The sequence below is a fragment of the Rattus norvegicus genome, chromosome 4 (assembly GCF_036323735.1).
Source record: "Rattus norvegicus strain BN/NHsdMcwi chromosome 4, GRCr8, whole genome shotgun sequence".
NCBI classification, from domain to species: Eukaryota; Metazoa; Chordata; class Mammalia; order Rodentia; family Muridae; genus Rattus; species Rattus norvegicus.
In genome coordinates, this window is record NC_086022.1 from 135,759,186 (window position 1) to 135,831,274 (window position 72,089).

Sequence of the window (72,089 nt, forward strand, 5' to 3'; positions counted from 1 at the left end):
TGGTTTCTGCAATGGAATTTCCACCTGCACTTCTTGGGAAAATGTATTTTCTGAACCTCAGTCTGAAAAGAATGAGCTTTAGAATGTGAAAGTGTGAGAAAGGACTTCACTTCCCCCAGTGAGAGTAAGACGTGGACATTTGCCATAGAGATGGGTTCCTCGGGGAAATCTAAGGGCTTTGAGGAGAAGCCATCAGGAAGATCAGACAGGAAGAATCCAAGACTAAAGTCTCTCTCCCCAGGTACTAGACAGGAATGCAGAACAGAGGTGTGCCACTCACAGTCTCACCCGTTTTGATTGCAGCCATGACCCTGTCAAAAATACATCTTCCAGGCTCAGTTCATAAAGACATTGTTATGCACAAGGACCTGAGTTAAGGTGCCCAGCACTCGAGTAAGATAACTAGTCACATATTTGTAGCAGCAGTGCTCGGGAGAGTGGTGTGCAGACGAGTGAATCTCTGGAGCACATTGGTCTGCCAGGCTAGCTTAATGGATGAGCTAATGTATTTCAGTGAAATACATGGCTCCAAAAAGTAAGATGGAAAGTGAATTGGGGATATAGTCACCTCCACATGCAGGTGTCCATATATATACATACACATAGACATATACATACATGCATACATACATGCATACATGCATACATACATACATACATACGTACATACATACATGATCATACACACACACACACACACACACACACACACACACACACACACACGCCCAACATGTGTGTTCTTGGACCAATGTGCTGCCATCAGTGACTTCTTACAAGTAAACCAAGTGTTATGGCTTCTCACACAGCATCCCCTTTTCAAGTCTATGATTTGTGTTCCAAGAAGTAAACTTTCAAAGGCAAAGCCTGTTCTTCAATTGGAAACGTCTACACAGACTTCTCTGTGGAGCCACTTAGTCCTCCCAGTAGATTAGAATTTATTGAAAAACCATCTAATAATGTCTGCACATATATCCCATGGTTTATAAATTCAGTCAACGCTACCCTACAGCTCTTTGTAAATATTACTAGCCTGCTATAGCTTGTTAAATAATTTTACTATCTTTCTACGAAGAAATCAAGTGGAAGATTGTGGGAAATATTTTAGTAACAATTTATGATTTGAGGTTTTACCATGAATTCTGGTCTTTTATTCCAAATCCCCAACATCAATGATTGTCTGGAGTTTGAAAGCTAGTTTTGCCAGGGAAGTGTTATTGTTTGAAAGACAAGAAAAATAAAGCAGTGGTGAGAGCCAGGCAAATGTTCCAGAGAGAGAGAGAGAGAGAGAGAGAGAGAGAGAGAGAGAGAGAGAGAGATATGCAGAATACCCCCCTCCCAGCAGAGGTGAATCTCGCCATGGCACACCCTGGGGATAAGCTGCCTGGACTATCCTCCAGGGAGGAGTGAGGGGGAGACAGAGGCTAAGTGTGTGTAGAGGGGAGAGAGCAGACAGGACAGAAGGAAGAAGTGAGCCCGCTCTAGAAGGCTGAGGAAATTTAGAAATTTTTCTTTTTTGAGTATTGAAAAGTCAACATTTGTCCCACTAGTGCCATTTAGGGAGGTCAGTCTTAGATCTGTTTGCTAGAGAAGTAGTTTTCACAAGGAGAGCATATAATTGGTTCATGATGTCTCATAGGGTAATGGACTCCTTTGTTGGGGAGAAACTCCCTATTTGATTCAAGGTCATTAGAGTCTATGCTACTAATGCATTCTTAGTGGATGCTATACAGAGAAAATACTGTGAAACCAACTCCCAAATTCCTCTAGACAGTCAAGGGGACCTTCTTTCTATGACAGGGGCCAAGGCAAATGGTGGTTATAAGGAGATACATTTTGTCAATAATTTAGAATAGCAAATATATAAGAACAGTGGATCAGTGGGGTGGCATGAGTCTGACAGATTTGGAGAGTAAGAAGTTCTGTAAGTACAACACAGTTGTAATTTGAGATGACCCATCCAACTTACCCATCCTCTTACAGATGGATGGATTGTCTTGGTACTGTCAAAGCATCAACTATGCTAGAAGGAGTGAAGAAACTTTAGAGAAGAAACACTGTGGAAACATTTTGACAGACAGAACTGTGCACAAACACAACATGATTGGTGATGTGTTAATGGCCGTAATTCTTGTGATGAATAACATAATGCTTTCATTTGGGAGCCCAGAATATTGGGGTGGAAGCGAGGACTGCGGCCTCTGCTGCCACCACCACTGCTGAGGTGAATTTGAGTAGGATTAATTCAGTACTACTACAGATGGTGTCTGGACAACATGTTAGCAAGAACTCACTCTTAAAAACTAATTGGAAATTCCTGAGTGGAAGACACGCACCATACCTTAAGATTAGGAGGTAGGGAGAATTGGTTTCTTAGCAGAGCTAAGAAATTTTTGCTTGAGCCATTTGAGACTAGCTGGTTTGTGGGTTTGAGACTAGAACAAATGACTTTGCTAGATTAGCATGCATAATTCTGGATTTCAGGGTGTAAACTAGGACACCACTGCATCCCAGACAATGCTTGGTGGTGGGCTAAGAATCCAGCCTGAGCTCTTCTCAAAGGCATCTCAACTGCCTCAGAGAGATTGAGCTCAGAATCAATGTCCCCTGCTGTACAAGGGGAGAAGCTATTCAGAAGGCAGAGAGAGGCAGACTGGAGAGGTTATTTGCCTCCTACAATCAAGTGAAAGGACTAGAAATAATGGGATTTTAGGAAGTCAATGCCTCATAAGCAACTGGGTTCTTTGAACGTGGGCTCCACTGGAATTCTGGTCTTGCTTAGCCTGCTTATGACACATTGGTGGCCTGGGAATAGGTTTGTACAGCAAATAGAAGGGATTTAATTGAAATTAAATCGGAAAGGATTTTAATTCAACTTATAGAAAGAGAAAGATGATATATCATATATACCTACAGAGATACTAATCCACAGAAGAATGAATAAAAACTGAGTTAGTTTTTAAAGATAGAAAGGAGAAATAATGGTAATTGCTTTAAAAAAATTTAAGAAATCAATGCTATCCTAAGCAGTTGGATTCTTTGAACGTGGGTTCCATGGGAATTCTGGGATTGTTTAGCCTGGCACTGTAGCCTAAGCATAAGCTCACACAGTAAATAGAGGAAAATTTAATTGAAGATAAATAGGAAAGGATATTAATTCAACTCATATAAAGAGAAAGGTGATATTATATATATGAATTATATATATACATTATATTATCATACATACATTATGTATATATTATATAAAAAATGCATATATATCCAGAGAAATATTAATCCACAGAAGGAAGAATGTATGATAATTGCTTAATTGTTTTTAAGTATGCATGGATGAATAAATATAGTTAGGCCTTTGATTTTATGTAGGAATGAAGGCAGGAGATGGCAAATGAACACTGTCTTGATAGACAATAATAATTGTTGAGATTGCTTTAATTGGTTTGAATTGTCTTAATTATCGGAATGCAGATGGTTATAAGTTTGGTGGTTATGGTATTACAAATCCTCTATGAGAGAGGTCAAATAGAGTGGACCTAAAGACAAAGTAGGCTACTAAATTTAATCAATCTATACTTTTGATGATTTGGGGTTCCTAGACCAAGGATATGCTATTTTGGCAGAAAGCCTCTGTATTTGTGTTGACAGGAAAGAAGAGAAGGCTTTGGATCCCTTCCAATGTGATATGGATCAGATATGATAAGGGAAAATCCCCCTGAAGGTTTTGGCTACAGGTAGAAAAGAAAAATTTGAGAAGATCAAACAGGACAGGTACTATGTTTTGCTGATTCCTCCACATCAGGAACAGCCCTGAAACTGGGTTAGACATAAAAATGTCTCTAGCCAAAACGTCAGCTAAAATTAGACAATAAGACTTGTTGGTTACAGAATCCTTAAAATTCATCCTGCCATCCCTCACATGGCATGAACAAAGATTTATTATAATTGGTTATTGATTGTCTTAGTCAGGGTTTCTATTCCTGCACAAACAGCATGACAAGAAGCAAGTTGGGGAGGAAAGGGTTTATTCAGCTCACACTTCCACATTGCTGTTCATCACCAAAAGAAGTCAGGACTGGAACTCAAGCAGGTCAGGAAGCAGGAGCTGATGCAGAGGTCATGGAGGGATGTTACTCACTGGCTTGCCTCCCCTGGCTTGCTCAGCTGGCTCTCTTATAGAACCCAGGACTGCCAGCCTAGAGATGGCACCACCCACAATGGGCCCTCTCACCCTTGATCACTAATTAAGAAAATGCCTTACAGCTGGATCTCATGGAGGCATTTCCTTTCTCTGTGATAACTCCAGCTTGTGTCAAGTTGACACACAAAACTAGCCAGTATATTGATCAAATTAGCTTATTAAAAAAAGACAATTGTCTTTTACCTGCTCAAACAAGGAATAAATAAATCATTCTTAACTGATCTGTGAACCTTGCACAATCCATACAAATATCTGTATAGTGCTAAGAATTTGGTTGTAAATTCATATATTGTAGGATGTGCAGCTCTGACAAGATTAATCTTTGCGATGCTAAACTGACCTGCTGTTCAAGTTCCTTGCCTTCTGAAGCTGTTTCCAGAGACTTGTCCCCAGAACAGCTTCAGGATAGCTGGTGATTCTTAATGGACTCTGTTCATCCAACCTTTCAGACAGACCCAGTCAGAACTTCAATCAAGCCCTGAAACTTCTAAGCATACAGACTGGATAACAGATGGTTTTTAAAAGTTTAACTCACCCGAGTGAGGTAACAATCCTGAGTGAGGTAACCCAATCACAGAAAGACATTCATGGTATGCACTCATTGATAAGTGGCTATTAGCCCAAATGCATGAATTACCCTAGATGCCTAGAACAAATGAAACTCAAGACGGATGATCAAAATGTGAATGCTTCACTCCTTCTTTAAAAGGGGAACAAGAATACCCTTGGCAGGGAATAGAGAGGCAAAGATTAAAACAGACACAGAAGGAACACCCATTCAGAGCCTGCCCCACATGTGGCCCATACATATACAGCCACCCAATTAGACAAGATGGATGAAGCAAAGAAGTGCAGGCCGGCAGGAGCCGGATGTAGATCTCTCCTGAGAGACACAGCCAGAATAGAGCAAATACAGAGGCGAATGCCAGCAGCAAACCACTGAACTGAGAATAGGACCCCCATTGAAGGAATCAGAGAAAGAACTCGAAGAGCTTGAAGGAGCTCAAGACCCCTTATGAACAACAATGCCAAGCAACCAGAGCTTCCAGGGACTAAGCCACTACCCAAAGACTATACATGGACTGACCCTGGACTCTGACCTCATAGGTAGCAATGAATAGCCTAGTAAGAGCACCAGTGGAAGGGGAAGCCCTGGGTCCTGCTAAGACTGAACCCCCAGTGAACGTGATTGTTGGGGGGAGGGTGGCAATGGGGGGAGGATGGGGAGGGGAACACCCATAAAGAAGGGGAGGGGGAGGGATTAGGGGGATGTTTGACCGGAAACCAGGAAAGGGAATAACACTCGGAATGTAAATAAGAAACACTCAAGTTAATAAAAAATAAAAATAAAAAAAAAGTTTAACTGATTGTCCAATTGTCCTAACCTCTCTACCCCTTGAAATTTATTCTTCACCCCTCTTCAGCAGGAAGAAGCCATGGAAGGACATCAGCACTATCTCAAGGGTTTGAGTGTCTGGTTATGGTTGTTTGAAAAAATATAGATAGATTGTCATTTTAAGGGAGAATTTGGAAATGGTCATAATTTTGAACAGGTAGGAAACTAAATAGAGAGCTTAGACTTGGGCATTTCTGTCTTTCCTTTCTTCTTCTCTATCCTTTCTTCCTTAAGTAAAGGGAAAGGGTTTTAGATACATGGAATTGATTACTAAATTTATTCTTAGAGCACTGGATATCCATAATCTTACATTGATAGAGATTGTTATATTTGATGCAAAATTTAAGTTATAATTTCCCATATTGGTACAGAATTTATATACTGATACACATTTAAGGTTTTCGTTAGTATAAATCTTTGTATATTGATACAAAACTTAAAATTTATTTAGTTACTCTTAGATAGGCATCGTGCCTATGCAACTCATTTAAGAATACAAGGCTTAGACCCAGGCCTTCTAATAGCTGCTGTAGCAAACTGTTTGGGATGATTAAGTAAGGCAAGTTAAGGACCAGATAGTAAACTCATGGTTATATTTGATTCTGATTTAATTATAATAAAGTGTTTTCAATTTATTCAAATAGAAATAGATAATATAGTCAAGGTTTTACAGTTCAGATATACTTTCTCTAGATAGATCATCTTCAAAAGCTTCAGAAATCCACAGAATATGGCATTTAAAATAATTTCATTATTAATAGATCTTTTGACCTTGAGACATGTCTGCTCATGACAGTACCTCCTTCACAGTTCAACGAAAATATTGTGCATCATAACCTCCCTGTAGAGTTGCTCCAATTGTGGCAAGGTTGCCACTGGGTAAGAATTACCCTATTTCATTTGCAGACAAAAAATACTGCCTGGGAAAGGACACACGATCCAGGATAGTAGGCAGCTTTGCTCTGCAAATACAACGTAAGCTAGTCCTTCATAGTTCCTGCCTCACTTAAGGCTTGTCAGAAGATTCTGGGCCAGAAGACTGACGACAAATGAGCCAAAGTTATGAGGAATACAGGAGATTGTTCAGGCTGTCAGTTGTCTCTATAAATTGTTTAAGTTTTGGAAACTATATTTCTGTGCTTCCTATATATTCAGGTAATATTTAATTTGTTCTCAGATCTCTGATGTGGTCGAAGGCTATAGTCTCATAATCAAACTTAAGTTGTATGACATTAAGGAAGATGATCTAGATTTGAAAGGATGCTTTTCAGATGGTAATGGAAGTTAAAAATCAAAACACAATTCAGGTACAGAATTGTAAACACTTTGATTTAGGATAGGTGATAGAATAATTTATCTAAATTTCCAAATACATATCATATCATATCTTACAGTTTTCATAGTTGTTACAATTATGTTCAGCATATATCTGAAAGAAAAGAGCCTTTTTAAATGGACAAAAACGAGGAAATGTTGTTGATTTGGTCTAATGCGAGTTGTATTATGTTAATCTGGTCCCCTAAATTACATGACAATCTATACATCTGCACATAAGAAACTGAGGGAACCCTGCTCAGTTAGTTTTGATTGTTAATCAATGGCTGGGCAAGGGACCGAGGAGGGAGAAAGGGACAGCTGCCTTGCTGGTAAAGGAGAGAAGACATCATGCCTGAGAGGTGCAGAGGACAGAGTGACAGCTGATATGTAAGATCCAGAGAAGAGCATCCCCAAGGGGTCTGACTGCCTGACTGGGTCTAGGGCAACAGAGATGGGGTATAGACAGGAATATTGGTGGGCAGAGTGTGTTAGCCATATGGAAGTTTTGAAGTGGCCCAGACATTGAGCTTTTTAAGGCATATCAAAATATAAAGGGTGTGTTTACGTGTGTGTGTGTGTGTGTGTGTGTGTGTGTGTGTGTGTGTGTGTGTGCGCGTTTCATTCAGGAACCCAGAACATTGGGGCAGTAGTGAGGAATGCTGCTGCTCAGGGTCGATTTGAGTAGGATTAATTAGGTAGTACTGCAATGCTTCACATGGAGTCAGTCAGTAACATACCAGGGGCTAAATAAACACCAGCCACTGCTTCTTCTGTGGTTGATGTTTTCTGCTGTTATGAGGGTGACAAGGCGGAGGAGAACTTTTTTTGTCACATGTTTTCCCATTACTCTACATTCATGTTGGTAGAATTGATCAAAACGGAATAAAGAACTGAGGTCAGATAAGGAATCTGCTCAGTGGTTAGCTTCAAAGCTTTCCTACCTAATAAGTTCACATTGGAAATATTATATGGATGACATAACTGAATCCTGATAGTAACCCCAGGTCCTAGACATTAGTTTCCTTATTTTCTACACAAGAGAGTGTGTCCTAAAAGTGATTTGACCAATGCCACAGGGATAGACGGGAATAGAATTGAAGCAAAAAATAAAATCATTTGTGTGTGTGTGTGTGTGTGTGTGTGCACGCACGCGTGCGTGTGTGTTATACTTAAGCATACACTCATGCATACAAACACACATATACACACACACACACACAGACACAGACACTTACACAGGTCACCTTTATTCACTGAACTGTCTCCTTCACCAACAGAAATGGGCTTAAAGCTGCATCTATCAGATTTTCTCTTTATATAATCTCCCTGCAGCTCCAGGTCACCCTGCAGCAAGCACAGGTCTTTGCATGTGCACCAGGGCAGCTTTAGGATAGAGATGTGAAGGGCTAAGGAGGGGATGGCTCAGTTCCGGGTGTTCTGGACTGAGGAAGAAAGGGAACTCGCCAGCCATTTAGATGTGCATATATTATTAAATGGTCCAAAGTGTCCGTGCTCCACACGGTGGCTCTTCTCAGTGCTGTCATCTCATAGAGTTTCAGAGGCAGTGAGCAGGTTGTGGACCTTTCAGCTCACTCAGCCTTTGGATGCAATGCCCCTCATTCTAGGTGGCCTTCAAAGAAAACAGATAAGAGATAAGCTAGACAGTGTCTCTTTCCCTTCCTCTCCAGAGCTATTGTCTTCAATTTAGTTGGGGGAAAAGTTTACAGGAAAGGGAATTGTTCTTGCTTTGGAGATAAAAACAGCATCTGCTGCCTGGCTCTCGGAGAGCACACGACAGCTGGGAGAAATTATTCCTATCTTATCCCTGACCCTTTTCTGTGAGCCGGTCACCTTTCTATCTAATTACGTATGCTATTTGATTCAAAGTTATCACCATTATACACTCATTATTCCAGTAGCACCTGTGTGTGTAGATTTATGATTTGGCTCAGCTTTCAAGTTTAGCCAAGTTCTGCACAGAGAGATGCACAGCCCCGCTCTGCTCTCCCCGTGCCCTCTCATAGCTACCACCTCAGAAGAAAGTGTTCCCACACAGCAGACAGCTTTGCTTCTATTGCACAAGTTCAATAATGAACGTCTCTTGTTCTGAAGGAAACTACTAGTTCCCCAAGCCCTGTAGGGAAACAATCAACTCCCTGGATTCTTCTTTGTTTTCTCTCGAAATATTTCATTTTAACATAAATTATATTTGGGGGATACGGAAGAACATGTATTTAAAATATGACATGTGTTGTTTTGGTTTTTTATTTTTTTTTTCATTTACAGAAGAATTCCTCTGGTACCCAGAAGACTCGGGTAGGCAGAAACCTTATTATTAACTCAGATTTGGGAACATTGTAGTTTGGTGTGTTTTGAGTGGCTCTTTGTAGTGGTTTGAATTCTAGGATGCAAGGCAAACCTTGGAGAACTACTGAACTCCCTGATTTGTCCCTCTGCCACCAAGGAACTGCTTTCTGCAGCACCAGGAGGGATGAAACTTACTTAAAAAAAAAACAACTTTAGAGACAGAACTCTGTATTTCTTCTTTTGAAGTCTGTGATTCTGAGGAAGTGGGAGTCACTGGTACGCAGCGCCTACCCCCTTAACCATGATCGGACAGTTCTGAATCTCTGACACCAGGGGCGCAGAGATGAAGAGGGCTGACAAGAGAAAGGGAAGTGAGGAAGGATCTATCTCCTGCTCTCAGCGTGCTCAGATCACATGACTATTTCCCATGCGGCAAGCTTTTGACATATTAACTGCAGGGTGAGGGCTCTGTTGTTGATGGTATCTTCTCATGGGCTTGTATTCAAAATCCATGGTTCTTGCACTACAGTAAGAAAAAGCCTTTAGGGCTGGAGAGATGGCTCAGTGGTTAAGAGCACTGACTGCTCTTCCAGAGGTCATGAGTTCAATTCCCAGCAACCACATGGTGGCTCACAACCATCTGTAATGGGATCTGATGCCCTCTTCTGGCTTGCAGTCACATATGCAGGCAGAATGCTGTACATAAAATAAATAAATAAATCAAAAAAAAAAAAAAGAAAGAAAGAAAAAGAAAAAAAAGAAAGAAAAAAAAAGAAAAAGCCTTTAAGAGAACCTTCTCTAAATATTTTTGTCACCATATTTGTTTGGGGAGAAACAAAGAGCTCTCCCCTCACACAATGACAGTTTTCAGTTAAGAGTCAGGAAGAAACCTGAGGTAAGTCTACACAGGACAGGAGAGGGGCTGGGGCAGGGTTCTGAAGCCATAGCTTACTTGATAGCAGCAGATCAAGAGAAGATCAAGAGCTGCACATATTTGTGGGTTGGTTTCGTTCCATGACCAGGACAGAATGGAAATCTGATCTCACATCAGAAGGGCTGGGACGATTCACACAGTGCATCTCAGGGCTTCAGTGTGTCCTGTGAGTGGGCTGTATTTAAAAGACAGGAAGAGATGCTGGTCTGCAGTTCATTCCTCCCTCTTAAGAAAGCCATGTCTGAATGTAACGAGATGATAGTGTAGGGTAGAATCTACATTCAAAACAGCATCTGTCATTCTCCATTTTTTACTGTACTGTTTAACTTAGGAGTTAGAAAACAGGGGGAAAATAAGGTCCCCTAAACACACCATTGATTCAAAACTTCTAGTTCACAATGTAAAGAAAAAATCAAATTATAAAATTTTGATTTCTATTTCACAATTTTGATTCAGAATTCAATAACATGGTTCTATATTGCATCTTGTTTTCTTTCTTTTTTTTTTATTAACTTGAGTATTTCTTATATACATTTCGAGTGTTATTCCCTTTCCCGGTTTCCGGGCAAACATCCCCCTCCCCCCTCCCCTTCCTTATGGGTGTTCCCCTCCCAACCCTCCCCCCATTGCCGCCCTCCCCCCATAGACTAGTTCACTGGGGGTTCAGTCTTAGCAGGACCCAGGGCTTCCCCTTCCACTGGTGCTCTTACTAGGATATTCATTGCTACCTATGGGGTCAGAGTCCAGGGTCAGTCCATGTATAGTCTTTAGGTAGTGGCTTAGTCCCTGGAAGCTCTGGTTGCTTGGCATTGTTGTACTTTTGGGGTCTCGAGCCCCTTCAAGCTCTTCCAGTTCTTTCTCTGATTCCTTCAATAGGGGACCTATTCTCAGTTCAGTGGTTTGCTGCTGGCATTCGCCTCTATATTTGCTGTATTCTGGCTGTGTCTCTCAGGAGCGATCTACATCCGGCTCCAGTCGGTCTGCACTTCTTTGCTTCATCCATCTTGTCTAATTGGGTGGCTGTATATGTATGGGCCACATGTGGGGCAGGCTCTGAATGGGTGTTCCTTCAGTCTCTGTTTTAATCTTTGCCTCTCCCTTCCCTGCCAAGGGTATTCTTTTTCCTCATTTAAAGAAGGAGTGAAGCATTCACATTTTGATCATCCGTCTTGAGTTTCGTTTGTTCTAGGGATCTAGGGTAATTCAAGCATTTGGGCTAATAGCCACTTATCAATGAGTGCATACCATGTATGTCTTTCTGTGATTGGGTTAGCTCACTCAGGATGATATTTTCCAGTTCCAACCATTTGCCTACGAATTTCATAAACTCGTTGTTTTTGATAGCTGAGTAATATTCAATTGTGTAGATGTTCCACATTTTCTGTATCCATTCCTCTGTTGAAGGGCATCTGGGTTCTTTCCATTTTCTGGCTATTATAAATAAGGCTGCGATGAACATAGTGGAGCACGTGTCTCTTTTATATGTTGAGGCATCTTTTGGGTATATGCCCAAGAGAGGTATAGCTGGATCCTCAGGCAGTTCAATGTCCAATTTTCTGAGGAACCTCCAGACTGATTTCCAGAATGGTTTTACCAGTCTGCAATCCCACCAACAATGGAGGAGTGTTCCTCTTTCTCCACATCCTCGCCAGCATCTGCTGTCACCTGAGTTTTTGATCTTAGCCAATCGCACTGGTGTGAGGTGAACTCTCAGGGTTGTTTTGATTTGCATTTCCCTTATGACTAAAGATGTTGAACATTTCTTTAGGTGTTTCTCAGCCATTTGGCATTCCTCAGCTGTGAATTCTTTGTTTAGCTCTGAACCCCATTTTTAATAGGGTTATTTGTTTCCCTGCGGTCTAACTTCTTGAGTTCTTTGTATATTTTGGATATAAGGCCTCTATCTGTTGTAGGATTGGTAAAGATCTTTTCCCAATCTGTTGGTTGCCGTTTTGTCCTAACCACAGTGTCCTTTGCCTTACAGAAGCTTTGCAGTTTTATGAGATCCCATTTGTCGATTCTTGATCTTAGAGCATAAGCCATTGGTGTTTTGTTCAGGAAATTTTTTCCAGTGCCCATGTGTTCCAGATGCTTCCCTAGTTTTTCTTCTATTAGGTTGAGTGTGTCTGGTTTGATGTGGAGGTCCTTGATCCACTTGGACTTAAGCTTTGTACAGGGTGATAAGCATGGATCGATCTGCATTCTTCTACATGTTGCCCTCCAGTTGAACCAGCACCATTTGCTGAAAATGCTATCTTTTTTCCATTGGATGGTTTTGGCTCCTTTGTCAAAAATCAAGTTACCATAGGTGTGTGGGTTCATTTCTGGGTCTTCAATTCTATTCCATTGGTCTATCTGTCTGTCTCTGTACCAATACCATGCAGTTTTTATCACTATTGCTCTGTAATACTGCTTGAGTTCAGGGATAGTGATTCCCCCTGAAGTCCTTTTATTGTTGAGGATAGCTTTAGCTATCCTGGGTTTTTTGTTATTCCAGATGAATTTGCAAATTGTTCTGTCTAACTCTTTGAAGAATTGGATTGGTATTTTGATGGGGATTGCATTGAATCTGTAGATTGCTTTTGGTAAAATGGCCATTTATACTATATTAATCCTGCCAATCCATGAGCATGGGAGATCTTTCCATCTTCTGAGGTCTTCTTCAATTTCTTTCCTCAGTGTCTTGAAGTTCTTATTGTACAGATCTTTTACTTGCTTGGCTAAAGTCACACCGAGGTACTTTACATTATTTGGGTCTATTATGAAGGGTGTAGTTTCCCTAATTTCTTTCTCGGCTTGTTTCTCTTTTGTATAGAGGAAGGCAACTGATTTATTTGAGTTAATTTTATACCCAGCCACTTTGCTGAAGTTGTTTATCAGCTTTAGTAGTTCTCTGGTGGAACTTTTGGGATCACTTAAATATACTATCATGTCATCTGCAAATAGTGATATTTTGACCTCTTCTTTTCCGATCTGTATCCATTTGATCTCCTTTTGTTGTCTGATTGCTCTGGCTAGAACTTCAAGAACTATATTGAATAAGTAGGGAGAGAGTGGGCAGCCTTGTGTAGTCCCTGATTTTAGTGGGATTGCTTCAAGTTTCTCTCCATTTAGTTTAATGTTAGCAACTGGTTTGCTGTATATGGCTTTTACTATGTTTAGGTATGGGCCTTGAATTCCTATTCTTTCCAGGACTTTTATCATGAAGGGGTGTTGAATTTTGTCAAATGCTTTCTCAGCATCTAATGAAATGATCATGTGGTTCTGTTCTTTCAGTTTGTTTATATAATGGATCACGTTGATGGTTTTCCGTATATTAAACCATCCCTGCATGCCTGGGATGAAGCCTACTTGATCATGGTGGATGATTGTTTTGATGTGCTCTTGAATTCGGTTTGCCAGAATTTTATTGAGTATTTTTGCGTCGATATTCATAAGGGAAATTGGTTGAAGTTCTCTTTCTTTGTTGTGTCTTTGTGTGGTTTAGGTATAAGAGTAATTGTGGCTTCGTAGAAGGAATTTGGTAGTGCTCCATCTGTTTCAATTTTGTGGAATAGTTTGGATAATATTGGTATGAGGTCTTCTATGAAGGTTTGATAGAATTCTGCACTAAACCCGTCTGGACCTGGGCTCTTTTTGGTTGGGAGACCTTTAATGACTGCTTCTATTTCCTTAGGAGTTATGGGGTTGTTTAACTGGTTTATCTGTTCCTGATTTAACTTCGATACCTGGTATCTGTCTAGGAAATTGTCCATTTCCTGAAGATTTTCAAATTTTGTTGAATATAGGTTTTTATAGTAAGATCTGATGATTTTTTGAATTTCCTCTGAATCTGTAGTTATGTCTCCCTTTTCATTTCTGATTTTGTTAATTTGGACGCACTCTCTGTGTCCTCTCGTTAGTCTGGCTAAGGGTTTATCTATCTTGTTGATTTTCTCAAAGAACCAACTTTTGGTTCTGTTGATTCTTTCTATGGTCCTTTTTGTTTCTACTTGGTTGATTTAAGCTCTGATTTTGATTATTTCCTGCCTTCTACTCCTCCTGGGTGTATTTGCTTCTTTTTGTTCTAGAGCTTTTAGGTGTGCTGTCAAGCTGCTGACATATGCTCTTTCCTGTTTCTTTCTGCAGGCACTCAGCGCTATGAGTTTTCCTCTTAGCACAGCTTTCATTGTGTCCCATAAGTTTGAGTATGTTGTATCTTCATTTTCATTAAATTCTAAAAAGTTTTTAATTTCTTTCTTTATTTCTTCCTTGACCAGGTTATCATTGAGTAGAGCATTGTTCAATTTCCACGTATATGTGGGCATTCTTCCCTTATTGTTATTGAAGACCAGTTTTAGGCCGTGGTGGTCCGATAGCACGCATGGGATTATTTCTATCTTTCTGTACCTGTTGAGGCCCGTTTTTTGACCAATTATATGGTCAATTTTGGAGAAAGTACCATGAGGAGCTGAGAAGAAGGTATATCCTTTTGCTTTAGGATAGAATGTTCTATAAATATCCGTTAAGTCCATTTGGCTCATGACTTCTCTTAGTCTGTCGACATCACTGTTTAATTTCTGTTTCCATGATCTGTCCATTGATGAGAGTGGGGTGTTGAAATCTCCCACTATTATTGTGTGAGGTGCAATGTGTGTTTTGAGCTTTAGTAAGGTTTCTTTTACGTATGTAGGTGCCCTTGTATTTGGGGCATAGATATTTAGGATTGAGAGTTCATCTTGGTGGACTCTTCCTTTGATGAACATGAAGTGTCCTTCCCTATCTTTTTTGATGACTTTTAGTTGGAAATTGATTTTATTTGATATTAGAATGGCTACTCCAGCTTGCTTCCTCTGACCATCCGCTTGGAAAGTTGTTTTCCAGGCTTTCACTCTGAGGTAGTGTCTGTCTTTGTCTCTGAGGTGTGTTTCCTGTAGGCAGCAGAATGCAGGGTCCTCGTTGCGTATCCAGTTTGTTAATCTATGTCTTTTTATTGGGGAGTTGAGGCCATTGATATTGAGAGATATTAAGGAATAGTGATTATTGCTTCCCATTATATTCATATTTGGATGTGAGGTTATGTTTGTGTGCTTTCATTCTCTTTGTTTTGTTGCCAAGACGATTAGTTTCTTGCTTCTTCTAGGGTATAGCTTGCCTCCTTATGTTGGGCTTTACCATTTATTATCGTTTGTAGTGCTGGATTTGTAGAAAGATATTGTGTAAATTTGGTTTTGTCATGGAATATCTTGGTTTCTCCATCAATGTTAATTGAGAGTTTTGCTGGATACAGTAACCTGGGCTGGCATTTGTGTTCTCTTAGGGTCTGTATGACATCAGTCCAGGATCTTCTGGCCTTCATAGTTTCTGGCGAGAAGTCTGGTGTGATTCTGATAGGTCTGCCTTTATATGTTACTTGACCTTTTTCCCTTACTGCTTTTAATATTCTTTCTTTATTTTGTGCGTTTGGTGTTTTGACAATTATGTGACAGGAGGTGTTTCTTTTCTGGTCCAATCTATTTGGAGTTCTGTAGGCTTCTTGTATGTCTATGGGTATCTCTTTTTTTAGGTTAGGGAAGTTTTCTTCTATGATTTTGTTGAAGATATTTACTGGTCCTTTGAGCTGGGAGTCTTCACTCTCTTCTATACCTATTATCCTTAGGTTTGATCTTCTCATTGAGTCCTGGATTTCCTGTATGTTTTGGACCAGTAGCTTTTTCTGCTTTACATTATCTTTGACAGTTGAGTCAATGATTTCTATGGAATCTTCTGCTCCTGAGATTCTCTCTTCCATCTCTTGTATTCTGTTGGTGAAGCTTGTATCTACAGCTCCTTGTCTCTTCTTTTGGTTTTCTATATCCAGGGTTGTTTCCATGTGTTCTTTCTTGATTGCTTCTATTTCCATTTTTAATTCCTTCAACTGTTTGATTGTGTTTTCCTGGAATTCTTTCAGGGATTTTTGCGATTCCTCTCTGTAGGCTTCTACTTGTTTATTAATGTTTTCCTGTGTTTCCCTAAGTTTGTTCATGTCTTTTTTGAAGTCCTCCAGCATCATGATCAAATATGATTTTGAAACTAGATCTTGCTTTTCTGGTGTGTTTGGATATTCCATGTTTGTTTTGGTGGGAGAATTGGGCTCCGATGATGGCATGTAGTCTTGGTTTCTGTTGCTTGGGTTCCTGCGCTTGCCTCTCGCCATCAGACCATCTCTAGTGTTACTTTGCTCTGCTATTTCTGACAGTGGCTAGACTGTCCTATAAGCCTGTGTGTCAGGAGTGCTGTAGACCTGTTTTCCTCTCTTTCAGTCAGTTATGGGGACAGAGTGTTCTGCTTTCGGGCGTGTAGTTTTTCCTCTCTACAGGTCTTCAGCTGTTCCTGTGGACCTGTGTCTTGAGTTCACCAGGCAGCTTTCTTGCAGCAGAAAATTTGGTCTTACCTGTGGTCCCGAGGCTCAGGTTCGCTCGTGGGGTGCTGCCCAGGGGCTCTCTACAGCGGCAGCAACCAGGAAGACCTGTGCCGCCCCTTCCGGGAGCTTTAGTGCACCAGGGTTCCAGATGGTCTTTGGCTTTTTCCTCTGGCGTCCGAGATGTGTGTGCAGGGAGCAGTCTCTTCTGGTTTCCCAGGCTTGTCTGCCTCTCTGAAGGTTTAGCTCTCCCTCCCACGGGATTTGGGTGCAGAGAACTGTTTATCCGGTCTGTTTCTTTCAGGTTCCGGAGGTGTCTGTGGCAGGTGTCCTGCCGCTCCTGGGCCCTCCCCAACGGGAGCCCAGAGGCCTTATACAGTTTCCTCTTGGGCCAGGGATGTGGGCAGGGGTGAGCAGTGTTGGTGGTCTCTTCTGCTCTGCAGCCTCAGGAGTGCCCACCTGACCAGGCGGTTGGGTCTCTCTCTCACCGGGTCTGGGAGCAGAGAGCTGCTGCGCGCATCTTGTTTTCAATTTCATTCTTTTTCTTTTACAGCTAAATACCATTGAGTCCAACTCACTCTTCCAGGGTTTCCAGGTAGCCACATCTGGCAGGCTCACCAGTTGTGGCTTTTTGTTTTAACTTTGAGGATTTAATTCCTTTTCAAAGCACATTAGAGCCAGTTCTCCTGATTTTCATTTTCTACTGGAATGCAACATTTAAATTTCAGTTCAGTAAAGCTTTTAAAACTATCCCGCATGGTTTACCATACCGGACAATGGTACCATTCAACAAGTTAAAAGGTAGGGCTAGGGCTGGAGAGATGGCTCAGTGGTTAAGAGCAACAGCTGCTCTTCAGGAGGTCCTGAGCTCAATACCCAGCATTCATGTTGTGGCTCATGACCATCTATAATGAGTTCTGATGCCCTCTTCTGGCATGTAGGTATACATGAAGACAAAGCACTCATATACATAAAATAAATGCCAAATAAATCTGTTTTTAAAAAGGATAGGCACTGTGAAACGCTCATTTAGTTAACAAGTCCAAACGTGTGCTTGGTCTTGGAGGCTACGAGCTCACAAGGCATTACCTGTACAACGAAAGCCCAGGGACCACCCGTGTTCAGTGAAATACTCTTCATTTAGACTGTAGTTTTCTTTTGGGGAAGCAGTTTAGAAAGATTCCTCTTGAAAGGACTGTATTTCTCTAAGAATATACAGAGTGAATAATATCTGTCAAATAGCAAACCGAAGTTAGTGAACTAACTGGCTTTGGTGTCTGTGGCATCTGAATTTTAAAAATAAGATGTGTTTCGAAAGTCTTGTTAGCTCAATGCATGAAACCAGGGGACTTTTTCTAATTTACAAGGTTTTTTTGTTTCGTTTTTCTCCCCTTAGGCAAAATACTATAGTAACATGGGAGAAAACTCTCATACATAAGAATACATAGGACTTCCAATAGCTCTGAAGCTAGGGGGAGGGCCTCAGAAACTCCTCCCTCTGAGCTGGAATTTTGACTAGCCTGATCTTGTGTAGGTTTTGTGCAGACAAACTCAGAGAGGCAGAGTCACTTTTCTTCAGGGAGGTACCTTCCAGTAAGTTTATTATACTCCCAGTGCATGGCCTCACACTCCCGTGCTTATGGTCAGCACTAAGTGGACTCAGTAACAAGATGATGATGATGATGATGATGATGATGATGATGGTGGTGGTGGTGGTGATGATGGTGGTGGTGGTGGTGATGATGGTGGTGGTGGTGATGATGATGGTGATGGTGAGAAGGAGGGGGATGAAGGGGAGAACAATGAGGCCAATGATGACTATGATGATGATGATGAAGATGACAATGATGATGATGCTAACAAGGACAAATATTTAAAGGGAAACAGTTTGGTGGGTCTAGGGAAGGGAGTTGGAAGGAATTAGTTGTCAAATAAATTTATACATGTATAAAAAGTTTAAACATAAATATTATTGAGTTCACAGAAAACAGTTCCTTTGTTTAAATTCATATACAGAACCAAAGCAGGCTAATGTTCAAAAAAAAAAAAAAAAAAAAAGCAGGTTAAGGCCTTCTCTGTAGGTGTTGAAGATGTGAGGATGTTGGCCTTTGAAGTCAATATTCCGACTCTGATATTTCTCAATGTGAGACTTTGGGCAAGTCAAAAAATCTTTTTGCCTCAGATTCTCTCTTAAACTGAGTATCATGGTACTGTCCAAAACATGTTGATAGAGTTAAATCTGATGCTCGTACGTGATTTGAATATGGTCTGGCTCACTCCAAACAAAGGTGACTGTTTTCCAATCCACACTTAGGAACAGTTCATTACTATTGTTTTCCTTTATCAATCATCCCTTAACCCATATGGCTCAAGTATTTATTGTTTACCTCTATTTTCATCCCTTTAAAATTAATTTCAGATAGTTTAAAAGAAAACATCACATTGGATAACACCCAAAGTAACCAGTGTGGAAGACAGAACCTTTAAAGGGAAGTGGACAAATTCTCAAGAGGGTTATTTTGGAAGGAAGGGGCAAGAATGAACAGCAAGCTCACTGCAGAAGTCCTTAGCAGGTAGATTAAAAGGGAAGACCTATGTGGAAATGATGGAAGCTTCCGGTATGTTTCTCTAACTACAATCTCAGTAACAAACGGTCCCAAACTTCTGTGAACTGTGCGATTTACATTCTCCCTAGGTTCTTTCATTTGGATAGGTGAGTACTGTGCTGATCTCCCTTGGGGTCAGACATGCTAGGGATGTTTATTGGTACAAGCGCGCGCATGCGTGCTTCAGAGCATGGCAGCCTTGAGGTATTCCAAGTGTTTTTATGAGACAAACTTCAATATGTGTTTATCGCGTCTAGTTGTGTAACACTGGCAAATGTTCCTTGATGAAATTAATCATACACATAAGATCACATTAGCATGAAGAGTCCCAGGAAGCATGGGTCTAGGAACCGTGGTCTACTACAATTTCTTAAGGAGGCCCAAGTAAAATCTGAGGCTCGTTGTCACCTATAGTAAAATTTAGTTTTAAAAGTGTTAACAGCTATCCTCAGGTCCTCGGAATTATCAACATCTCTGTGTGTAATATCCTTCCCTTTCTTTCTTCACAGTAGGACCCTGATGCAGGTCCTCAGCATCCTTCTGCCTGACAAGCCCTACGATAATTTTCCCTGTACTTTGTTGACTATTCCCCAGTCCATCTTTGCTGGACTAGGAGGCAGCAACAGCCCTGGACATGCTATTTATGGACACAAACCCTTGAGCACTTCTCCTCTGAGCTGTGATGAGTTATTGTTTTTAGAACTGTGCAAGGTGTGAATGAAACTAGTTGGGGGCTTAGCATCCAAAATATAGGTCTCCACCACGACATGAAGCTACAGATAGCACGTGGGATTTTTGTGAGAGCTGTCTTGTGAACTCTACTTCCCTGCCTCTTTGGGCTCTTAAACAGTGCATATATATATATATATATATATATATGCGCGCGCGCGCGCACACACACACACACACACACACACACACACACACACAAATGGCAGTTCCTCCTGAGCATAAGAGAATAGGGCATAGCAGACACTATAATCAACCAGATCGTCTTGCATGCAATTTTCCTTTCCATCTGTGTGACATTGAGTGTATTGGCTAGCTAACATTTCTGAACTTTTTTTCTATTATTTTACTTTTAACAGGGTACACTGAGATAATTTTTCATATCTATTATCTTCCTAAAGATGGTATAATACATATGAAGAAAGTGTTCTCCTTGAAACAGGGTAAGATTTTTTTTTTTAAACTTTCACTATTACTTTGGAGGATGCTCTGAGATGTACTCAAGAATAAAGTCAATGTAAAGGAAAACAGAGTTGACACACAGGTCGCTCTGATCCCTAATGTCACTGCTTGAACCCTGGGTTCCACTGTACCTACAGCTAGTTTCCTCTACTAGACTTTTGAAATACTTGACTTAATGTATTTCCTTTTTGTCTTAAGCTAGCTAACATTAGATATCTGTCACTTTCAACAGAGATCCTGGTTCCTCATGTATTCTGTTCTCAGTTTTATCCAAGGTATTTTAAATAGAACTTGATGCTCTTGAAGAGACTATGATTTGCTGATATGGGGTGGGCCTAGGACACATATATTTTATTTTATTTTAATACTATTTTTAACTGATACAAAATTATACATGTATTTTTATCATACATAACATGTTTTAAAATACAGTCAATCTATTGTAAAAGATCTATTTTTCTCAAATTTTTTTGTGGTCAGAATACTTAAAACCTACTTTTTCACAAATTTTCAAAATATGATACATTACTCTAAAAACAACAAGGTATATAACAGGTCTATAAAGCTTAACAGAAACTTTGTATCCTCTGACCAATATTTCTTAATCTTCTAGCTCCTATTTATATATAAATAATTACCATTTTCCAGTATTTCTCTCAGTTCAATTTGTCTTTTTAAGATTCCCGCATATGAGATCATTGATATTTGTTTCGCTCTGCTTGCCTGGCTTCTTTGAACATAATGCACTGGAGGCTCATCATGCTTTAAACATTATTTTCTTATTCCTTAGAACCAAATACTATTCTGTCAACAAGATGTCCTAGGTGTAAATGCTGCTTTTTTATGCATACATTTTAAATGACTCCTGTGACATCTATTTATACATCAGCGTTAGGAAAGTTCTGCTGTTAATTTTAAGTTTCTTATCTGGTTATTTCTACAGGTCTCGGTCTCGGTCTCTCTCTCTCTCTCTTTCTCTCTCTCTCTCTCTCTTTCTCTCCCTCTCCCTCTCTCTCTTACAATTTATCTATTTTTCTATTTTATTTTATGCATATTCATGTTTTTCTTGTCTGTGTGAGGGGGTCAGATTGTCAGATCCTCTGTGACTGGAACCAAAGAGAGCTATGAGCTGCTGGGAATTCAACCCAGGCCCTCTGGAAGAACAGCCAGTATTCTCAACTGCTGAGCCCAATAGAGACCGATTAAGCTCAGTACTTTACGAGTTTGTGTGTGTGTGCACACATGGGTGCACATGTACGTGCACGTAAAAACATGGTGACCACAGGTCAATGTCAGGGGCCTTCCTTAATCATTCTCTTCTTATATGAGACAAGGTCTCTCTAAATCCCGGAGCTCACCAATTGATCGATCCAGGTATGTCCCCTGTCTGCTTGTTCCTCAGCCCGTGAACTCCAGTGTTGGAAATTCAGGTGTATACTACAGCCATCTTTAATGTTGGTGTTGGTGAACCAAATCCAAGTCCTCAAACTTGCCCAGCAAATGCTTCAACAACCAAGTCATCTCCCTGGCCCAGTATTTGTCATATTGAATACACATCCCAGCAGTGAGCCAGGCCAGATACATGATAGTGAATGGGTGATGAAATGAAGTTGGCAGAATGGCTGCAAAGAGTCAGACTGCCTACAGAAACTGGGCGTCTTGGAGAGCCTGCAGGCTTAGGAGTTAATTTAGTACAAATTTTAAATGCTGGGTTTCTCTTTCTAGCTTTGAGGGTTTCATTACGGGATTAATTCCCCCTGTGACCTTGGACCTATTTGCTGACATGATCTACTCTTGTATGTTGTTGTTGTTGTCGTAATTAAGGCCTGTTTGCCACATGTAAAAATTTCACATCGAGGCTGTCTTTTCTTCAGCTGGGTGATTGCCTAGTAGAACCTGCAGCTTTGCTTTAACCACATCAAGAGGACCCCAGAGAACATTTTCTTTTCATACACTTAGATGTTGATAAGTGGGGTGGGGACCCTCTTTTATTAAAGACAGATGGAGGAAGGTGCTGCAGATGAAAATATTAGTATCATTCACTATCAAAGCAGGCTGGAATCTGAGTCCACTAGGAAGAGAGCTTTTTAAATGTATCTTATGCTGACTTCCCCAGCTTTGAGTTCCTGACCTGCAAATGTCACCCTGGTTCCGTCACACGGGTGTGTGTGAAGGTCCACATGGACAGATACCTAAGAGTTATAGACAAAGTCCACTAGAAAATATTTATGGTAAGGATTTCAAGTGAGAACTATCTACTCTGTGCACTGAGGGAGAGTTGGATCAAACATGGGAAAGATTGTTTTTCAAAACACCATGACATTGATGGTTCAGGTAAGAAAGCTGAAGGATGTTAGAGATAACTCAGAATGACTGGAATTAAATAGAAATGAGGAACTCGTGTGTCCTAAAAAGGAACAGTAAACACATGCATATACCACATCTCTTATTACTAAACTTGGATGAGAGGCAAAATTCCATTTCAGACCTCATGGTAGAACGTTATCTCCATTATCCCATGCTGCTGTAGACTGGCATCAGAGGTAGGGGCTCCCAGAGTGGAATCAGAGATACCAGAGGTCTACCGCAGAGAGAAAACTGTCATAAAATGGCCCACACTCAGACACCACATCATCCAGACTCCTTTACCTTGATTCCCAGATGAACTCCAAGGCTGGAACGAACAAGGCTGAGAATCAACACATTGCTCCGTGTAGTGATGTGACTTAATCCCACTTTATAGATGGCAAAATTGAAGCTCAGAGAAGCAATGCTTTCCAATGTCACATGGGACATGGGGCAGATCTCAAGTTGAGCCCACAACTAAATAGTTTTTTCCACTATATGATATAATGATATAATTTGGTTTTGCCATGGAAATAAGATTTCATTGGCAGGAAATACACACACACACACACACACACACACACACACACACACACATATATATATATATATATGGAGAGAGAGAGAGAGGGAGAGAGAGAGAGAGAGAGAGAGAGAGAGAGAGAGAGAGAGAGAATACATAAGATTAAGAATTTAAATTCATTTTCCCATATTCACATTTTTTTTCTCATACAGTCCAGGCTGACTTTGAATTCCCTATGTGGCTGAGGATAACCTTGAACTCCTAACCCTCAGGCCTTTATCTCCCAAGGCTGAGCTTATAGGCAGGCACCACCATGCCTGATTTTATGATGTGCTGGAAATACAACACATGAATTCAGGCGTGCGAGGGAAGCAATCGACTGAACTATATAGAAGTGTTAAAGTTGAAGTGGGCAGGCTGAGTCTTAAACCGCCACTAACTGGGATACTGGCTCTGAGTCTATGGATTGTGACTGACAGATTGGGACCAGCATGTACTCCTGAGGCAGAGGGTTAGTGGTGTAAGGTAAAAACACTAGAGTGAGTCTAACTCATAGTTCAGCTCTCTTCGTACTGTATGGAACGGAACTACAGGAATATCTAGATTCTTCTGAAAGGTTCAGAGATTTGCCCGCAGGGAATCTGCATTTCTTTGGCTATTGCCACCTCTCCCACACAGTCCCTCTGTTTCCACTGGAATAGGTTCTTCTGTTTCTGCTTCACTCTGTCCTGCCTTTTCCCTAATAGCCCTTGAGTTTGAATGGATGCTCCTTTGTGCAGAGGGGCTTAGCGCCTGGTGGCCTTCTTAAGAGGTTTCTTAAGAGGGTATTGCTCCGGGTATTGCTATGTGTGCTGCCGTGCTCCCAACCATGATGATAATGTACTAAACCTCTGAAACAGCAAGTAAGCCCCTAATTAAATGCTTTCTTTCATAAGAGTTGCTTTGGTCATGGTATCTCTTCACAGCATGAGAACACTGAGGCAACCACAGGACAAATTCAAGACAAAAAACAATCAAATATAGAGAAGGATACTTATCTGTAATGATAATTTGGACCCTAATTCTTCAAGACATACCAAGTTTTAGAACACTACTTCATTCTTGAATGGTGACTTAATTTCAGTTCATAGATGGGTAAACTGAGGCCCAGAGCATGGAAGCCATTACCCAAGGTTATATAGAATATGGGTGGATCTCAAGTTTAGACCATATCTGACCAGTTCTTTTTACTACATCACATGAGCTTTCCTGCTGGGAAGTAGCATATCTCACAGAAATCAGATGATTCTCCTGAACAATCATTCTCGATGCTGGCACAGTAGGAGTATCTGCTTCAAAGCCCCAATCTTCTCTCAGCCTAAATATGATTTGCTATTCAGCCATGCTGGCCCCACTGCATGCTCTTTTGTCTGAACTCTGGTTGGGTGCTTGACTTAGTTCTCTGAGTAACATTGCCTCAAGTATTCACCATAGACACATCCCCCAATTATGGCTATAGGTATTCTACCTTTGGTTCCGTGTCTATCATCACAACTGGCCAGTAGTGTTAGTAAAAACATTACAAACTAGAGGAACCATCAGAGATGTGATTCAGCATTGAGGACTGAGGCACGCCTTCATTTCTTCACACACTTACCTGATACTCGGGCACAGATTCATTCAGAACTTACACATATGCACACTATTCACTCGCTCATTCTGAAATAATTATGAGATGTTCCATTTCTCACCTTCTAGGAGGGCTTTCTCAAATCCCCTCTGTTTAGCATTGAGTCTCCCTTGCTTTACCCTGATCTTAAAGCAAACTCTCTCTCTACTTGACTTAGCCACACCCAACTTTAAGAAATACATCTAGCTTATTCCTTTGCCCTCAGAGGCTTGATCTCTGAATTCTATGATTATAATAAAGCAGGTAAAATAGTTCCATTATCCAATTTACTTGAGGCTTGGTGATTTGGCTGAGCAGTAAAAGTGCTTGCCAGGCAAGTCTGAGAACTGGAGTTTGGATCACCAAAGCCTATGTACAGGTGGGTGTGACGGGAGGCCCTATAGTTCTGTCCTAGGAATGGGTGAGGTAAGAACACACTGGCTTCTGAGATTAGCCATTTTGGTGTGATCTGGTTTTGATTGAGAGATCCTGAATCAATGAATTTGGTATACAAACAAGAGCAATCGAGGATGATTCCTGACACCAAGTCCATGCACTTATACCCATAGATGTGTATGACCACGGATACGTAAGCACCTCCCACATGACTACACAGAGATTTGCCCACAGGTGTGAGACAATTGAGATAAATCAGGATGAGAACAGAGACGAACAGATTTCAGTGTGTCCTTTCCAGTCACATAAAAATGTCACTTTACCCATGTGACAGGAGATGAAGCTCCCTGATTACCATGCAATCTTCATATCTTTTGGTCTTCAGTAATTCAAACAAAACTTTTAGTTAGGCTGGAAGCCTCATTATCTTGGTTCAGATCCAGAGTTATGAGACCAGATATTTTCCCAGATCCTATGCATCTGGTCAGTATTACATTTGCTGCTCATAGTAAAACTACGGATCAGTGGTGAATTCCCCTTAGGAATGTTCGACAAGTGTGGATGACTCATTCAGAACATACGTGACTTTGGCTTTACTATCTTGTCAAAAGCAGAAAGATGAATTTTGTATCTTAGATCATTTAGCTAGCATGTTTCTTTTGATTGGAGACCTGAAGCCATTAATATTTAAAGTCATTATTGAAGTCTATGTTGATTATAGCCTTTTTTTCCTTTTTTACCATTTATGGTCTTAGTTGTAGATTTTGTCTCAGCATTAATAGTTGCATTTATTTTCTTTCTAAAGAATAGCTAACTGTATTCTTCTCTTCAGCAATGTATTACCTCCAACAATCTCTGTAGGCCCGGCTTGGTGGGCATTAATTCTTTCGCATGTTTTTTCTTTCTCCTTCATTCATGGCAGATAATTTTTCTGAGGACAGAAGTCTGGGTTAGCATCGGTCCTGGTTGTGCTTTTGCAACTTCACGCAAAACAGAGTTGTCTGAGAAGAGAAACCTCAATTGAGAAAATATTTCCATCAGATTGTCTGTGCAAGAGTGCAGTGCATTTACTTGATTTGTTACTGATGGGGGAGATCGCAGCCCATAGGAAGGGAATTCTTACTACCCCTGGGCGAGTGGTTCTGGGTTACGTAAGAATGCAAGCTGATTAAGTCATACAAGCAAACGAGTAAGAGGGACTCCTCCATGGACTCTGCCTCAGTTCTTGCCTCCACATTCCTGCCTTGAAGCCTTGAGCTTCTGCCCCAACTTCCCTCAGTGATGGACTGTTTCCTGGACATGTAAGATGAAATAAACCCTTTTCCTTTCCAAGTGACTTTTGTGATAAACATAAAGAAGACAGTTTCTTAGTCAGTGTCTGTTGCTGAGAAGAGACAACATGAACATGGCAACCTCTATAAGGGAAAACATTTTAATTGGGGGTTGGTTTCCAGTCTTAGAGGCCTTTATCAACGTGGCAAAGAACATGGTTGCAAACATGGCAGGCATAGTGCTGGGGAAATAGCTGAGAGCCGCATCATTCTCTGCAAGCAGAGAGTGGGGAGAGAAGGGGAAGAGGAGAGGGAGAGAGGGAGGGGGAGGGAGAGGGGAAGGGAGGAGAGGGAGGGGGAGAGAAAGGCAGGAGTGAGAGAGGAAGAGAGGGAGAGGATTTGGGCCTGGCATAGGCCTAAAGTGCAACACTAGTGACCTACTTTCTCGAATATGTCCACACTTTCCAATCCTAACACTTTCAAAAAGTTAATGTACGCAGAAACTGAGTCCCTGAAACATGTTGACTTCCTGATCCTCATCTCTACTTTTGAGTGTAGGTCCCTTCTTGATCTTTGTCATATCATAGCTTTCTAATTACTTTTGAGGAATCCACTGTTCGGAGACCATTACTTCACTTGTGTGTGAACACCACTGCTTTTCTCTTCTTCCATGTGCTCCCAAGTATAAACAAACTCATGCCTTGTGTAACTTATTATTGATTATTTGTTTTTGCTGAATTTTGTCATGTGTGGATATCTTTATACCTGTAAGATGTTTGTTCTTCACATGTATCATCCCAAGAAATTGAATAAAATGAGATTTTAAAATACTGAGACACTGGCTGGTTTTAAAAGTTCAACTGATCTGTTAAACCAGGTTAGTTGAGCCTGGCCAAGCAAGCCTCGGGAAAGTTATAAAATCTAAATTAAACTGAACACAGAACGTAATCTTCCAGGAGTGAATCTCACTCAGCACTTGCCTCCTCCAGTAAGCACTGCTCTGCTTTGGCTTCACGCCAACACGAATTCCTTGTGATAATCTTTGGGATTGCACAATTCCTCTTAGGATGGTCATGAAAGGAATAAAGAACATTTGTTCTGCCAAAGTATGCAGACTTGCTGACATATGCTGAAATACAGATGTCATCTGAGCAAAAGGTAAGCGGGATGTGCTTGAAGAGATGGTTTCATAGCCTTCCCATCTATACATAATGATAATTTGAACTTCTCATAACTCTGAGGGCTCCACTCAGGCAACAACTTCCAGCAGATTGCTATTGGCTTTGTAGTTTATGGAAATCGTCTTGCAATCATATAGGCAATGGGGAGAGCAACTTGCCTTTGTGATTTTCACTAATGTTAGCTCATTTCTCCTTATACCTCATTGAAATGGTGATTTAAGGGTGTGGGGAGAATTTGGAATTACTGGTGGGGAGGGGTCAGCACATCTTAAATCAAATGAGTCTGTCATTTGAATTAGCTGATTCTACACTGAATGGAAGAAACATGTTGGGAAAGGGTGAGGAACAAGAGGTTATCCATTTATTTTTCGATGGACCAAAGTGGGGTCAGATTCTTATATGCTTGAGAGTCTTTCCAGTTTACACTGGCTTCTCTCGTTATAGAAGCCTCTGGACAAGGATGTGTGCATGGTAAATTGTAATGTATTTTCCAGTCAGTAGCAATCTGGATAGTTCTGTTCTGCTTGCATAGTATGATATATTTTAGTTATTTCTAATCATTTTTATGTTCAAAGATTTAGACCCCAAGGAGGCTCAGAAGTATGAAAAAAGCAGAAAATATAATAGAAATTGGGTACAGCCAGTTAAACATGGAAAGATAATAAGCATATGGCAAAGATATTTTTGGATAAACTGTAGTTAACTCAAACCAGAAAATATGAGATGCCATAGACCAACTGTTCAGTGATGCCCAGTGTGGACTTCCTGAGGAGCCTCAAAATATTAAAAGATCAAAACTAATAGAAACAAATAAGATGTCTTTTGGTAATATTTGTCCCATATATTTTGGGGATGGTTGATGGATACATGGGTGCATGTATGTATGTATGCATATATTCTATATGCATGTTGCTATACATGTATAATGGCAGAGAATTCCATATAAAATGATTAATTTGATAGCTTCAAATTCATTTTAAGTCATTTCATTTAGCCTAGGTTAAAGAACTCAATTTAGGGGTTTGGTGAGTAAAATGTTCAAAATGCAAGTATGAGGACCTGAGATAAAGTCTCTAGAATGCAGGTAAAATGGACAGTTGTTTATAATCTCAGAACTAATAGTAAAATGGGGTGCAGAGGCAAGAGAATACCCAGAAGCTCATAGGCCACTTAGCCTGGTGTACACAACAGCAAACAAAAATCTCTTTCAAACCATGTAGAAGCTAGGGTTTGATATGCCAGGTTATCCTCCAATCTTCATATCCACTGTACACTTGCACATACAGCTTAAAATAAAAATAATCCAGTTTAAGTTAAATATTTGCAGTATAGTAAAGAACACAGTAACTTGCATTAGCATGACAACTGTGAGTTGGAAGTTATTTAGTGTCAGGAGTGGGGTGAAAATAAAGTATTAGCAAGGAAAACTGTTGTTAGAAAGTACTCTTGATAGTACAATGCTAAATTGGAATGATACATCACACAGCTCATACTGGATGGGTGCATTGGGTAGAGAAAGATCAGTTGTCATGAAGTCAAATACAACTTAATTCAGATCAGTGAATGTATACACAATACCCTCCAAATGCCAGGTGCCATGTTAGCTGTTGGGAAGGTGGATAACAGAGCCCCAGGTACAATCAAACAAACAAACAACCCCCCCCCCCAAAAAAAACCAACAACAGCAACAACAACAACAAAAAAAAACCCAATGGGCATAGTTAAGAAACAAATAAATGAGCCAACCATGGACTGTGAGGTGAATATATGTAAGGAGACACGCACATTTCTAGAACATATGCAGACACAAAAGATATCGTTAATGTACTTAAGAATCTCTTGGGAATATGACTTTTCCTTTGTGAAGGTAGAAGTAGGTTTAAGAAGAAATGTATATCTGATCTTTGTAAAGACGAAGAGGAGGCAGTCAGAGGTAATTGAGTGAAAAGGACAGGAGAATCACTTGGCAGCCCTAATACAGACATTTGCTTCTTTGAAGGAAGGAAGATAGAAGTGGATCATCCATACGATACCCTCCAGATCTGTATTACAAACCTAGAATTCAGGATGGAGAGGTGTCTCAAAGATAAAGACTTGACATATGAACATTAAGACTAAATTTTGAGTCCTCAGATCCCACATAAGAGCTGGGTAGATAAGGTAGCCTACCTGTAATCAAAGCACTGAAGAGGCAGAGACAGGGGACTTGTGGGGGAAGCTGACTAGCAGGAACTGATGAGCTCCAGAATCTAGAAACCGTGCACCATTTAACCAAGTGCAGAGTGAATGAGAGATACCTAATGTCAACCATGGGCTGCCATATCCATGCTCACACACATCCATGCACACATACATACACGCATTACATGCATACCACATACACAAAAAACTACACATATACATATATATACAAACAAGTCTGGAATTTCACATCTGGACCTTGTGGTACACACATAGAATTCAAGCACTTAGGAGGCTGAGGTTGAAGAGCTATGTGTGCTATACCAACCTGGGCTATACTGAAAGACCCTGCCACCAAACAGCAAACAGTCCAGAATTCCATATCTTCATTTCAAATTTTAGCACATTAATTTTTACCATTGTTTGAAGCAATCAAACATTCTCCTTCTCAAACACTGGAGGAAGTTTTGAGATTGCCTTTTATTTTCTCATATTGTTTATTCACTCCCTTCAACAAATGATTCTTGAGAGTCTCTGTAATGACGGATAATACTTCAGGCCTTTAGAAACCCTGAGCGTATAATAGATTTACTTCCTTCCATGGTGCTTTGGGAGTTAACAGACAACTAATACATACAAACAACAGGCAAATGGTAGTAACTATTAAAGGTAGTAAGTACTAAGGAGAAACTGAGAACAGGTTAACTAATGGAATTGCTTGTCCAAGGAAGACTTATCTATTCCTACTGCCCCAGTAACTTAGTCAGGGTTTCTATCCCTGCACAAAGCATCATGACCTTGAAGCAAGTTGGAGAGGAAAGGTTTATTTAACTTACACTTCCACATTTCTGTTTATCACCAAAGAAGTCAGGACTGGAACTCAAGCAGGTCGGAAAGCAGGAGCTGCAAAGGCCAAGGAGGGGTGTTACTTATTAGGCTTGCTTCCCCTGGCTTGCTTAGCTTGCTTTCTTATAGAACCCAAGACTACCAGCCCAGGGATGGTACTACCCACAATGGACCCTCCCATCTTTGATCACTAATTGAGAAAATGTCTTACAGTTGGATCTCATGGAGGCATTTTCTCAAGGGAGGCTCCTTTCTCTGTGATAACTCCAGCTTGTGTCAAGTTGACACTCAAAACCAGCGAGTACACCCAGCATAATTAGAATGTCTTTAATTATTTGAACCCCTCTTCAATATTACAACATGCCCTGGTTTGGCTTCAATGTCACCTTGGTGCTGATGGTAGTTTAAAGGCCAGGAGTAATGTGTATGCATAATCTGGAAAAGAGAGATGCCAGCAAGAGTGAGGTAAACCCTAAATCTCTAAGGACTTTTCTAACTAAATAAACAGCACAAAGGTTCCAAGGCAGCGGTTTTCAACCTTCCTAGTGCTGTGGCCTTTTAATACAGTTCCTCAAATTATAGTGACCCCTAACTATAAAATTATTTTTGTTACTACTTTAAACTATAGTTTTGCTACTCTTGTGAATCATAATGTGACTGTGTGTGTGTGTGTCTGTGTGTGTGTGTGTGTGTGTGTGTGTTTGTGTTTTGATGGTCTTAAGTAATGCTTATGGATTCCTTGAGTCTCAGAGGGGTCACGGCTCACAGCGGGCTCATGGCTCACAGGTTGAGAGCCACTGTTCCAAGGCTTCTGAGTAGTACAAAGGTGGCCATGCAGGCGAAGTGAGATGGATAAGAGCCTAGCAGAGGAGATTACGCTGGAAGAAAGGAGCTTGCTTTGGAATAGTTCAGGAGCCTGGGCCATTACATAAGAGGTAAACTTTGCTGAGTCCAGTGGAAAGCCTAGCTAGTTCTTCCACTAGCGTGACATATTTGACATCTATTTTAGAAGCATCATCAGGGCAATTCTTTATGAAATCTAGTCTATAGAGCAGAAGTAATGGCAAATTACTCAGCACAGTAACCTGTGCTGTTAGTGTAGCCTGTGTGAGGGGCATCAGAACAGGCTGAGCGGCATCAGTTCTAGGGATGCTGTCAGACAGCAACAACTCCTTAAGGAAGGATTAAGCCAGGAGGTCCTCACACCCGATAGCAGTCATCAGGGACTTATCAACAGTGCCTGCTGCTTTGTTTTAACTGAACCAGCAGAGGGGGATTATTTTGCTCACTTTCTTCAAAGTCTTGTCTTTACCCACAGTACCCCAAATAGCGAATCTCACCTAAGTTGAGCAGACAGATAGCTGCTTCCGTCTGACAAACCCTGAAGATGGATCCAGTGAGGACGCTTCGGACTAATTACGACGTGAGGAAGAATTTATCGAGTTTGAGTCTTTCAAAGAACTGACCCCCAAAATAGCAGATAAGTAACGAAGGTGGTGGATGATAAGTGTATACTTCAAAAGAGTGTAGCTTAGCCTGTACTACTGAGTCATATCCTGTTCCTTAAAGTCCCTGAGGCATAAATGCCCTGGGTGATAAATGCTAGTGTTCTCATGCTTTTGTTTTTACTGTGTTTCCAGCTCTAACATATAACCCTGAACAGGAGATGAAAACAAGGATACAGGTAGAACATGAGGATCTATAACTCCAGCACTTTCTAATGTGATGAGAGTTACCATAGTCACCTTATATGATTATTCCTGCAGTTTGAGGATATGACTAGTTATATTTTGTAACAGAGCATTGTTCCCTTCAGGCCACAATCCTGAGAGGCCCTCATCATGAGGATTAAGAACATATTCATGTTTTAAAAATTAGATAAAAATGTTCCTACATCCTAGGAATATAATGGCATTATATAAAGGAGAAGGGCAATAATCCACAATTATTTAAGTCAGCACTATTCATAGGTTTACTAGATATAAGGTACTAAGACATTTTTGTAAAAGCTTCATTCACATAATTAATTTTAATCTATTTTAATCCATGTAATTACTTTCAAAAACAGAACATCTAAGGCTGACTTTTTATACCCTTTGATGTGAGGCAAATCTGAGGCCCAGGGAACTGCCTACATTCTCTTCAGCTGCTCAACTTGTAAGTAGCAGAGTGAGGATTTGTAAGGCATTGGTATTCAAAGGCCATGGCATCCTAACCACCATTCCTCACCCTCTCCATGCAGAGGGAGCATTAGCTCAGGGTTTGGCAGAATCACTGCCTCAACAAATGGAAGCCATCGTGATGATGGTTATTACAGCAGTGGGAATTCAATATGTGGTGGGTAAGTGAATGCATCCATGAGTCATGCACACTGAGGCATTGAGGTGATAATTGAGCTCAGGAAGAAATGAGCTCATGGTGGGGATTGGGCTGGGGAGGGCAAGAAAGGGCTGAGAGCTGGAACCTGGACCATAAGTAACCATATGCCTCTCATGCAAGCTTGGATGGCATTCAAGCCTCAAGTGACTGTTCTTACAACCTGTAGCAGAAACAAATGTTTCCTTCTGAGACCATTTGAATGACAGTCAGATTTTCATTCTGACTCTTTAAGACTGTTTCTTCCACTTGACTTCAAAGCCGTGACTTCCCTTTCAAAACATTTGCAAAATGGTAAAATCCTACCTCCAAAGAGCACATTGAAGTGGAGTTTCAAACCTAATCGCTTCTGTCTGGTAAAGATTAATGACGTTACCGATAGGGATAGTTCTGATTAATTGCTGTCGAAATTCCTGAGCTCAATGGTCAAAGCTGGAAAATGAACTCTTAAATGAACTCAAAAGACAAGAGGCCCCTGTATCCTTGAACATAATCCAATCAAAGAGATTGCGAAGGAAAACACAAGAGGCAGTATTAAGTTCATGGTGACATGAAAGGTCCTTGCTGTATTCATAAAAGGACTACCGGATCATCCTTCACTAAGAGCGTCCTTTGATATATTAAAACAAATAACAGTATCTCTAAGACATTAGCACTTGACTTCAGTCATTAAACATGAATTAGTTGTCCAAAAATTTTGTTTCTAAGTCTTAATGCTAAAAGTCATTTAAAGCATTACATTAAAAAAATACAGTAAAAAAAAAGCTTAGTTGCCCATAATTTTATTGGTAAGTGGAATATGAGAAAAAAACTTCAACTGCTATTCTGCCATTAAATTGAAGCTGAAAGTTTTATCTTAGTGGAGATATTCCAAGAGAATGATAGAAGGGCCATTACTAAATATTATGTTATCACACAATAACATTAGGATATCTAAATAGCTGTGTGACCTCAGGAAAATCACTTAAGGTCCCAACATTCTGTTCTACTCATATAAAAGGAAGATAGTGACACCAGTTTTCCTTATAGTAAAAAAGGGATGCAAATTGAGACAAGGGCTCCCATGCATCTGCTCAGTTGACTGTGAAGACCGTGTATGTGTGATGCTCTACTGCCATTGTTGTTGCTTCAGGGCTCCTTCTCACCTCCTCATCCAGTGTGTGACTTGCTATGCCATGGGTACCAACCATGTATGAAATGTAGCCTAGTGTTTCGAAGGTGTTTTATGTATCTTGACTCATCATTGAAGATCGCTAATGGGTATATTTGTATCTCACCTTTTTAATAAACACTGACTTGTGAGAATTCTTCTCTCTGTTTCAGTCCATATCTTCCAACTGCTTGCTCCATGTTGATCTCTGAATAAACAGGTGGTTGATTTCAGTTGGGAATCCCTCACCTTTCACCTCTTTGTGATGAGTGACAGCTCATTACCAAACAGCTCTTAATTGCTTGTCAACTTCTTTTATCCATTGCTTAAAACTGTGTTTTTTTAAAGGCTGTTTATTTCAAACTATACATTCTTACTCATGTTTGAATCAAAATATTTGAGAAGAAATACACATACTTGGAAAAGGACTTTAATTTGTGTGTCTCTATAATGTGTATGTTACATATGCAAACATCCTAGTTTAGAAATCAGGATAATACATTTTACAGTAATGAGCAGATTATAATATAAAGCAGATTATATTTATAAAGGGAAGAAAGGCAACAAGAACAGAGTCTGGTTAACCCTAATCTTAGAGAGGAGTCAATTTGATCAGATATTTGCATATGAACTAAGATAATCTCCAGATTATGTCTGGAGATGAGGTAACAAAAATACAATGGTTAGGAAATAGCATACCTGTGGTGGATTACTGTGTTTATTTAAGATGATCAGGCTCTCCTGCTCCAGTCTCGTTCATCTCAGACCACCCTGATGGCCTGTCTCTGCTGGAGGGTATTATTCATTACAGCATTGATACTGGTATGGGCTGTTTAACATGTTTTGGCCAATGAAATAAGCAGTGGCCTGTGCTATTTTGGAATAGATGATTTAAGACCCATTGTTTTGTAATAACTCTTCCAAGAGTGATTTGCCAAGAGGCGACTGCCTTAGATAAGGGCTCTTCCTTTGGCTGGGATCACAAATGAAGACAAGGATCAAGGCTGATGTTGTCACACTGCGTGACTAAGCACTAAGGCCTGGATTTCTTTCCTAAACTGTTAAGATCTGCGGGTTACTGTGACATCATAATCATAGGAGGGTTAATGAGCACAGTGTGTTTATTTTTTTTGGTTCTACTTTTATCTATGATCAACATACAAATCCTGAGGGACAAGTTTGACAAAAGATTATGCTGGTCTTGATGCCTGTATCTGTGAAGTTTATAGCTCAGTGGCTGGACAAAAAAGACCCGCTTTCAGCCATACATCAAGAAAGCACTATGCTAGGCTGAACATAGCTCATTAAGTGGATGATGGATTAGGGACTTTGGTCACAAACTTTGGAAGAAATTAATAAAATTATATACTATCTTTCATAGGATTCATGGTGGTCTATAAATATTCTGCTGGTTCTATTTTCTAAAACACTGAATTATATTTTACATTCCTCTCTCCATTATCTTTTAATTATAAATTTTCAGAGAATCCCTTCTGTGGTTATCTGGATTTCTATTTTTGAATCATACTAATTTTGTTACATCAACTATCAACTAAGTTGTTGCTTTTGTTGTTCATGATTAATTTAATTTTTAAACCAAATTATCGATATGGAGGGAATATCCTGTTTTTAAGTGTTTGATATTTCATAGATGGGTAGACTGAGTGTGCAGCCTTCACTACCCTCTCCTATCATCTCACTAAGGATGAAGGCTTTCTTATTCCCAGCAAGCAGTGTTCTACTGAGATAGCAACTTATTGTTGGCTATACCACTGAAGATGATAATAACATGCCCTCCCCAAGACTGCAGATAGTCCCTATGAGTGGGGCCTTCTGAAATCCACCTTCAGGCATGATGCAATAGTCATGGTTTAATATTGTGCAGGGCAGGTCTTGTGTAAGAAACCGTAGCTTCAGTGAATTTATGAGTACAATGACTATTTCATGTCCAGAAGACATTGTTTCAAAACAATCTTACCCAACCTCTGACTCATCTTCTTTCTGACCCATCTTCTGTGAAATCAGCTGAACCTTGATGGGGACGCTAAACATGTAAAATTTAGGGCTGACCTTTGGTCAGTTAGTTGTGAGTCTCTGTACTAATCTCTGCCCACTGCAAAAAGAAGTTTCCTTGATGATGGTTGAGAGCAGATCTAATTTCGGGGTATAAACATAAATATTTGAAATCAGTTTGACATGATGCTCATTTCCACAAATGGTACTGGAAATGGTCTTGGAAAACAGTGAAACAGTGAGTGATACTTTTCTGAATGTGTTTAAGATTGCTTCCCTTTCTTTTTTTATTTTTTTTTCTGAGACAGTATCTTGCTACATATCTCAGGCTGGCCTTGAAGTCACAATCCTTCTTCCCCAGCTTCCTGTTGAGAGTCTAGGCATGCACTGCCATGTCTGGCTTTCCTATATTCAGACAATGATATGTCTCACTCTGTTTTTCTTTATTTCTCCTACACAGCAATCAATACACTTATACAGCACATGGATTGATGTCTTAGTATACAATTAGTAAATATTTTGTAACTGTGAGTTAAAGTCTCCATGTAAGCAATATATATTAATGTTCATATAAAAGCCTTTAATTGAAGTTACCTCACACAGAGAATAATGCTCCTTCCAGAAGCTACAGGTTGCCAAATAAAAGGCCCCATGCCACATATGAGATACTTAACTCCTGATTGGTTGAACAGGGATGTCCTGGAGATGTCCATAACAATACATGCTATTGTTACTGCTCTCAGTCACCCACCAAACTCGATGTCAAGATCCCATTGCTAAAACCTTCACATATCTTGTTCACAGGGTATGAAGAAAGTAAGTTGGTGATGACAGGAAGCTCCTACCTGCTGTGAGAGGTTAGCTCTCACAGTAGTAGAAGATGCTATGCATGCTGCTGGGGGAAATGTCAAACAAAGCCTTACCTGGGTGAGTTACAATATTGATATACATGGCAAGATATGCCATATGTATAGTAGAGTCACAAATGCTGTGTGGGTAATAAATAACTACAGACTGGATTTAATGGTTGTTCATAGAAATTAATGCATGCCTGCAACTGCAAATATAGTTTAAAAACCCATGCTTAGGGAGCTCATAGGCCCCAGAGGTGAACCTCCTACTGTTATTTCACTAAGTTAACATAGCATCAAACTGTCCCTACCCATGGCCTATTGCTGCCCTCAGATATCATCAAAGAAGTTTCTTTGTGGAGTATATGATGGTTAATGAACAAACAACTGGTCACAGTGTAAAGAAAAAATGTCTGTGATGTGCTCTCATTGAACTTCTATATTGTATCAATTTTCCAGAATCTCAGGGTCTATGGAAGAAGAGGGGGACAGAAAGAATGTAGGACCTAGAGGTCCAGGAGGACTGAAGCAAAGTTGTTTGTTCCAGACACGATGGGAATTATGCACTCATGACTCATAGTAACCTTAGCTACTTGTAAAAGATTGATCCAGGCAACACTAAGTGGGGAGGAGTTGTTGAGACCCTCCTTTAGCTGAAGATATGGACAATGGGTGGCTTCTAGGGGAGGGAGAGTCCATTTTCATTATGAGTGCAGCCTTTATTAGGTAGAGCATGCTCTAGTGGGATATCCATGAGTTTATGGGTAGCGCAAACAGGACTTGAATAATAACTCAAAAGAGGACACAAGTTGAGGATAGGTTGGGTTGGATATTGAAGGAGTTGTAGGGAAGAGTATGGGTTGAAGATAGTCAAAATACATTGTAACATATTCTCAAAGAATATAAAAGATATTATATTGGAATAAAAATCATAATAGATGTATGAATACATACACATATATTGGAATTAAGCTAAAAACCTCAAGCATTTGCCCCAATGCTTTGGGGGAAAAGAGCACAGAAAGTAGTAGATAGAACAAAGAGTTCCCAGAACCTGTTCTGAGAAGAGAGTCATGGTCAGGAGTATAAGGATTTCCTAGAATGTCATAAGATAAAGACAGCTTTTGTATAGCTGTAATGACTACAAACCCAGAAAAAATATTCAAAACCAGTATTCATTCCTGAAAATACAAGTTGAGCCCAAAACCAGGTATGTCCACTAGCATGGCGGAGAATGAGCACTAAGTGTTGATAAGTGATAACGGATTTTCAGAACTCTTGGTGTAGCTATTGGGGCTGTAAAGCATTAGTACTGGTTTGGAAAATATTTTGGTAATTTATTTAGGACATACATTCTGCATAGTCAAGGGTGTTATATTTTTAAAAATCTAATGTATTTATCTGTAGATGAATGTGTGTTTCTAGTTGGGTTTTATGTTCATGAAGCTGCTACGGATATTTTTATTATTCTTATGGACTTGTGATGACCATGTGGGGACAGAAATTCTCAGGTAGGTTACATGCTACCTTGTACAGCCCTATGGATGAGCAATTGGCTGATCTTTCTATAAAAGAGAACAAAATAAAATCATTTGAGGGTTGCAATAAAAATCCAATGGTGTTCTATGTTTAAGGCCTAAGGTTGAGGAGGAAATTGGGTATCAGCCTTTATCTTTCTGCTGTATGAAAATCAGCAACAGCTCTGACTGAGGCTCTCTGCTGCCCTAAAGTCAACTCGTGATTACCTGATCGGGAAGGGGCTCAAGTTCTCTGAAAAATCACAAGCCACGCACACACAAGTTGTCCTATTAATACTTATTTTAACATGTCTGAAAGTATTTATTACTGTATTTCATTTATTATTTCTGGTTTTATTTTTTTATTTTGAGAGAGACTGGGAGGGAGAAAGAAGTGGCAAGGAAAGAGGGGGGGGAGAGAGAGAGAGAGAGAGGATGTGGGTGTTGCATGTACATGTTGAGTTCGGAGGACACCTCAGGCATTCTTCTTTGGAGGTACAATCTACCTTATTTTTTGAGACAGCATCTTTTATTGGACTGGAATTCACCAATTAGACTAAGCTGGCTAGCTATTGAACTCCAGGGACACATGTGTCTACCTCCCCAGGGTTGGGATTCGAAGTGCACTACCACACTCAGCTTCTTGGATCAAACTCAGGCTCTCCTGCTGGCAAGGCAAGCATTTTTCTACTGTACCATCTCCTGGCCCCCTTTTGCCTTCTATCAAGTTATATACATATGACAGTGTTTATTTCCCAGCTTCCTATGAGCACTGCTCATTTTCTATCTACGAGGGAGAAACATTTGATCCAGGTTTCTACCTGAGGACCCTCTTTGTACTTCATTCTAAATGTGTACTATTAACTCAAGGCTGGGTAAATGGCAGATGTTACTGGTCCTTCTGTGATATAGGTAGGATGGGTCATCATCACCCATGATTGCAAAATAAGCTTAAAATGCAACATTAAACATTTCTGGAACATAGATTCAACTATTCCTGGGACCTCCACAGCAGTCTAACACCCATGCTGCTAATTTGGTATCTTTCACCCAGGATGTGCTTATCAGACCTCACTGGTTGCCCTGGGAACAGAAGTTTCACTTATTTTGTCTCAGTTTTCCACTTTCTGAGTCATGTCATTAATAAATATCCTCACTTTAGGCATTTTTCAGCTCATTCTCAGAATGTGTCACTGTAGAAAAATGAGCAAGGCTATGTGAGGCCTTTACCTTGACCTGACTTATAATCTTTTTCTGTGAAATGAGTGTTAAAGGAACAGTTATGTTAAGAAACACCAAAATGAATCTGTATAGTGTGGCAGAAGGATGGAGGGTAGAGTGGCTTTCTCAAGAAAGCAGCAATCATATTTCACTCTCGAAAACGAGAGGAAGGTATTCTTAGATACCACCTAACAATGATGCTTCTGCATCAGAAGGCACACAAGGCTACAGATGGAGCTTGTTTAATTCTCTCTCTTCTCTTTTCTTTATATAGTTATATAAAATGCATATGAGGCCAGTGAGTAAGACAAGTTGGCTTTCTTTTGGATTCCATGTAACAGTGAGTTCTTCCTGGATGAAGGATGATCATCCATTCTGGATTCATTGTTTTCCTGTGAGAGCTAAAGATACCCAGAAACCCAGAAATTCACAGATGAACAAAGAGATTTATTAGCACTATAGCCTAAAGTAGTATCTAAGGATGATAAAAATGTTCCAGAGCCTTTCTTTTCTAATTTCCAACGTAGAGTTGATGCCTCTTCCCCTTGATAACCATACTACTTATCCTTTGGAATCCTCTTACCTTAAAGGAAATAAGGAATTCATGGTGGCTGACTGATGATACCCAGAACATGCATCCTTCTCTTCATAGCAGAAGCAAATTAACAAGTGCATAGCTTCACTTTTGAGGTAGGTTACTGTAGAAGATTGGAAGTCAGAAAGAAAAATCTGGAAACTGTAATATTCACAAGACTAGGATGATATCATCAGAAGGGGAAGAAAAGACCCCAGCATCTGTGAGCGGTCTCTGGATCAGGGGGCCATGGTTGAGTGGAGAGTGGTTAGTCCATGCAAACAACGATAGTTTACATATTGACAATCTGGTATTTAAAAGGACTAGACTCCTCAAAGGTAAGTAACTGAAATCCTCACCTAAGCTTGCTTTGGTAAAGGATACCCTATCATTTTCCTGTGAGACCCCAGATTCCATTTGATACATGAACTATTGTATGCATCTGGGCTGCTCTAGGGTCAGAACTGCATGCATGTTTCCATCTCGGGGTTGTCACAGGCTTTCCACATGTTCTCCAATGGCATAGGGAAACAGGTGACTTGCAAACCCATTACCAATAAGAATCATTTTGACTTAAGCCTCCCCAAAATAAAAGGCATTGATCCCACAAGCCAGGAGATCAGGGAAGTGTGCTGTGATAGCAAGCACATTGTGGCCAAATGCCCCTGGGTTTATACTGGTGCCAGGACTGAGGGCAGTTACCCATACAGTTCCTGCTGTCACTCACTGCTGCTGTTTTACATGCAGGCAACTATTGCTGACAGGAAAGTCAGAGTGTGTGCTTTGTTTCCTGCAATTGCTCTATCCATGGAGAAATGTTCATTAAGAGGAGTCAAGAGTAGTGAAATCAAAGCCTACAGAGAAGAGTATTAAACAGAAAAAACTGAGAGATACGAAGAGCCTGCTCTAAAGGCCACCAATTCATTTGAAATGCTAAAGAGAGAAAAGAGAATGTGTTAAACATGAGGTCAAGGGCAGCCAAGATAATTACACTTGTATCAGAAGGTTCACAGCATGGTCAACAAGCTCTTGTGACCCATAGTGGGAGCGTCACGATGAAAGCACATGGCAGAGAAATGCTGTTTGTCACATGACAGTCAGGAAGCAGAGAGAGGCAGCATGAGGGACCACAGACAAGACAGATGCCCAAAAGATCGTTTCTTTTATGATACTCCACATCCTCACAGTCCATTCAGTTATTTCATACCTAGAAAAGATGGTGTTCATTTGAGCTCTCCTCACAGGTGGGGTTGCTTGCCAAAATGAAACAAAGAATGTTTCCATTTGATCCAGAGATGTAGTAGAACTTCTAAGATACTCAGATGACCAGGGAAAAATATACCCGAATGAGGGCTTTAGAAAACTTTTGATTTGTTGAGAATTTACCATCATTCATAATTTGGGCAGCATTCGTGTTAAACTCTGTTTTGAAATGATATCACTTCTCCAAACACACAAGATGCCACTTCTGCAAGGCTAGCTTACAGATGTGTCCCTCAAGTCCAGACTTTTAGGAGTAAAGACAAGAAGGTGGCTTGGTAAGGGTCATAAAGCCACTTCTCAGATGCGCTATCTCCAGACGGTCTCTCCTTAATCTTACAAGAGAACTGTTGGTCTGACAGACAGCAGACCCTAATGTCAGTCGGTCACAGTGATTATCTGAAATCACAGTCAGACTTGAGCCTCAAATCTAAAAATAAGTAGCTTGCATTCACCACAGTGTTTTCAGCTCTTACACAAATGGCCAACAAACCATTCTATTAAACAACGGTGTGTGCACACTTATCAGAGAGAAGCAGCCATTGAAAAGGAAGAAAATGCACCTGCCAACTTAGAAATGAAATTGATGATCAGAGTGAAGGAGGGGGAAAACCCTTGATGATCAAGCTGTTTTAGAATTGATGCTCCACACCAATGTCTTTAACAATGTTCCTTTCTTGCTAGGCTTCCAGAACTTAAATTACTATGTCTAACAGTTTTAAATGAAAGAGTAGCTAGAAACCTGCTTTAAATGGAACAGGGAGACTTTCTGCTAGTCACCCTAATATTCAGTGGCTGACATTGGATAAAGACTTTAATGACAAAGAGACTCCATCAGAAGACACTGTCTTATCACCCTTGGAACAGAATCAGGCTGCAGACTCTGTCTTCCCTGGCCTCATCTTTTTGTCTGTTTGGGAAGAGAAATTTTATGGAGAAAATTTATGGGTAGGAACATAAAGCTGTACCACAAACAGATGGTATGGAAGCTCTACCTTAACTTTTATTTTAAATCAAGCTTAGATTAACTCAGTGCCTCAAAGATAACAGGTTACATTACATAGTGCTTTATCTTTTATACCATGCCAAACATATACCAGTGAATACTGTCATTTTCTTTCAGTACTATGACAAGAAGGTACTTACTACTTCCTTAGAAGTGGGATTGAAAGAGAAGACATTTTAAACTATTTTGTATAGATCAACACAAGATGTTGCCAGACATTGTTCATCTCCCAAGGAGCAACTATGATACCTGGGCTCCTAAGAGTGGAGAGGATCCAGCTGACTTTTTCAAGTCAAAGATAGAGAATATTGAAAATACCAGTGGGCCCTTGAAATGATACCTGGAAGAGATCATGCCACAGGGGTAGCTGGAGACAACCTTTCTCACTCACTGAGAAATGATACAGTATCACAAACTAAACTGTTCTGTGTTTTGTCTTTTGCTAACTGGAAGTTGCTTGTACGCTTTTAAACTTTTCACCTTAGATTGTTTCCTGTGGATCTTTCTTTTGCAAAGCAGCTATGTGACTATTCTTATAACGTCATAAGTGCAGATTATCAGAGGATAAAAGTATAACAGAGACGAATGAAGGCAAAGGAAGAGGGTTTTTCAATATATTAGGTCTCCATCATCTTCTAGGTTTCTCTGTAATCTGAAGGGTCGTATCTACATGTCAGAAACAATGCCCAACACAAGAACAGTTGCTAACTGATGACCTGCAATTCTTATTAACTTGTGTCATGATACCAATGGGCGCCCGAGGAGTCATTATTAGCCCTCCCACCTTGAGTGCAAATGTGGAGGAGTCTGAGAATCCGTTATGTAGCAGATGACTTCACCCGGAGGAGACAGCCAATGACATGTGAGAACATGACCAAGAAAGAGATTCGTGGTTTGCCAAAATGAATGACTACTATGATATTTCCAATTGTGGCCAAGTAAGCCTCGTTGAGAAGCTGATGGACTGTGCTGATGCACAGACTTTTTGCATCTTCTCCTCTTCTCACTGAAGCATCTTGAGGTGTGAGCAATTAGGTCAGAGGCTGGTCACTCAAACCAGTTTTCAGGTTGTTGTTAGTGGTCTAGCTAATTGCAAATGCCTCGGTGGGTTAAGAACAACTGAGTATTTCAGGAGACTGGTGGTCAGGTAAGTATTTTAATGTCAAGGTTTCTCCTGTAGAGGATTTAAGTTACACAGAAAATGAGTTTTAAATTGCACAGAAGCAAGGGCCATTGATTAATTCTTTTAACCTGTGTCTAGGGTTTGTCTCATAAACAGGATTGTAAGATTGGAAGAATGACTTCAGTCTTCAAGGTATGGCTAGCTGACCATGTTATGAGGATCTAATAGCTTTTAGAAAACCTTTACTATAGTGCAGATTCCTTATACATATATTTTGTGTAATTACAAAAGAACCGTAGCCTTAATGACAGTAGCAGGGTCAGCTTAAAGGTTTTTTCCCCTGAGACTGTTTATGATGTGCCCCTCACTACATATAGGCTGTAATTTAAAACCTCCCCTAGAACAGTAGATTGAAATACCATAATGAATGGGTCTAACTGCCATGAATTAAACTGCACTCCTTTGGCAAAAGGGAAGGAAGGGGAACTCAGAGAAAGAGTTAGGAGAAAAATGATGCTCTATATGTTGGTGACTTAACTCCAGACTCTGTAGAAAGACATCAGGCACTTGGAAGTCAGTGAGAAGAGGGAGGGTGATCTAGACAAGACATTTCCCCCAGGTTTGTTTGTTCCTGTCACAGAAGACAATCATATGATGGTGAAGGCAAGTGCTTCACAAGATGCTTATCCTCAAAAGCAAGTCTTAATACAACACTGAAGAGGTGGATGTTGAGGAAATGGTCCAGTTAGCAAAGTGCTTGCTGAACAAGCACAAGGACCTAGGTTCAAATTTCAGGACCCATGCAAAAAGCAGGGTATGGGAGGTAAGATAGGAGAAACCCTGGGTCTAGTAGACAACCAGTCTAGCAAAATTGCTGAGCCCTGTGTCCCAGTGAAAGAGCCTACCCTAAAAGGCAAGATTGAACACTCCTGCAATTTACTTCTGGCCTCCACGTATTTTCATGCAGGTACACACACACACACACACACACACACACACACACACACACACACACACACACAGTCAGACAGAGGCACACACATAAAATGAAGAGGCAGAAATGTTTCAGCATTACTTCACATTCAGGAGGAATTTTAAGAAGTTCTGACTTGTCCTTTGTGTGCTTAAATCACACTACTTTGCCACCCCCCCTTCTCTTAGCACGAACAGGGCACACCAGTGACACTCAAAGAGTTTTAATGTCCAAAGTTAGAAACTCACCAAGTGTTAATGTTGACACTTGCAGAAAAAAATGACTGAACATTTCCATGTCTGCAGTGAAGTGGCACCATGGCTGGGCAGAGTGGGGAGACACAAGCCCTCCAAGTGTTTGTGTCTCTGTTCCTATGTCTGAGATCTAGTCAGGTATAAATGCAGAAATTCTTATTCAGTAGGTTGGGTTTGAAAGAAGCACTCAAATAAAGCTTTATATGGGACAAGCTAGTACACATTGAGGAATATGGATTTTAAAGGGGAATCAGGAGAAAACTTCTTATGTAAACAAATAAACAAACAAAAAACAAATGTCCTAACATCTAAAAAATTATGAGGTTGAATTTGAATATGCTCTCCTTTATGAAGGTTTTATTTTTCTTCCCTAAGTCATCTTTGTTTTCTTCATGTGGTTGCAGGGATTGGACCCAAGATTTTACACATGCTCAGAAAGTACTCTATTACAAAGTGATGTCCTCAGCCCTCCGATACGGTTATCTTATGATTCTTGTATTAAAGCAATATTGCTAAGAACAACAATTCCATCTGATTGTGTTACTTCTTCCTTCACTAAAAAGTTATACCCCGAGGCGTATGACAACTCAGGAATATCCTTTATTTCCTAGTAATATTTTAAGAGGTCTTCAAAGGAAGTGGACAGACTGAAGATTGGAGTCAAAGACATATAGACTTAGTCTCCAGATTGGAGTTGTGTGACCTCTGTAGACTTCAGTGCTTTGACTTGAAAAATAGGGATCCTGGCCTGGTGAGTTGAGATCGTGTGTGAGATCTAATCCTGGGGATCGGAGTTTGATTCCCAGGACTCTCACTGAGGAAGGGGAACACTGATTCTTGCATGTCTTCTACATGAACTGTGACACACACACACACACACACACACACACACACACACACACAACACACACACAAGCATGGACACACACATGTAAAACTGTTACTTATGAGGAGTGAGAATGTACGTGCACAGGACACGGCTTGCACTCACTAAGGCCTCATTAAACTTCAGCTTTCATTTTTAATCACAAAATGGATTCATTTCCTAAGGCCATTATTACAGGTTACCCTGAACTCTGAGTCTTCTAACAACCCCAATCTGCTCACTCAGTATTTTGTGTCAGAAGATCCAAGTCACATGGTTAGCTGGGTCCCCTCTCTCCAGAGACTCCAGGGAAGAACCCTCTCCTGCCTCATCAAGGTTTGGAGACTCCGAGGACTCCACTTGCCTCCATGACTCCCATCTCTGTGTCTGTCATAATCTGTTCTTCTGCTCTTCTGCTAGTCCTTCTCGTGTGTACTTCTCATAAGGACATCTGCCATTGGACTCGGGCACTGATGGGACAATGCAGGGTGGCCTCAGCTAGAATCTTAGTTACATTTGCAAAGGTCCTGTCCTCTCAGGACACTGGTACTGAGGATCGGGTCACTAAACTGTCTTTCTGAAGGCCACAGTTTAACTCATGACAACTCCCCTGAAAATTATAGAAAGCAGCAAGTGTGAATGGGGTGGTGGTGGCAAGGAGGAGGGAGAGGATGCAGGTAGGGGTAGGAGGGGGACAATTTCATTGTACATGGTCATATGTAGAAAATTATGACAGCAAAGTTGTTATGACAAGCAAAAACAGAACTCGAAGGTGGGAGTAGGGGATAGCTTTGACCCTTAGACTACTGAGCAGGAATGAGAAGTGACATTTCAGTCCTGTTGTGAACATTAGCAGAAGCAGAACTCACCTAAAGGCACTAAAACATAATCTGGTGGGAGGTCCTTAATTCCTGTTAATAATAAACATTATTGTAAACATTACTTTCCCAGGGTCTGTTGGGTAAGTGGCAGGGTTACTAGAAACGTTCCTCCTTTTGAACATTTTACCTATTGTCCTTTAAAGTGTTTCCTATTACTGTTTCTTAATACACTGTATTTTCCAGAACCCCAAGGGCAGGTCGTTCGTTGTTCTGTAAGTGGAATCAATGGAGAAGATGGCATTTATGCTAGGATATTCTGCCATCTGCAGGTAGTCATGGGCTGCTGCAGCACTCATACAACGAATTAATTATATGGATTCAGAAAAAGACCTGCTACTCAGCATCTCTGAAGGCTCAGAGTCTACTTATTGAGTTCTTGCAATTAATACAGACATCCTTTGGTATGTGCACAGAGTTAATTTCAGGATTCTTGGAGACCAGAATTTTTAGATACTCATGTCCCTTACATAAAATGACACATGCTTTTATTTTGTCTTCTTTACAGCAGTTATAATACCTAGTGCCATACATACATCGTGCAAATACTTTTTAAACTGCATTATTTTGCGGAAGGCAACAAAGTAAAGATGAACACATTCAGTATAGATACACGTTCCCTTTCTCAGTTGGTATTCTCCACGGAGAATACCTATAGTTTGCGCAGTCCACAAAGAGAGGAGGGACTGCGCTGTCCTCAGTGAAAAGCATTTCATATAGAAGATGCTTGAAGAGGTGTGTGAGTCACTCCCATGCACCCGGGAGTTGCATACCATCAGATGCCCACATATTCAGTTCAATAGACTTTTGTTGTACAAATCAGTAGCTTCTCACTTGTTGCTCTTGGGTCATCAGTAGAAACTGGAGCCTTGTTGGAGATGCAAAGATGTGAGCTTGGCTCGTCCCTCTAATATGGTGTCATAGAGAGCTATGTATCAATAGGATGTGGGGCACTGTTGCAGCCTGATGTTAGAGAACTGAGAGATGGTAGAAGCTGGTATTTCCATGGAATGGGTGGGATAAGCATGTTTTTTAATTAGGGCTTCTATTGCTATGAAGAGACACCGTGACCATGGCAGCTCTTATAACGGCAAACATTTAATCGGGGCTGGCTTACAGTTTTTTTTTATTAACTTAAGTATTTCTTCTTTTTTTTTATTAACTTGAGTATTTCTTATATACATTTCAAGTGTTATTCCCTTTCCCGGTTTCCGGACAAACATTCCCCTCCCCCCTCCCCTTCCTTATGGGTGTTCCCCTCCCAACCCTTCCCCCATTGCCGCCCTCCCCCCATAGTCTAGTTCACTGGGGGTTCAGTCTTAGCAGGACCCAGGGCTTCCCCTTCCACTGGTGCTCTTACTAGGATATTCATTGCTACCTATGGGGTCAGAGTCCAGGGTCAGTCCATGTATAGTCTTTAGGTAGTGGCTTAGTCCCTGGAAGCTCTGGTTGCTTGGCATTGTTGTACTTTTGGGGTCTCGAGCCCCTTCAAGCTCTTCCAGTTCTTTCTCTGATTCCTTCAACAGGGGACCTATTCGCAGTTCAGTGGTTTGCTGCTGGCATTCGCCTCTGTATTTGCTGTATTCTGGCTGTGTCTCTCAGGAGCGATCTACATCCGGCTCCTGTATGTCTGCATTTCTTTGCTTCATCCATCTTGTCTAATTGGGTGGCTGTATATGTATGGGCCACATGTGGGGCAGGCTCTGAATGGGTGTTCCTTCAGTCTCTGTTTTAATCTTTGCCTCTCCCTTCCCTGCCAAGGGTATTCTTTTTCCTCATTTAAAGAAGGAGTGAAGCATTCACATTTTGATCATCCGTCTTGAGTTTCATTTGTTCTAGGCATCTAGGGTAATTCAAGCATTTGGGCTAATAGCCACTTATCAATGAGTGCATACCATGTATGTCCTTCTGTGACTGGGTTAGCTCACTCAGGATGATATTTTCCAGTTCCAACCATTTGCCTACGAATTTCATAAAGTCGTTGTCTTTGATAGCTGAGTAATATTCCATTGTGTAGATGTACCACATTTTCTGTATCCATTCCTCTGTTGAAGGGCATCTGGGTTCTTTCCATTTTCTGACTATTATAAATAATATATATATATATGCGATGAACATAGTGGAGCACGTGTCTCTTTTATATGTTGAGGCATCTTTTGGGTATATGCCCAAGAGAGGTATAGCTGGATCCTCAGGCAGTTCAATGTCCAATTTTCTGAGGAACCTCCAGACTGATTTCCAGAATGGTTTTACCAGTCTGCAATCCCACCAACAATGGAGGAGTGTTCCTCTTTCTCCACATCCTCGCCAGCATCTGCTGTCACCTGAGTTTTTGATCTTAGCCATTCTCACTGGTGTGAGGTGAAATCTCAGGGTTGTTTTGATTTGCATTTCCCTTATGACTAAAGATGTTGAACATTTCTTTAGGTGTTTCTCAGCCATTCGGCATTCCTCAGCTGTGAATTCTTTGTTTAGCTCTGAACCCCATTTTTAATAGGGTTATTTGTTTCCCTGCGGTCTAACTTCTTGAGTTCTTTGTATATTTTGGATATAAGGCCTCTATCTGTTGTAGGATTGGTAAAGATCTTTTCCCAATCTGTTGGTTGCCGTTTTGTCCTAACCACAGTGTCCTTTGCCTTACAGAAGCTTTGCAGTTTTATGAGATCCCATTTGTCGATTCTTGATCTTAGAGCATAAGCCATTGGTGTTTTGTTCAGGAAATTTTTTCCAGTGCCCATGTGTTCCAGATGCTTCCCTAGTTTTTCTTCTATTAGTTTGAGTGTGTCTGGTTTGATGTGGAGGTCCTTGATCCACTTGGACTTAAGCTTTGTACAGGGTGATAAGCATGGATTGATCTGCATTCTTCTACATGTTGCCCTCCAGTTGAACCAGCACCATTTGCTGAAAATGCTATCTTTTTTCCATTGGATGGTTTTGGCTCCTTTGTCAAAAATCAAGTGACCATAGGTGTGTGGGTTCATTTCTGGGTCTTCAATTCTATTCCATTGGTCTATCTGTCTGTCTCTGTACCAATACCATGCAGTTTTTATCACTATTGCTCTGTAATACTGCTTGAGTTCAGGGATAGTGATTCCCCCTGAAGTCCTTTATTGTTGAGGATAGCTTTAGCTATCCTGGGTTTTTTGTTATTCCAGATGAATTTGCAAATTGTTCTGTCTAACTCTTTGAAGAATTGGATTGGTATTTTGATGGGGATTGCATTGAATCTGTAGATCGCTTTTGGTAAAATGGCCATTTTTACTATATTAATCCTGCCAATCCATGAGCATGGCAGATCTTTCCATCTTCTGAGGTCTTCTTCAATTTCTTTCCTCAGTGTCTTGAAGTTCTTATTGTACAGATCTTTTACTTGCTTTGTTAAAGTCACACCGAGGTACTTTATATTATTTGGGTCTATTATGAAGGGTGTCGTTTCCCTAATTTCTTTCTCGGCTTGTTTCTCTTTTGTATAGAGGAAGGCAACAGATTTATTTGAGTTAATTTTATATCCAGCCACTTTGCTGAAGTTGTTTATCAGCTTTAGTAGTTCTCTGGTGGAACTTTTGGGATCACTTAAATATACTATCATGTCATCTGCAAATAGTGATATTTTGACCTCTTCTTTTCCGATCTGTATCCCCTTGATCTCCTTTTGTTGTCTGATTGCTCTGGCTAGAACTTCAAGAACTATATTGAATAAGTAGGGAGAGAGTGGGCAGCCTTGTCTAGTCCCTGATTTTAGTGGGATTGCTTCAAGTTTCTCTCCATTTAGTTTAATGTTAGCAACTGGTTTGCTGTATATGGCTTTTACTATGTTTAGGTATGGGCCTTGAATTCCTATTTTTTCCAGGACTTTTATCATGAAGGGGTGTTGAATTTTGTCAAATGCTTTCTCAGCATCTAATGAAATGATCATGTGGTTTTGTTCTTTCAGTTTGTTTATATAATGGATCACGTTGATGGTTTTCCGTATATTAAACCATCCCTGCATGCCTGGGATGAAGCCTACTTGATCATGGTGGATGATTGTTTTGATGTGCTCTTGAATTCGGTTTGCCAGAATTTTATTGAGTATTTTTGCATCGATATTCATAAGGGAAATTGGTCTGAAGTTCTCTTTCTTTGTTGTGTCTTTGTGTGGTTTAGGTATAAGAGTAATTGTGGCTTAGTAGAAGCAATTCGGTAGGGCTCCATCTGTTTCAATTTTGTGGAATAGTTTGGATAATATTGGTATGAGGTCTTCTATGAAGGTTTGATAGAATTCTGCACTAAACCCGTCTGGACCTGAGCTCTTTTTGGTTGGGAGACCTTTAATGACTGCTTCTATTTCCTTAGGAGTTATGGGGTTGTTTAACTGGTTTATCTGTTCCTGATTTAACTTCGATACCTGGTATCTGTCTAGGAAATTGTCCATTTCCTGAAGATTTTCAAGTTTTTTTGAATATAGGTTTTTATAGTAAGATCTGATGATTTTTTGAATTTCCTCTGAATCTGTAGTTATGTCTCCCTTTTCATTTCTGATTTTGTTAATTTGGATGCACTCTCTGTGTCCTCTCGTTAGTCTGGCTAAGGGTTTATCTATCTTGTTGATTTTCTCAAAGAACCAACTTTTGGTTCTGTTGATTCTTTCTATGGTCTTTTTGTTTCTACTTGGTTGATTTCAGCTCTGATTTTGATTATTTCCTGTCTTCTACTCCTCCTGGGCGTATTTGCTTCTTTTTGTTCTAGAGCTTTTAGGTGTGCTGTCAAGCTGCTGACATATGCTCTTTCCTGTTTCTTTGTGCAGGCACTCAGCGCTATGAGTTTTCCTCTTAGCACAGCTTTCATTGTGTCCCATAAGTTTGGGTATGTTGTACCTTCATTTTCATTAAATTCTAAAAAGTTTTTAATTTCTTTCTTTATTTCTTCCTTGACCAGGTTATCATTGAGTAGAGCATTGTTCAATTTCCACGTATATGTGGGCATTCTTCCCTTATTGTTATTGAAGACCAGTTTTAGGCCGTGGTGGTCCGATAGCACGCATGGGATTATTTCTATCTTTCTGTACCTGTTGAGGCCCGTTTTTTGACCAATTATATGGTCAATTTTGGAGAAAGTACCATGAGGAGCTGAGAAGAAGGTATATCCTTTTGCTTTAGGATAGAATGTTCTATAAATATCTGTTAAGTCCATTTGGCTCATGACTTCTCTTAGTCTGTCGACATCACTGTTTAATTTTTGTTTCCATGATCTGTCCATTGATGAAAGTGGGGTGTTGAAATCTCCCACTATTATTGTGTGAGGTGCAATGTGTGTTTTGAGCTTTAGTAAGGTTTCTTTTACGTATGTAGGTGCCCTTGTATTTGGGGCATAGATATTTAGGATTGAGAGTTCATCTTGGTGGATTTTTCCTTTGATGAATATGAAGTGTCCTTCCTTATATTTTTGATGACTTTTAGTTGGAAATTGATTTTATTTGATATTAGAATGGCTACTCCAGCTTGCCTCTTCTGACCATTTGCTTGGAAAGTTGTTTTCCAGCCTTTCACTCTGAGGTCGTGTCTGTCTTTGTCTCTGAGGTGTGTTTCCTGTAGGCAGCAGAATGCAGGGTCCTCGTTGCGTATCCAGTTTGTTAATCTATGTCTTTTTATTGGGGAGTTGAGGCCATTGATATTGAGAGATATTAAGGAATAGTGATTATTGCTTCCCGTTATATTCATATTTGGATGTGAGGTTATGTTTGTGTACTTTCATTCTCTTTGTTTTGTTGCCAAGACGATTAGTTTCTTGCTTCTTCTAGGGTATAGCTTGCCTCCTTATGTTGGGCTTTACCATTTATTATCCTTTGTAGTGCTGGATTTGTAGAAAGATATTGTGTAAATTTTGTTTTGTCATGGAATATCTTGGTTTCTCCATCAATGTTAATTGAGAGTTTTGCTGGATACAGTAACCTGGGCTGGCATTTGTGTTCTCTTAGGGTCTGTATAACATCAGTCCAGGATCTTCTGGCCTTCATAGTTTCTGGCGAGAAGTCTGGTGTGATTCTGATAGGTCTCCCTTTATATGTTACTTGACCTTTTTCCCTTACTGCTTTTAATATTCTTTCTTTATTTTGTGCGTTTGGTGTTTTGACAATTATGTGACAGGAGGTGTTTCTTTTCTGGTCCAATCTATTTGGAGTTCTGTAGGCTTCTTGTATGTCTATGGGTATCTCTTTTTTTAGGTTAGGGAAGTTTTCTTCTATGATTTTGTTGAAGATATTTACTGGTCCTTTGAGCTGGGAGTCTTCACTCTCTTCTATACCTATTATCCTTAGGTTTGATCTTCTCATTGAGTCCTGGATTTCCTGTATGTTTTGGACCAGTAGCTTTTTCTGCTTTACATTATCTTTGACAGTTGAGTCAATGATTTCTATGGAATCTTCTGCTCCTGAGATTCTCTCTTCCATCTCTTGTATTCTGTTGGTGAAGCTTGTATCTACAGCTCCTTGTCTCTTCTTTTGGTTTTCTATATCCAGGGTTGTTTCCATGTGTTCTTTCTTGATTGCTTCTATTTCCATTTTTAATTCCTTCAACTGTTTGATTGTGTTTTCCTGGAATTCTTTCAGGGATTTTTGTGTCTCCTCTCTATGGGCTTCTACTTGTTTATTTATGTTTTCCTGGAATTCTTTCAGGGATTTTTGTGTCTCCTCTCTATGGGCTTCTACTTGTTTATTTATGTTTTCCTGGAATTCTTTCAGGCATTTTTGCGATTCCTCTCTGTAGGCTTCTACTTGTTCTCTAAGGGAGTTCTTCACGTCTTTCTTGAAGTCCTCCAGCATCATGATCAAAAATGATTTTGAAACTAGATCTTGCTTTTCTGGTGTGTTTGGATATTCCATGTTTGTTTTGATGGGAGAATTGGGCTCCGATGGTGCCATGTAGTCTTGGTTTCTGTTGCTTGGGTTCCTGCGCTTGCCTCTCGCCATCAGATTATCTCTAGTGTTACTTTGTTCTGCTATTTCTGACAGTGGCTAGACTGTCCTATAAGCCTGTGTTTCAGGAGTGCTGTAGACTTGTTTTCCTCTCTTTCAGTCAGTTATGGGGACAGAGTGTTCTGCTTTTGGGCGTGTAGTTTTCCCTCTCTACAGGTCTTCAGCTGTTCTTGTGGGCCTGTGTCTTGAGTTCACCAGGCAGCTTTCTTGCCGCCGAAAATTTGGTCTTACCTGTGGTCCCGAGGCTCAAGTTCGCTCGTGGGGTGCTGCCCACGGGCTCTCTGCAGCGGCAGCAACCAGGAAGACCTGTGCCGCCCCTTCCGGGAGCTTCAGTGCACCAGGGTTCCAGATGGTCTTTGGCTTTTTCCTCTGGCGTCCGAGATGTGTGTGCAGAGAGCAGTCTCTTTTGGTTTCCCAGGCTTGTCTGCCTCTCTGAATGTTTAGCTCTCCCTCCCACGGGATTTGGGTGCAGAGAACTGTTTATCCGGTCTGTTTCCTTCAGGTTCCGGCGGTGTCTCAGGCAGGGGTCCTGCCGCTCCTGGGCCCTCCCCCACGGGAGCCCAGAGGCCTTATACAGTTTCCTCTTGGGCCAGGGATGTGGGCAGGGGTGAGCAGTGTTGGTGGTCTCTTCCGCTCTGCAGCCTCAGGAGTGCCCACCTGACCAGGCGGTTGGGTCTCTCTCTCACGGGGTCTGGGAGCAGAGAGCTGCTGCGGGCCGGGATCCACGGGTGTGGGACTTCCAGTAAACACAGAACGTGCCCGGTCCTAGAGGAATTCTGCTTCCGTGTATCCCAAGCTCACCAGGCAGCTTTCTTGCAGCAGAAAAGTTGGTCTTACCTGTGGTCCCGAGGCTCAAGTTCGCTCGTGGGGTGCTGCCCACGGGCTCTCTGCAGCGGCAGCAACCAGGAAGAACTTGAGTATTTCTTATATACATTTCGAGTGTTATTCCCTTTCCCGGTTTCCGGGCAAACATCCCCCTCCCCTTTCTTATCGGTGTTCCCCTCCCCATCCTCCCCCTATTGCCTCCCTCCCCCCAACAATCTAGTTCACTGGGGGTTCAGTCTTAGCAGGACCAAGGGCTTCCCCTTCCACTGGTGCTCTTACTAGGATATTTATTGCTACCTATGAGGTCAGAGTCCAGGGTCAGTCCATGTATATACTTTAGGTAGTGGCTTAGTCCCTGGAAGCTCTGGTTGCTTGGCATTGTTGTTCATAAGGGGTCTCGAGCCCCTTCAAGCTCTTCCAGTTCTTTCTCTGATTCCTTCAATGGGGGTCCTATTCTCAGTTCAGTGGTTTGCTGCTGGCATTCGCCTCTGTGTTTGCTGTATTCTGGCTGTGTCTCTCAGGAGAGATCTACATCCAGCTCCTGTCGGCCTGCACTTCTTTTCTTCATCCATTTTGTCTAATTGGATGGCTGTATATGTATGGGCCACATGTGGGGCAGGCTCTGAATGGGTGTTCCTTCTGTGTCTGTTTTAATCTTTGCTTCTCTATTCCCTGCCAAGGGTATTCTTGTTCCCCTTTTAAAGAAGGAGTGAAGCATTCACATTTTGATCATCCGTCTTGAGTTTCATTTGTTCTAGGCATCTAGGGTAATTCAAGCATTTGGGTAATAGCCACTTATCAATGAGTGCATACCATGTGTGTTTTTCTGTGATTGGGTTACCTCACCCAGGATGATATTTTCCAGTCCCAACCATTTGCCTACGAATTTCATAAAGTCGTTGTTTTTGATAGCTGAGTAATATTCCATTGTGTAGATGTACCACATTTTCTGTATCCATTCCTCAGTTGAAGGGCATCTGGGTTCTCTAATATGGTGTCATAGAGAGCTATGTATCAATAGGATGTGGGGCACTGTTGCAGCCTGATGTTAGAGAACTGAGAGATGGTGGAAGCTGGTATTTCCATGGAATAGGTGGGATAAGCATGTGTTTTAGTCAGGGCTTCTATTGCTATGAAGAGACACCGCGACCATGGCAGCTCTTATAACGGGAAACATTTAATCGGGGCTGGCTTACAGTTTTAAAGCTGTTGTCCATTATCATCATGGCATGGCAGTGTTCACACAGACGTGGTGTTGGAACTGAGAGCTGTTCATCTTGATGTTCGGGCAGCAGATGGAGACTGTGTACCACACTCTGTATAGCTTGAGCATATATGAGACCTCAAAGCTTATCTCCACACTGATATTCTTCCTCCAAAAAGGCCACAACTACTCTAACAAGCTCATATCTCCTATCAGTGCCACTCCCTATGGGTCATATGAGTCTATGAGTGTATGGAGGTCATATCTACTCAGACTACCATAGGAGGTAATTTCAGGCACTATAGCAGGGAAGCCAATAAGAGAGTCTGACCTGCCTGCATGACTTCGTAACTCAGCGAGTGGAAAATACATGATTTCGATAAACAAAACAAAATAAATCTCACGTACTGGCAACACTGCCAGTGTTTTCTTTCCTGCTGTGGGATCATATTATTTGTATTCATATATTCTTGTACCTGTTTCTATTTTACATAAAAGCAGTGTTGGCTTAGGTTGCCTTCAATTTCATCTTAAGTTAAAATCAGTTATGGGTTTAAATTGAACCCATTAAGTAAATATTTTTGTACATTCAGCTAAAACAAGAGCTGAAAAATGCAAAGGAAAAAAGACGGAAGATCAGTTAAAACAAAACTAGGCTATTCCTAAAGATTTTAACATAATTACAGTGAGATATACACAGGCGCGCACGCACGCACACGCGCACACACAAGCACACACGGACGCAGGGACGCAGGGACGCTGGGACGCTGGGACGCAGAGACGCACGCACGCACGCACGCACACCATACTCTATAGCTCAGGCTGGTCTAGAATTCACCATGTAGCCTAGACAGGATTTAAACTTACAGCACTCTCCCGGCCTCAGTCTCCTGAGTGCTGGAATTGCAGCTTGGGAGGATAGCTTATGCACTAATGGGGGCTGGTAGCCTGTTGAACCCCGCGGAATCTTTTTCATACTGTGAAATTCTACAAGTAGATTTTGAAATCTCTGGATAAATGTGTCACAAAGATGGAAGAAATGTTGTGACCCTTTGTGGAGGGCTTGTGGAAAAGATGGATTGTTCATGATAGTGGAAAAAACAAAAACAAACCTCACACCGATTGCCCTAAGAAAATTTCTCCCAGCAGGCATCAGGTATCATGGGGTGAAGGAGTCCAGAGCTCTCTTAGCTGCCCACCCTTGCTCACTCTCAATGAAGGCAGGAGACTACTGTGAGCTATTAGGATTCAAGGAGTTTGGCCCTCATCTCACCCTGACTGAGATGAGCCACTACTCTGGAAATCTCTTTGACCACAGTTTTCTTGTCTGCTCAATGTGGAGAATAGTCCACCTTTCCCTGCTTCCTGAATAACTGAGACTGATTCCTAGGCTCTTGAGCTGGGGTGCAGACCAGAATCTCCTAGCGATTCAAAAATGACTGCAATAATATAAAGTGGATGCAGCATTTGGCAGAATGTCTCCTGGATCATACCAGCGTGATCTGTGTTCATAGTTATTATTGGTGCGTGCAAAATGGTATTTTGCTAAATGGAAAGGGTAAGCAGGGTAGCCATTGCAGTCCCCAAGACAACACTCACAACTCTCTGGAACATTCGGAGCTGCTTAATCTGAACTGAGAACCTCAATCTATTCTTCAAGCTTCTCAGGTCATCATGATATGGATGCAAGGGGAGGTGAGGATAGACTTAATAAAGACTTTTTGTGTATCTATCTATTGTGTATCTTTCTTTCATGTGCCTGAAATTGTCTAAGGGAGAGAGATAAAACTGAAAAGTCTAAAACATGAGCATTAACTAGGGGCTGCTTCCTGCAAAAACTTTGTAGCTCTAGTCCTCTGTCTGAAGCACATAGGGGTGAACTATTGGTATCTTTGATATGAAAAGGCGACACATCGGTTACTTACAAAGACACCAAAGAGTCCTTCATATGATAGAAATAGGAGACAGTTTGGGTTTGTACACATGCATGCAGAATCACAGACAAGTAATCTTTGGACATTATCAAGGCAAAAATAAATAAATAAATAAAATGTCAGAAGATACCGAGTTAGAAGAATTAAAAAAATGGAGACTTGGATTTTTCTGGAGATGGGTGTTACATTGGGGAAAGTTTGAAAAAAAAAAACCAGATGTGTATATGTATATTTATGTACAAGTTTTCAAGTATATAGGTGCTCAATAAAATGTAAACTCATAAAATGCATGGAATAACTATATTTTATGGAGACTGCTATGAGTTAATTATTGCTAAGGTCACACAGTCAACTCCTGTGGACTAGGGGGTACAAATGACATCAGGTCACGTCTTTATTACAGAGGTCAGATGTTGAGACTGAATAAATTCTGTAAACAGCCCGGAGATAAGAGCTAGTGAAGAGGGAACTGACCCTCAGGATTACATTCCTTCTTAAGTCCTTATTTTCTTCCTGGTTTATTAGCATGTATCAGTATACAAGATAAGTTTAGAATAAACTAGCAAAGCCACTAGAGAAAAAAATATGGAGAATTCTCAGAGAAACAAAGGTAGAGTTCCTCATATGGGTCAGATAAAGCCCTCCTGGGTATGGATTAGAAGGAATCAATGTCAGCAAATGACAGAGATATCAGTACAACTCTGCACTTATTCAGCCAGGTATAACTGAGCAAAATCCAGTTACTCTGCACAGTAACCTTCAGGGAAAAGCTCCATGGGAAGACCTTTGGGAAGGCGGGTAGATGAGACGCCGTAGAACAGAGTGGGCTGCTTTCAGTGGTGATGGACTGGAGACTCAGGTAAGCAGGTTCAACACTCAGCAACCTTCCACAACTGAGGGTAGGACTAACATCAGAGAATGTGGAGGCAGAGGCCAGGGCCTACTTCCTTCTTAGACCTTAGAAGCTTTGGTCTTAGTTTGCAGGGCAGTGGGGAGTCCTGGTAGGTTCTGAAGCAGAAAGTTACTCCATAAAGGAAATGCTGCAGTAGAGAGCACTCTATCAATGGTTTCCTATTGAAAAATCAGTTTGGAACTTAGGGGCTGGAGTTTCTTTTCTTACCGTTGCAACTGATGGTCTATGGGTCCTGCACATTCTGACTACTGAATATATTTGCCTTGGTTCCTGCACTTTAGTTATTCTAGACTCTCTCTCTCTCTCTCTCTCGTTCATTCAGTTTCTTCTCCTAGTATATCCACTGTGCTGCCGAGTGGACCCCAGAGACAAGAAAAATCTCACACTGACATTTAGATGAACTTAAAACAAAGCTATGACCCCAAGCAATGGATTACTGTGCATTTTCCCTGTTGCTTCAATTCCTAGTTAAAGAGAAGCTCCCACTTCAGAGACAGGCCTTTTAGCTGGGGACAGCCCCATTCAAGCTTTAGGAATGTACCATGTTTTTTTGAGCAATGACTGTCACCTGGAGAGGGCTGTGCTCTGTGGATGTCATACCCTCCATAGGGCAAGGCACAGATTCCAGTCCACCTCCACTTTGTGATGACAGTGGACTGACATGGCACATTCTCATGCTAATATTGACCAGGAAGGGGCAGCATTTTCATAAGAATCTCCTTTATGAAAATAATGAACAGGAGACAGCATAAACAGGAAGAAGCATAGCTCACAGCTGAAGTCTCCTTTCTTTCATCCTTGCCAAACCTGTCTAGTTTTTAGACAAGGCCCAGAAGAATCAACTGGGATTTGCACAGACCCACCTTCATTTCAGAGCGTGTGAATAGCAGTTCACATATTACATTTGAGAAGTCAAATTTTAATGGCCACTCCCACCCTCCCGCCATCATGCCATGGTCAGGCATTGAAAAAAGCCATGATCTATTCATGTGGATTAAAGAAGGGAGGGAGGCAGAGAGAGAGAGAGAGAGAGAGAGAGAGAGAGAGAGAGAGAGAGAGAGAGAGAGAGATTTTAATTTGCTCACCTTAGGTGTTGTTACTATTTTTAGCCAGACTGTTCTTGGTTATAGAGTCTGAGCTTTGTAGCTAAAAAAATATTTTAAGTGGTGTGTGTGTATGTGTGTGTGTGTGTGTGTGTGTGTGTGTGTGTGTGTGTGTGTGTGTGTAGAGGTAATACCTATGCAAGTTAAAGGGCAATGTGTGGAAGAGAGTTCTTGTCTACCATGTAGGGTGTTCAATGCCACATCTGTTTCCACTCACTAGGTGACAGTAGCAGCAACTCAGCCATGACAATTCAGAAAACTTCATGGCAAGGCGGCACGGCTAAGACTCTTCAAAGGAGCAGCATCTCCCCAAGCCTAGGTGCTTTGCCTCAATTCTTGTATCAGTTCCTGACATTCCAGCCTAACTTTTCTGGATTGAGATGCAAAATGGAGCAGGGAGTGATGTAAAAACAAGACAATCAGGCCTTCCCTGTTTTAATTAAAAGTTTAAAAGCATTAAAAACTTTTCCAAAGTTTTAATAAGATGAGAGAAGTTATTAAAATGATCAGTAAATAATCACAGGCTCTGGAAGGATGGAGGAAGGAGGTAAGGAAAATGCTTCAAAACCTGTGAATTATCTCTCTCTGGCTAATGTTTGTTTTTAGTGTAACTTCGTTCCTACGGTAAGAGCAACGGTGTATCTTTCTTCTTTGCCGAGTAATTGCAAAGATGCTAAGAACTCTAAATCCAGAGTTTCCAAGCTTGATATAGGAACTGTTGAGTAATAAGATGCAAAACGAGGCCATAAAACTGACCCAGGTAATATTTTTCTTCTAAAATGATCTTCTTCTTGGAAGAAGCAAAATGAAATCCCTCCCAACTTCTCTGTTGCCTATTAAAGGGGAAGGCATAAAAATATTCAGTCCAGGTCTCATTTGCTGTGTTTCATCAAGTTTTAACGAACAGTGTATTTTAGACATACATTGTAATTTTTATAAACAGCTGCCTATAAATTGAGACCGGAGTATAATGACTGAATCTGGCCACTGTTTCATTGGAACCGTCCAATGATTCCAAATGCTCCCTCCCCGATGCCCCACTGATTGAGTTGCTCTGTGTAACAGCCCTGGCAGTTCTGGAACCCACTGTGTAGACCAGGCTGGCCCCAGCTTACAGAGTTTCCACTTCTGCCTTTCAAGTGCTAGGATTAAAGGCATGTCATCACACCCAGCCTCAAAAGCCCTTTGAGCTTATAGCGCTCTGATTTTTATAATTCCGCAACCTGGAGTCAGGTGTGGGAGGACCCAGCTCACTGTGGGCTGTCCTACCACTGGGCCAGTGGTCCTGACTGCTATAAGATAGCAGCCTAAGCAAGCTATGGGCAGCAAGCCAGCAGGCAGCATTTCTCCATGGCGTCTATTTCAGTTCCTGATTCCAGGTTCCTGCTTTGAGTTCCTGCCCTGACTTGATTTGTTATGGATTATTATATAGAAGTGTAAAGCAAATTACACCACCCCCATTTCTTTTGGTCAATGCTTTATCACCCCAATAGAAACCCTAAGAAAAACTGAGACAGATGGCAAACTTCAATGCTTCCAGGATATAGGAAATAAATGCAACCAAGTACACAGACCCGTCCTGTGAAAAGAGAGATGGGATTGTGGTAAAGTAGAAAAAGAGTCTAAAACCTTTTGCTGCTTAGAAATGACATAGATATGCCTCAGCTTTCATTAGAAGAGAAGTAAGTAGAAATACCAAAGAATTTCTGCATGGTATTGAACAATGGAAAGGACAAATAAATATATTTATGGGCTGCCAACTTGTAATCCTCAACCAGGTCTGTTTGTTTCTTCCACCAACAAAGAACATAACTCAGCTGCTCATGGTGACTAGCTGGTGTTCAAATGGAGACCTGCTCTAGAGCACGATTCCATTTTGCTCTTCTATCCCCCAACTATTTCACATCATTAACAATAGGAACATTTATCAAGCACCCCCAGTATGCAGGGCAGTGTGGTAAGTGAAAAAAAAGTGAGTAAGCAAACAAAATGTAAGCTCCTTACCCTTAGTGAACCAGAATAAAACGAGTTAAAACACATTGAACCCCGTGGCCCAGCAGAGCTTAGTGTTGAGTTTAGGTTTGCCAGATTTAGAAAGCCTTTGCTACCAAGTTCATCCAGAAGCCTTTATTGTCCATGCTTTGGATGTGCACACAGGAATAATCCTTAAGAAGTAAACCAAGTTTACCCTCACCCAGTAATAGCTGTGATCGTCTGAGTGGTTTATGTTAAAGTGTGAACCCGTTTAGGTATTAGCTTAGCTCTTGGCCAAACTTGCCAGCAGACCTGTGAGCAAGCTAGCTCTGATGAAAAGCAGACTCTGCTGGGCTCATCAGGGCTGTTCACAATTGTTTCCGAAGAAACGAAATACACTGGACACAGGGTATTTTTTTCCCCTAGATCCCTAGTCATCCCATGTGTAAGGATAGTCTGATACTAAAAGACATAGGAAACCTGGAACAGTGTTTGTGGGAAGGGAGCCAGAGTTCTGGAGACAATACAGTATGAGCTGTAATCACCAAATCCACCTTTGTATCTGGGGGTGGGGTGGTGGGGACTTTAAGGTTAATTTAGCCTTATACCTTGGAAATCAGATTCCACTTGGAGCATTAACAGGCTATGTCTAAGTTGAGAATGAACAGCCAATTTGACTGTCAGTTACTTTGAACTGCTCTCTGATAAGCAATAACATCTCTATCGCATGTTACTCGTCCATGATTCTTCTACCTGTCAGGCTATCCCTTTGCCCACCCACATCTACATTCAGTGATCACTTATGGAATATCATAATCTAGGGAGGATATAGACCATGAAATCAAAAGGTGCAAGGGAGGAAGGTAAGGCATTACTCCTTCATGTAGGTCAATCAAAGTCCTCTTAAAAGAGGAACTGGCCCGCCATGGGGTAACAAAGGTAGGGCATCGAAATGCACTTAGGAACATGAAGGCAACTAGTCAGTCATTTTTATTAATCTGTCCAAAAGAGACACCAATTCATTTTTAAATATGTGTAAAGAGATATGGATTCAGTACTCATGGTTAAGAAACTGCACATCACTATAGGACCATGCTTCTAAGCCAATATTTCCATCAGAAAATAGCATTTTCTGCCTTGCATCGGAATGAGGTAATATGATATGTATTCCATGTACAACACTGACTTAGTCTTGTTCTGACGTCATCCTTCCAGCAGTGCTTCTAGAGTTTTTGGACTATGTGCACTAGTCTTTCTTTTTTCTTTTTAAATTGGATATTTTTTATTTACATTTCAAATGTTATTCCTTTTCCTGGTTTCCCGTCCATAAGCCTCCTATCGAAACCCCCTCCCCTTCTTCTATAAAGGTGTTGCCCCTCCCCAACAAATCTTCTTCCTGCCTCCATGCCCTGGCGTTCCCCTTCATTGGGGGTCCAGCCTTGGCAGGAGCAAGGGCTTTTCCTCCCATTGGGCCAAACAGGCCATCCTCTCCTACATATGCAGCTGGAGCCATGGATCTGTCCATGTCTACTATTTGGGTAGTGGTTTAGTCCCTGGGAGCTTTGTTATTGTTATTCCTATGGGGTTTCAAACCCCTTCAGTTCCTTCAATCCTTTCTTTAACTCCTCAAATGGGGACCCTGTTCTCCATTCAATGGTTGACTGTGAGCATTTGCTTCTGTATTTGTCATGCTCTGGCAGAGCCTCTCAGGAGACAGCTGTATCAGGCTTCTGTCAGCATGCACTTCTTGGCATCAGCAATATTGTCTGGATTTGGAGGCTATATGTATATGGGAGGATCCCTGGGTAGGGCAGGCTCTGAATGGCCATTACTTTAGTCTCTGCCTCAAACTTTGTCTCCATATTTCCTTTTATGAATATTTTTGTTCCCCCTTTTAAGAAGGACTGAGGCATCCACTCTTTGGTCTTCCTACTTCTTGAGCTTCATGTGGTTTGTGGTAATTTGAGCTTTTGGGCTAATATCCACTTATCAGTAAGTGCATAACATGTGTGGTTTATTTGTGATTGGGGTACCTCATTCAAGATGACATTTTCTAGTTCCATCCAGTTGCCTATGAATTTCATGAAGTCATTGTATTTAATAGTGAGTAGTACTCCATTGTGTAGATGTACCACATTTCCTGTATCCCTTCCTCTGTTGAAGGGCATCTAGGTTCTTTCCAGCTTCTGTCTATTATAAATAAGACTGCTATGAACATAGTGGAGTATATGTCCTTGTTGTATGTTGGAACCTCATTTGGATATATGCCCAGGAGTGGTATACTTGGGTCCTCGGGGAGTGGAATGTCCAATTTTCTGAGGAGCCCCCAGATTGATTTCCAGAATGGTTGTACCAGCTTGAAATCCCACCAACAATGGAGGAGTGTTCCTCTTTCTCCACATTCTTGACAGCCTCTGCTGTCACCTGAGTTTTTGAACTTAGCTATTCTCACTGGTGTGAGGTAGAAACTCAAGGTTGTTTTGATTTGTATTTCCATGATGTCTAAGGATGTTGAACATTTTTTAGGCACTTTTCAGCCATTTGATATTCCTCAGCTGAGAATTCTCCGTTAGCTCTGTACTCCATTTTTAATAGGGTTATTTGACTCTCTGGAGTCTAACTTCTTGAATTCCTTGTAGGTATTGGATATTAGCACTCTATCAGATGTAAGATTGGTAAAGATCTTTTCCCAATCTGTTGGTTGTCATTTTGTTCTAATGACAGTGTCCTTTGCCTTACAGAAGCTTTGCAGTTTTATGAGGTCCCATTTGTCAATTCTTGATCTCAGAACATAAGCCATTGGTATTCTGTTCAGGAAAATTTCACCATTGCCAATGTGTTCTAGGTTATTTCCCACTTTTTCTTCTATTAGTTTGAGTGTGTCTGGTTTGATGTGGAGGTCCTTGATCCACTTGGACTTAAGCTTTGTACAGAGTGATAAGAATGGATCAATCTGCATTCTTCTACATGTTGACCTCCAGTTGAACCAGTTCCATTTGTTGAAAATGCTATCTTTTTTTTCACTGGATAGTTTTAGCTCTTTTGTCAGAGATCAAGTGGCCATAGGTATGTGGGTTCATTTCTGGGTCTTTAATTCTATTCCATTGATCTACCTGCCTGTCGGTGTACCAATACCATATAGTTTTTTTTTTTAATCATTATTGCTCTCCAATAGAGCTTGAGGACAGGGATTGTGATTCCTCCAGAACTTTGTTTATTATTGAGGATAGTTTTTGCTCTCCTGGGTTTTTGTTATTCCAAAATAATTTGCAAATTGCTCTTCCCAACTCTATGAAGAATTGAGTGGGAATTCTGATGGGGATTGCGTTGAATATGTAGATTGCTTTTGGAAAAATGGCCATTTTTACTATATTAGTCCTGCCAATCCATGAGCATGGGAGGTTTTTCCATCTTATGAGATCTTCAAATTCTTTCTTCAGAGATTCGAAGTTTTTGTCATACAGATCTTTCACTTGCTTGGTTAGAGTCACACCGAGTTCATTTATGCTATTTGTGCCTATTGTGAAGGGTCCGATTTCCCTAATTTCTTTTTCAGCCTATTTATTCTTTGAGTAGAGGAAGGCTACTGATTTGTTTGAGTTAATTTTATACCCAGCCACTTTGCTGAAGTTGTTTATCAAGCTTAGTAGTTCTCTGGTGGAACTTCTGGGGTCACTTAAGTATACTATCATATCATCTGCAAATAGTGATATTTTGACTTCTTCCTTTCCAATTCATATCCCTTTGACCTCCTTTTGTTGTCTGATTGCTCTGGCTAGGACTTTGGGTACTATATTGAGAGAGAGAGAGTGGGCAGCCTTGTGTAGTCTCTTATTTTAGTGGGATTGCTTCAACTTTCACTCTATTTAGTTGGATGTTGGCCACTGGTTTGCTGTATATTGCTTTTTACTATGTTTATGTATGGGCCTTGAATTCCTGATCTTTCCAAGACTTTTAACATGAAGGTATTTTGAATTTTGTCAAATGCTTTCTCAGCATCTAATGAGATGATCATGTGGGTTTTTTTCTTTGATTTTATTTACATAGTGGATTACATTGATGGATTTCTGTACATTGAACCATCCCTGCATCTCTGGGATGAAGCCTACTTGGTCACATTTTAATGTGTTCTTGGATTTGGTTTTGGAGAATTTTATTGAGTATTTTTGTGTCAATATTCATAAGGGAAATTGGTCAGAAGTTCTCTTTTTTGGTTGGGTCTTTGTGTGGTTTAGGTATAAGCATAATTGTGGCTTCATAGAAGGAATTGGATTGTGTTCCTTCTGCTTTTATTTTGTGGAAGATTTTATACCTTTTTGGTATGAGGTCTTCTATGAAGGTCTGATAGAATTCTGCACTAAATCCATCTGGTCCTGGACTTTTTTTGGTTGGGAGACTTTTAATAACTGCTTCCATTTCTTTAAGAGTTATGGGCCATTTAGATGTTTTATCTGATCCTGATTTAACTTTGGTACCTGGTATCTGTCTAGAAAGTTGTCCATTTCATCCAGGTGTGTCGGGTTTTTTTGAATATAGGCTTTTGTAGAAAGATCTGATGATTTTTTAAATTTCCTCAGATTCTGTTGTTATGTTTCCCTTTTCATTTCTGAGTTTGTTAGTTTGGATACACTTTCTGTGCCCTCTGGTTAGTTTGGCTAAGAGTTTATCTATCTTGTTGATTTTCTCAAAGAACCAGCTCCTGGTTTTGTTGATTCTTTGTATAGTTCTTTTTGTTTCTACTTGGTTGATTTCAGCCTTGTATTTGATTACCTCCTGTCGACTACTCTTGGGTGTATTTGCTTCTTTTTGTTCTAGAGCTTTCAGGTGTGCTGTCAAGCTGTTAATGTATGCTTTCTCATGTTTCTTTTTGGAGGCTCTCTACTCAGAGCTATACGTTTTCCTCTTAACACCGCTTTCATTGTATCCCCTAAATTTGGGTATGTTGTAACTTCATTGTCATTAAATTCTAAAAGGTCTTTCATTTCTTTATTTCTTCCTTGACCATGTTATCATTGAGTAGAGTGTTGTTTCAACTTCCATGCATGTGTGGGCTTTCTGTCATTTCTGTTGTTATTGAAGACCAGCCTTAGTCCATCGTGATCTTATAAGATGCGTGGGATTATTTCAACCTTCTTGTATGTGTTGAGGCCTGCTTTGTGACCGATTATATGGTCAATTTTGGAGAAGGTACCATGAAGTGCTGAGAAGAAGGTTTAATCTTTTGTTTCAGAATGAAATGTTCTATAGATATCTGTTAAATCCATTTGTTCATAAAGTCTGTTAGTTTCTGTATGTCTCTGTTTAGTTTGTGTTTCCATAATCTGTTCATTGATGAGAGTGGGGTGTTGAAATCTCACACTATTAATGTGTGAGGTGCAATGTGTGCTTTGAGATTTAGTAAGGAATCTTCTATGAATGTAGGTGCCCTTGCATTGGGAGCATAAATATTCAGGGTTGAGAGTTCATCTTGGTGGATTTTTCCTTTGATGAATATGAAGTGTCCTTCCTTATCGTTTTTCATGACTTTGATATTAGAATGACTACTCCAGCTTGTTTCTTTGAACGATTTGCTTGGAAATTTATTTTCCAGCCTTTTGCTCTGAGGTAGTGTCTGTCTTTGTATGCAACAAAATGCTGGGTTCTTTTTACATATTCAGTCTGTTAGTCTATATCTTTTTATTGGTGAATTGAGCCCATTGTTGTTAAGGAATTTGTTATTAAGGAATAGTTATTGTTGTTTCCTATTATTTTTGTTGTTAGAGGTTGAATTATGTTTGTGTGTCTCTCTTCTTTTGGGTTTATTGCAAGAAGATTACTTCCTTGCTTTTTCTAGGGTGTAGTTTCCCTCCTTGGGTTGGAGTTCTCTATCTATTATCCTTTGTAAGGCTGGATTTGTTGAAAGATATTGTGTAAATTTCATTTTGTCATGGAATATCTTGGTTTCTCCATCTGTAGTAATTTAGAGTTTTGCTGGATATAGTAGCCTGGGCTGGCATTTGTGTTCTCTTAGGGTCTGTATGGCACCTGCTCAGGATTATCTGGCTTTCATAGTCTCTGGTGAGAAGTGTGGTGTAATTCTGATAGGTCTGCCTTTTTATGTTACTTGACATTTTTCCCTTACTGATTTTAATATTTTTTCTTGTTTTGTGCATTTGGTGTTTTGACTATTATGTGATGGGTGAACTTTCTTTTCTGGCCCAATCTATTTGGAATTCTGTAGACTTCTTGTATATTTCTGGGCATTTCTTTCTTTAGGTTAGGGAAGTTTTCTTCCATAATTTTGTTGAAGATATTTCCTGGTCTTTGAAGTTAGGAGTCTTCTCTCTCTTCTATACCTATTATCCTTAGGTTTGACCTTCTCATTGTGTCCTGGATTTCCAGGATGTTTTGGTTTAGGAGCTTTTTGCATTTTACATTTTCTTTGACAGTTGTGTCAATGTTTTCTATGGTATCTTCTGTCCCTGAGATTCTCTCTTCTATCGCTTGTATTCTGTCGGTGATGCTTGCATCTATAACTCCTGATCTCTTCTTTAGGTTTTCTATCTCCAGGGTTGTTTCCTTTTGTGCTTTCTGTTTCCATTTTTAAATCCAGGATGGTTTTGTTCAATTCCTTCATCTGTTTAGTTGTGTTTTCCTGTAATTCTTTAAGGGCATTTTGTGTTGCCTCTTTAAGGGCTTCTATTTGTTTACCCATGTTGTCCTGTATTTCTTTAAGGGAGTTATTCATGTCCTTCTTAAAGTCCTCTATCATCATCAAGATTTTAAACCCGAACCTTGCTTTTCCAGTGTGTTTGGATATCCAGTATTTTTTGTGGGTGGGAGAACTGGGTTCTGATGATGCCAAGTAGTCTTGGTTTCTGTTGCTTAGGTCCCTGAGCTCTCAGGATTGTCTACACTTTTGAGAGTCCAGGTCTCTTCCCCATGGGATTTGGGTACAGGGAGCTGTGGGACTAGTTCAGCTCCAGGTGCAGGCAGGGTCTTGTCCCAGACTGCTCCTGGGTTTGTGTGTCCTGAGGCCTGCAGGTGGGTAGCTTAAAGCAGAAGAGTTGGTCTTAACTCTGCTCTCAGGTACGTCAGCGCTCCTTGGTGGCTGGCTTTCAGCCCTGGGCACAGGCAGATGGAATATTCTTTCTACATGTACTGCTTGCTTCACAGCGAATCATCACATTTAGTCCCAGAGATCTTGCACTAATTCCTTTAGTGTACTCCCTCTTGGAGTACTGCAGTCACTAAATGAATGTTCACTGACTGTGTGGACAGATGAGTGGCTAGACATTTGAGCTCAATATAATGACATCCTCTGCCAGTCTTTTGAGCTAACCAGATTGGAGTTATATTTCTCCTTCAGTGGCAGGTCTCTGAAGTGCCATCGTTGCCATTGCTTATCGCTTCTTTGCTGATGAAATGGGGTTTCCCCACTGGCAGGATCTTGGTACTCTTTTTATGTGCTCTTGGAAAAAATTAAAATGAAAGGCTTCTACTGTCTTACTAGGCCGTGGAAATGTTTTCTTCAATCATACTTTCAATTTTATCATTGCCATTCATTGTGGAAGTATGAATTCAAGGTATCAGGCTCTATAATTCTCTCTCTTGAACAGCTTGTGGGAAAAGTCACCTCTGGTTAAAACATCCATCACAGAGACACAGGACAAAAGGGATGGAAGGAAGCCTAAGGAAAGAGAAGGATTAAAGGAGCTTTGATTTGCAAGAAATGAGATAAAATTTAGAACTGCAGTCATGGTCTTTTTATTATATTTATTTATTTAGAAAGAGGGAATTTCAGAAGACAATGTTGGGAGCTGATTGTTTTATTCTATTTTGGCTTCTGGTGATGGAGCTCAGGACATCCAGTTTGGCAGCAAGCTACCTTGCCTTTGCCTTTGAAAGTGAGGTTAGAGCCCAAACAGCTGCACAGCAAAGGCCTTTGGGAAATGAAAGAGAGAAAAACATTGCTGTGACGGCACATATCTCTGCTTCTGTTGATATTCTCTGCAGTGTTCTCTAAATTAGGAGTGGTTCCTTCTTGATCAAGGCACTTAGGACAGGAACTGTAGAGTCTATATGAACGTTAATGGAATAAATTGCCGTGCTAAGTATTTTAAATGCATGGTTTCAACTGTTATTAAGAGGCATCTGAATCCATTTGAGATGTTATAACTAAAGTGTGGCTCACAACCAATGGAAATTTCTTTCAGATTATTCTCAGGCCAGGAAAATCAAGGCAAAGATAATGCCTTCATTGTACCCTTGGACAGAATAATGGAAAAGCCAGTTTTGGGATTTGGGGGGAGTTTCTGAACCCACATTTCTTAATGTTCTGTAATTTCTGATTTAATCACCTCATAGACTTGCTTCCTATCACCTTACAATAAGGATTAGGAGTAAGTATAAGAGTTCATCACAGCCTAGAACAAATGAAACTCAAGACGGATGATCAAAACGTGAATGCTTCACTCCTTCTTTAAAAGGGGAACAAGAATACCCTTGGCAGGGAAGAGAGAGGCAAAGATTAAAACAGAGACTGAAGGAACACCCATTCAGAGCCTGCCCCACATGTGGCCCATACATATACAGCCACCCAATTAGACAAGATGGATGAAGCAAAGAAGTGCAGACCGACAGGAGCCGGATGTAGATCGCTCCTGAGAGACACAGCCAGAATACAGCAAATACAGAGGCGAATACCAGCAGCAGACCACTGAACTGAGAATAGAACCCCCGTTGAAGGAATCAGAGAAAGAACTGGAAGAGCTTGAAGGGGCTCGAGACCCCATATGAACAACAATGCCAAGCAACCAGAGCTTCCAGGGACTAAGCCACTAACTAAAGACTATACATGGACTGACCCTGGACTCTGACCTCATAGGTAGCAATGAATATCCTAGTAAGAGCATCAGTGGAAGGGGAAGCCCTGGGTCCTGCTAAGACTGAACCCCCAGTGAACTAGACTGGTGGGGGGAGGGCGGCAATGGTGGGAGGGTTGGGAGGGGAACACCCATAAGGAAGGGGAGGGGGGAGGGGGATGTTTGCCCGGATACCGGGAAAGGGAATAACACTCGAAATGTATATAAGAAATACTCAAGTTAATAAAAAAAAAAAGAGTTCATCACAATGGGATCACAACTAGGTGCTTCCAATGGTTTTCCAACCATGTGGAAGAGAAAAACTAAGGTTTCAAGGCATCAGTTTTCCAAGAACAAAAGACTAAAATGAGATGGATCATTATTCAAATGCTAATATGAAGATATATTAATTTCAAATTCACTTGCAAGCTTCTGGAGAGTTTTCAAAAATAAACAGCAGTGTCTATTTATAGAGCCTAGCGTATATAAGCTTTACTATTTAATCCTTACTACCGCACATGCTCTTTACCAGATTTTAAAACTATGAAAAGTAAGAACGGGGACCCAAACTGCAGAAGGTCTCCCAGGCGTCAAAATCGTTCAGATGTGCCTGTGCCATCTGGGATGCTTTGCTTCCTTTGACTTCCTTGAGCTTTTGTACTGAGCTTGGGTTTATACCCTAATTCCTAAGGATCCATCTAGAAAGTAAAAGTCAAGCAAACCCACAGCTTCACTATTCACGGGATTCTCTAAGCTTTTTAAAGACAGTCCTCAGATATTGAGAAAGGACAGAAAGATAAATGGGTCACTGACTCTGTGAGAGGTTTAAAGATTATCGTTACAGACTTATGGTGCATCCTAAAAGTTCATTCAGTACTAGCAATCAGAAAAATCCAGGGGTATGTACAGGCACCCTCAATAATATAAAGGACAAGAAAGTGGGTACAGTTCCATGAAAGAAGGAAAAAAACAAGGTAAAATTACTTAATAGAAAAAGCACACGTTTTTGAGATTTCTCCATACTTTACTAATCTTGTATTAAAAGATACTTCAATTAGAACAGCAGATATAGAATGTAGAAAAAAATTAAGTATGGGTAAGGGTTGATTTAGAATGAATATACATCTGTGACATTTCTTTTCTAATTTATTGCTTCATATTTATTCATTAGAATTAGTATAATATTAAATATTAAAATATATAGTATTATATATTACTTTCATTCATCTTATAAATATTTTGGGGGAAACTTTGGAGGTTTCAATTTTCCCTGGTCTCCAATTATTTATTATCTGTAGGATTTGTTTATCCTTCTTGTAAAATAACTACTCCTAATTTTACCAAATTTTAACTGTCTTCCGACATGATTCACAAAATGCATGACCTTTGGGACACTATGTTAAGTGAGCTAGTCACATTTGAATCTAAGGCTATCCATTTCTGTAAAGGACTTTTTTTTTTAATGAAAATAGATTATTTTCTCATATAATAGATCTTGATTATAGTTTCCCCTCCCTCTGTTTCTCCAAGTTCCTCTCCAACTTCCCTCCCCTCCAG

The 72,089-nt window shown here is 40.6% G+C and overlaps 1 long non-coding RNA gene across 3 annotated transcripts; it reads right to left on the reverse strand.

Annotated features, from left to right (window-relative positions):
• Window positions 1-8,145: 8,145 nt before the first annotated feature.
• On the reverse strand, window positions 8,146-35,304 carry LOC108350740 (uncharacterized). 3 transcript variants are annotated; one of them, XR_010066245.1, is made up of 4 exons: window positions 34,949-35,294; window positions 30,714-30,780; window positions 10,174-10,330; window positions 8,146-8,544 (listed from the first exon to the last, which is right to left on the reverse strand). It is a non-coding gene; the product is annotated as an uncharacterized LOC108350740 (long non-coding RNA). The 3 variants fall into 3 exon arrangements; XR_010066246.1 differs by lacking the exon at window positions 10,174-10,330 and adding an exon at window positions 34,377-34,457; XR_005503807.2 differs by lacking the exon at window positions 10,174-10,330 and having other exon boundaries at window positions 34,949-35,304.
• Window positions 35,305-72,089: the final 36,785 nt, after the last annotated feature.